This window comes from Balaenoptera ricei, chromosome 16 (genome assembly GCF_028023285.1).
Source record: "Balaenoptera ricei isolate mBalRic1 chromosome 16, mBalRic1.hap2, whole genome shotgun sequence".
Lineage (NCBI taxonomy): Eukaryota > Metazoa > Chordata > Mammalia > Artiodactyla > Balaenopteridae > Balaenoptera > Balaenoptera ricei.
Genome location: NC_082654.1, coordinates 25,166,918 through 25,236,764, shown reverse-complemented (window position 1 = coordinate 25,236,764; position 69,847 = coordinate 25,166,918). Strand labels below are relative to the sequence as shown.

The window sequence follows — 69,847 nt, the reverse complement described above, 5'->3', positions numbered from 1 at the left end:
TGAGACAATACCAAAGACCGAGCATTAAAACACAGACACCTCCACCACAAGCATGAAAGCATCTGACAGGACACCTGTCAAGTCTTCAGGTCATCAACCACTTTGAACTGTCTTCTCATGCCCTCCCCAAGACAGAAATCAGAAAAATCCCCTTCCCAGCTCCCTTTGCAGCTGGGGCCAAGGCCTGGACCTAGGCTCTTCCTCTCAGACACACACATGGTAGAGTTCAATTCAGAAATGAGACATGTGGGGAAACGGGCTTGGTGTGGGGTGCTGGTTCTACTGGGGAGGGTGGCTGGTGGCAGAGCTCCTGGCTTTCAGGAGCTGGGGTGGTTGCCAGGTTGAATTCCAGAGTGGCATTGGTTACCTCAGAGTCCAACTTCTGGCAGCAGCACAGACTGTAGCATCTAGTGCTCGGTTCACTGGTGGCAGTGGGTGCTTCCCATCAGGTCAGTTCTCAGCATGATTTTGAAATGTTCCAGACCTGTTTGTTCAGCCTCTCAACAATTCTATGAGCCACTCAGTGTCCTTTTAGGACATTTTTGACCCAAGCTCACCAATCGGCTTCTCTTATTTGCAGCTTATAAAATCCTGACCAGTACAGCATCTAAGCCACAAAACTGTTTTTAAGATCAGTACCCGACCTCTGTGAGCAAAGGAATTGGTGTACTTTTGAAGTTTCTAGAACATCCTGACACTGGGACTATGAGGGTTCTATGGTGCTTTTATATGAGGGGGCTGGTATAGTTAGCCTCACACTGATAAACTAAGAAATTACTCTCTGTCTAGGTACCACCTTTGTTATTAAGCTTTCTTAGAAGGCAAAATAAGGAAGACTGCTCTGGCGTGAAAGAAGAATTGCATAAAGAATTCAGCAAGCTAGAGGAGGTAATTAATCCCTTCTCCTTGATTTTTATTGAAGTGATACATTGTATCTGCTCTCACCTTCTACTCTTTTCTTCATACTCCCATTTCCAAAATCACTTTAATTAGCAATAATACCAAATAGGAAATTTTAGTTTACAACAGATAGCAGCTGTAAGCTGTTGTGTTTAAGATACAAACCAAAACACCTAAAAATGGTTTGTCATGGGCTTGCTTTTAAAACATTTTATCGCACTGACATGAAAATATCATGGAAAAATTTCACCCACATTTCCAGTTTTTCACCTGTTGTCATTTTTCCATGCTTGTTTTCAGTCCTTGAACATATATATTTGTTTATATATATAAATTTATTTATTTATTTATTTTTGGCTGAGTTGGGTCTTTGCTGCTGTGCGCGGGCTTTCTCTAGTTGCGGCGAGCGGTGGCTACTCTTCATTGCGGTGTGCGGGCTTCTCATTGCGGTGGTTTCTCTTGTTGCGGAGCACGGGCTTTAGGCAAGCGGGCTCAGTAGTTGTGGCTCGCAGGCTCTAGAGCGCAGGCTCAGTAGTTGTGGTGCACAGACTTAGTTGCTCCGCGGCATGTGGGATCTTCCCGGACCAGGGCTTGAACCCATGTCCCCTGCATTGGCAGGCGGATTCTTAACCACTGCACCACCAGGGAAGCCCAGTCCTTGAACATATATTAAAAAGTTAACATAACTATAATCAGAGTATAAGTCATTGTGTTCTTTTTCCCACTTAGTATTATATAATAAACTTATAGAAACTTATATAAAAAGAAATAAAATTATTTGTATAAAAACTTGAATAAAATTATATAAAAATGTTTATTATATAATAAACATTTCCCACAAGAGTTTGCCATTAGTCAGACAGACGTTTGGGGAAGCCCAGATGTGTTTTTACCTGCTTTGCGGGAGAGCTGCCATTTGGACCTGTATATGGAATCATCATCCTCCATTCACACTCAACCTTAGGTTTTTACTGAGAGAAGATACAGTCCTGTCTCGTATGGGAATGCATCCTAACCTTTTATCATTAAGTATGAACTTTGCTGGAGATATTTTCAGAAACCTTTTTTTTTTTCATTAAGAAAGTTCTATTACTAGTTTTCTAATTTAAAAAAAAGTCATGAATGAGTGTTGGATTTTTAGTGTTTTGTTTGCATCTATTACATCTACTGAAATGTTCATTGAACTTTTTCCCTTTAATCTGGTGAATATATATGGTGGCACTGACAGATTTTTCTGGTGTTGAACCATGCCAGTATTACTGTGTAAAACCTACTTGTTTTCAGTGGATTTTCATATATACTTTAGAATTAGTTGATATTTAAATGATTTTTGCATATTTGTTCGTAAAGGAGATTATTTTGTTCTTATCATATCTTTATTTGGTTTTTATATCAAGGCTACTGTAACCTCATAAAATGCGTTGGCTTACTTTCTCTGGATTTCTAAGGTCTGAAACCATTTGATAGGGTTTGGCTATTTCTTTAAAACATTTGAGTCCGGTGTCTTTTATGGGGGTGGAGTTTAATAGTATAGTTCAGTTTCCTTAATGTTAATTGATTTTCAGGATTTTTATATTCTTTCTTGAATCAGGTTTTTTTTGTTTGTTTTTTATTTTTGGCCACACCACATGCCATGGGGGATCTTAAGTTCCCTGAGCAGGGATCGAACCCATGCCTCCTGCACTGGAAGGCAGAGTCTTAACCACTGGACCGCCAGGGAATCAGTTTTCACATATAGGGACATGAAGATAATCATGTTTCCTGATTTCAAATAATCTCTATGTACAACTACAGTTGACTCTTGAACAAGGTGGAGGTTGAAGGTATCAGACCCTGGAGCAGTATAACATCCACATACTACCTGCTAAATTTGGGGTTAGTTGGGGGACATATAATTTTCTTCCCATCTGAGTTCACAGAACTCCAGGTTAAGGACTCACACTTTACAGTGAGTGGTACCATTTCCATGTTTCAGGCTGCTGAGAGGGCATTTCCTTCTGAGTGAAACTATCATGCTTATTTTATTTATGCATAATATTACCAGGCACTACAGTTTAAGGACAGCCCCAAACAATAGTGATTCATTGTACAATTCTGAGTGCCTAATAATTGCAAGGCACTCTGCTGGACAGCATGGGAGGTAGAAGGTGAGATGCGGCCCATACTGCTCAGATGATTAGTTTGGTGGTAGACCAAAGGCAAATACTCAGGTAGATATAAATGATCTATCTTCAATGCAGAATGTTGTAAGGGCCCTGAGAAAAACTATGGATGTTTTATAAAATGGTTTGGTGTTGATTAGCCAGATGATAGTCTCAGTTCTTCTGTTTGCAAAACCATAATACCAATTCACCTTCTTAAATTTCAGAATCATAGTATTTGTGTTTGGTTTTCAAAGAATTTTATTTGGCATCTGTTTAACAGTTAATCTAGTTATTTCCAATATATTTTAAGTAAATTTTTTTTAAATTAATTAATTTATTTTTGGCTGTGTTGGGTCTTCGTTTCTGTGTGAGGGCTTTCTCCAGTTGCGGAGAGCGGGGGCCACTCTTCATCGCGGTGCGCGGGCCTCTCACTATCGCGGCCTCTCTTGTGGCTGAGCACAGGCTCCAGACGCGCAGGCTCAGTAGTTGTGGCTCACAGGCCTAGTTGCTCCGCGGCATGTGGGATCTTCCCAGACCAGGGCTCGAACCCGTGTCCCCTGCATTGGCAGGCAGACTCTCAACCACTGCGCCACCAGGGAAGCCCAAGTAAATTTTTTATTGAAGTATTATAAGCAGAGATTTATCCAAAGCATAAGAGTACAGCTTGCTGAATTTTTACAAAGTGAACACAGCCATGATACTAGCATCCATATCTAGAAACAGAATATTAGTTTTGGATGGTTTTTGTACTTTATACAAATGGAATCATATAATATGCACTCTTTGGGGTCAGGCTTCTTTCATACAATATTAAGTTTCTGAGGTTCATCTATATTGTGTGTAGTTCATTCCTATTCTTTGTATAGTGTTCCAATGTATGACTACTGTACAATTTATCCATTTTAGTCCTGACAGACAGTAAACATTTCCACTTTGGAGATGTAACAAATAGTGCTGCAGTGAACATTCTTATACCTATATTTTGGTGAACATATGTTCACATTTCCAAGGAATATAATTACTGGGTTATACCGTATGCATGAACTCATGCATGAAGCTTCAGTAGATACTGTTAAAACATGGTTGTACCAAATTATTGATACATTCCTATCAGCAGTAGATCCACACCCTTACTAAGTTTGTCTTGTTCATTTTAGCCATTCTGATGGATGGGAAGTGGTATGACATTTTGGTTCTAATTTGCATTTCCCTGATGACTAATGTAGTTGAGCACCTTTTCAAATGGTTATTGGCCATTTAGACCTCCTCTTTTGTGAAGTCCAAGTCTTGCCCAGTTTTATGATGGGTTTCCTGTTTTTTTTCTTTTTGATTCCCAGGAGTTCTTTCTATATTCTGAATACCAGTCCTTTGTTGGATATATCTATTACAAAGATCATGTACTCTGTAGCTTGTTTTATTTTTCTCCATTTTCCAGTTTATTTTATTGACCGTTTTGCTTCATCCCAAACCAAGAGATTCTAAAGCTTAAACTAATCAGACAAAAAGCCAACTTGAATATGTCAGGGTAAAACCTGCTGCTCTCACTTGCTTAACTTAACTCTTGCCTTCATCATTTCTTTTGATGAATCTTACCAGATGCACAAATAAGAAGTAATCTTATGCTGTTTAATGTTCAGGTTCTGACTAATAAGAAGACAACCTTCTTTGGTGGCAGCTCTCTTTCTATGATTGATTACCTCATCTGGCCCTGGTTTGAATGGCTGATAGCCCTGGAGTTAAATGAGTAAGATATTTGAATATTTTGTATTTAATTTAGGATAATGATAACTGAAATAGTATATACTAACCTTTTTTTATGAACAAAAATTAACATATCTCATTCAACTGGCATGAATGGGAGCAAGCAGACAGGAGGAGACTGGGACTTTCCAGGGCATGTCCTATACCTACACTCACCATTTTTCATCCTTGGGGCCGGTAGGGGTGGGGAGTTCTGTGACATGTAGTAAAATGTTTTCAAAATAATTTACTCCTTCCCTCCTGGTTAAAAATCCATAAGGATTTGCATTTTCATAAGGATTTCAGGAAGGATTGTATGACCAATGCTACCTCCCATTTACCATCAAGAGTCCCACACTATTTTCCAAACTCTGTGTTTCGAAGTTTGGCAGCGACCTTGGCTTACTGCCACTTCTTAGAGCTTAGAGCTATTCAGGGTTACTTTTAGTCACAATCTGACCATAGAATAACAAACATATAATATTCTTGGTTGTCTTTCATGTTCTCATTTTAAAAAACTATCAGCCTCCGTTTGGACAAGTTCTCATGCTAACTGAGCAAGTCACTTCACTCTAGTCTTAGATTCCTCTTCACAAAACAAGGACCTCTACAATATCTTCCAAATCTCATATTCAATGATTACATGCATCTTAAATAAGTATTTTTAAAGAACTATTTTAAAAAGTTAGAGGAAAACAATATGAAACTGCAGAGTGGTAATAATGATATATAGGAGAATTTGCAATACCTTCGTACTTAGCCTTCCTCACACCTTCATTCTTTCCATCTCCCACAGATGTGTAGACCACACTCCAAATCTTAAGCTCTGGATGGAAGCCATGATGAAAGATCCTGCAGTATCATCCCTCTTCATTGATCCAAAGGCCTTTCGAGGTTTCTTAGATCTCTACTTGCAGAACAACCTCGAGGCCTGTGACTATGGGCTCTGAAGGGGACAGGAGTCAACAATGAAAATATATCTGATATTTTCCTTCACTAATATGAATAATAACATGCTTTTATTTTACCAAGTGCTCTCATGTCTCACTGGATCACCTTCTCTGATTTGACACTATGGCCTTACTGTGGGCTTTCCTCAAGTCCCTCCTGCAGAAACGTAAACACATTTCCTGTCTCAGGATGCTCAAAGGATGCTAAGGGTTCTATCACAGTCCATGCTGAAAACCTCTAAATCATCTCTAGTGAGAGCTGAACTTCAATCTGGGTTTCTAACTGCCCATAGGACATTTCCACTTGGATACTGTGTTGTCATTTCAAGAGATGCCCTTTCAAGTTTGTCTTCTGGGTTCTGAGTTAAGAACCTTTCAATTCCTCATTCTTTCCTTTCCATCACTGACTCAGTTTTACACCTTTCTTCTTACTGTTGTTGCCACTTAAGTCCAGACCCACGTCACATCAAAGCCAGGTGACTAGGTGGTCTCCTATTTGTTCTCCCAGTCTCCAGTCACTAACTCCTTCAAATCCTTCCTACCAAATCTTATGCTGGGCACACAGAAGGTGTCCCATATATGTAACTGAATACTGTGAAGACCACCTCCATCAATTCAGTATATAAGGCTGGATTTCATTCTACAGATGATTCAACTAAGGTCCTGAGGTTAAGTGAGGCCTTAAGACGCTGGCAGAAAGTTCTGGGGAAACACACCCAGCACAGGGCTCTTATATCAGAACTAGGGGGCGGGCTGTCGACCTGCCCCAGTACAGTCTAGTTTCCTGTACTTATTCTTAAACGTAAGAGCGCGTTAACAGTCACCTAAGGCTCACCCCTGGATTTCCGATTCGGTAGGGTGGGCCGGGGAGTTCACATCTGAAATGAGTCCTCCGCCCCATGGTGACGCAGGTGACCTGGGGGCCGCACCCTGAGAAGCAGCTGAGAATTGGCTGACTTCACAAAAGGCCTCCAGCCACCCACCTCGGCCGCCACCAACGCCCAGGCTCCGGGCGGACCCATCTCTGCCGCCGTCCGCCTGCCCCACCCGGGGCAGGCTGCGGGCGGACTTCGGTCTGATGTAGACCAGGGGACTGAGGTGCCATGACCAGCCACTACCTGCCTTCCACTTTGGCCAGCCACAGACACCCGCGGGGACCCAAGACTCCGGGACCCAGGAGCCTGTAACGCGGCCGCCCATTGGCTCAGCTTGGCACTGCTAGTCCGGGGCACTTCCAAAGGCTTGGAAGATTGGCTGAAGCTCCGGGCGCCGCGGCCAATTGGCGGATAGGATCGCGTTCTAGGGGGCGGGTTCCGCCTGGGCCCCGCCTCTTTCTGCGGCCCTCTTCGCTCCACATCCGGTTTCGTCCGCCGTGCGCCTGGAGCTGCTTCGGACTCCTCTTTCTTTTCTGCTGCGCCGGGTGGGTTGATGCTGCCTGCGTAGCATTTGAAGGGGCGAGGGGTTAGAGGTCAATTTTGAATTTTGAGATTTTTCACGAATTTGGGGACCCAGAATAGGATTGCCAACTTTTAATTTTGCGTAACCGTTTTAAAAGAAAGCTCAACTACTTACCTTCACCAAAGCTTCATCAGAGATTTTACCATCAAAAAACAAAAGAAAGAAAAAAAAAGCGCAAGGGCTATAATCTGAGAGTAAGGAACAGGTCTTTAAAGCGAATACCTTTAACTTAAAGGGGGGGAAAAAAAGTCATTAAATTGTTCTCGTTTTCTGATTTGACTGGAGACAAGTAAAGACGACCCCATATCACTAATTGTCAGCCCTGCATTGGGCACCACTAATTTAGCTACATTATAGGGCACTGGCAGACGGGCATTTGGTCCCCAGGAATGTTCTGTCGTGTCAGAACTATGGGTCTTCCCTGCAACATTCAAATAATAAAAATAATAGCTAACGGTTGCTACGTATTAAATGCTTCTCATCTATAGTCTGAATTACTTCAACCCAGACCATACAATGTGTTGGTACCATTAGCTCTGAATTACAGATGAGAACATCAGGGCATAGAAATTTGCTGTGATTTGTCCAGGGTCGACCAGTAAATGCTGAAGAGGTGATTCAAACCCAGCCTGAACTCTTACAGTCATTCAGACCATTCTTAAAATAAGCGTGTAAATATGCCTCTGCCTCAGACTCTTTTTTCATCAGTTTTTAAGTTTTAGAGATTGAGCTGAGAGAGGACTGTAGCCACCCTTTTGACACACCACTGTTGTTCCTGGGATAGGACAGGAAGTGTTGATGTTCCTTTTTGAAACCCAAACATATCGAAATTTGTTTGATTTTACAAATGTTTAATTTTGGCTTATTTTAGGATCTTGAAAATGTGCCTTTGCTTATTCAAGCATTATTATGTAAAGTTGTTAATTTTTTTTTCTTTGATCCCTTAAGCTGTAAAATAGGGACAGGAAAGCAGAATCAGGTACTTAAAAAGAAAGTCTCCTTTGACCCTGCTTTCCCCAGTGGGAAGATGAAGTTCCCCCACTGACAACTTTAGTAATCTTATTTAATGTCCCAAAGACATTAGAACATAGGAGTCTCTCTGATCTTAACTTCTTTGAAACAAGTCCTAAATCTAGGCCCATTTGAAAAAGAGCCTTTTTCCTCACTTGCCTAACTCTTTGAACTTGCTGAATAATAGTGGGACTCCCAGTAACACAATCTGTCATGTAAATTAGGCTTCTGAAATATTAAGAGGAATGTCCTCCAGGTTCTGCCACTATCAGAGATTGGTATGACAAAAAAAATTTTTTTTTAATTGCAAAATGCAAACCCCACTTCCTCTCCTCAAAACAGAGACTCATGTAAATAGAGTGAAGAGATTATTATTAATGTGGTGGCACTGTTTTCCTAGAAGGCTTAAGTCATCATCACCCAGGACTGAAGATCTCCCCATTTTCAAAACAGATGCGATCATATTTCAGGTAGCTGGAAACCAATTTGGAGTAGGTTTAATATAGCCTTATTACCATTTATTTCTTGCTTGAGTGACTCAGTATAATAGAGGTGTAAACATGATATAACATACAAGGAACATTTGCAAAGAGGATTTCAAAGAGGTACTTACTGAGTTTTAAAGAGGAAATAGGCTTAAGCTTAAAGGTCATAATTAAAATCTTTCCAGGGAAACCATAGTGTTCAGTGGTAAGATTAAAAACCACATTACTGAAAGGTAGCCTGCAGCATTCAACCCATTCAATTGGTATTAAACTGGTAATTGATGAAATAGGCATTCTGAGTTGAATTTTAATTCTAATGTGCTTGGCAAAGCCGAATTGCAGTGCACTTTATCTTTTTGGATATAAAATCAGAATGCACTATGCTATTAAAAATGTGTCCTTATTCACTTGTATTAATCATTAATTTTGAAGTACACTAAACTCTTACTATACTGAGGACGGCCACCTGAACAATTTCATTCGCTACATCAAAACCCTTCAAGTAGGTACTTAGTGTTCTTATTTTACAGGTGAGGAAGTTGAAGGTCAAAGAGGTTAGATAGCTTGCCTAAGTGCCAAAACCAGGGTTTGAATATAGTGCCCAGTGAGAACTTTGACATAATATTGCTTCCATTCAGAGGAAGAACTTTCCATCCCTTTGTCCATTCTCCCCTGACTACATCAAATAGACTTGCATCTCGGAATGTGACTTCCCATATACAGGTATACAGTTGACCCTTGAAGAACATGGGTTTGAACTGCAAGGGTCCACTTATACATGAATTTTTTTCACTAAATATGTACCGCAGTACTATATGATCCGCAGTTGGTTGAATCTGCAGGTACATAACCACGGACGCAGAGGGCTGACTGTAAGATTATACTTGGATTTTCTTCTGTGTGGCGGACCAGCACCCTGAAACCCTTAGTTGTTAAGGGTCAGCCATACTTTTAATAAACAATATTTTCCAACTCTCGGAGTTGCTTTTCTTGAAAAGGTGGGAATGAGGAGACACAACATGAAAATACATTCTCCTCTGGCATGGTAGAAAGGTGGATCCAGGAACCTTTTACTTTACAAATGGAATCCTTAGCTTGGCTATTGCTAATCCAGTCATTGTCAGTGTATACCAGGGATGGGCAAACTAAAGCCAGTGGGCCAAGTCCAGCCCCCTGCTCATTTTTGCACAGTTCAAGAACTAGGAATGGTTGGAAAAAACATCAAGTGAAGAATTATGATTTGTGACATGTGAAAATTACGTGGAACTCCTCAATGGTAAGAAATACCCCTCCCACCCTGATGCAGGGTGCTCATAGTCGGGGAGGCTGTGCACGTGTGGGGGTCGGAGGTTAGTGGGAAACCTCTATATATTCGGCTAAATTTTGCTGTGAACCTAAAACGTCTCTAAAAAACAAAGCCTATTAAAATATATATGAAGTTCAAATTCAGCGTTCATAAGTAATGTTTTATTGGAACACAGCCACACCCATTTATTTATATCTTATCTACGGCTGTTTTCACCCTACAAGGATAGAGTTGAGTAGTTGAGACAAGATGGCTTGAGAAGCCTAAAATATTTACCGTCTTGACCTTTACAGAAAAAGTTTTCCCATCTCTCGTATAGATTAAGATCCTGGTTGGAGTGATGCCCCTGGAGTCAAACTTCCAGGCTTCATAGTACCCTTTGCACCTCTTACTAGATGTGAGGCTTTTGACAAGTGACCTAACCTTGCTAACCTCAGTTTACTGAGGCAAGAATACAACCCTTATAGGACTATTTTAAAGATTAAATGAGTTAATACACGTAAAGCACCAAATCCATGTTAGTATAATTTATTTTGATTTTTGAGAATTTCACATTCCTCATACGGCCTTTCCTTTTAGAATCTGTTTATATTTTCTCTCAACTATTTGAAGTATACTTTCTCTACGTGAGTGTTATATTTGTCTGATCAGGAGTCAGCTCCTTGTCTACCAGAAGCTCTCACATGACATGGTTATGTTGATTCTTCCTATTTTACCCTCCAGTTTGTACTTTTTGATCAAAATTAGCTCCAGAAGAGTAATTATCTTATTACTTCCTCTGTCTTCCAGATGCAAAACTGCCAGCATGGCAAGTCAAGAACCAATTTGTCTTTTCCAATGCCAGGTTTCTTGGTGGCATATATGCATTTTCTTTCCAGAGGACATTGATTCAAACATTTTGCCATTCCCCAGTTCTTAGAAAGCGACAACTTACCATATCTTACATAAAATCACTCTGAGTAACTTAACCAAGGATGTAGTTGAGTGACTATTCTGAAGATTTTCAAAGATTCTTATTCAGCAGAAAAAAATGTAAACACTGTTAGCCAAGAATTTCTGGATAGGTTGGAATTCCAGAGACCAAAAATGTGCCCGTTCATAAGCTACATAATTAGGTTCTGTTATTTTAGTAAAAGATATTTAGATTCAGCTAACATTTGTTGAGCAGCTATGATGCACTATATCTTTTTTGGGATTGATGTCCTTTCCTCTACACACTGTTGCCAGCTTTAGAGACCAAGTCAATGAGCCAGACTTCGGACTTTTAAAGTTCTTCAACCCTACTAACTGGTCACTTTGGGCAAATAATTTTCTTTTTGGCCACGCTGCACAGCTTGTGGGATCCTAGTTCCCTGACCAGGGTTAGAACCCAGGCCCTTCGCAGTGGAAGCACCGAGTCCTAACCAATGGACCACCAGGGCATTTCATATTTTTCTGAGATTATTTTCTAACTTGTAAAATAGGAATAATAATAATAGCTGACTGAGTAGTTGTGGGAATCAAATAAGGTAACCCATGGAAATCATTTAGTCACTGTGAGTGAAACGTGATACTTTTCTTTCCTTCTTTACCTGTCAACCCCATAAAATGCATTTACAAGCAATTCCCATTTCAGCTCTATCCTGTAAAAATTAAAAGAATTATCTTGGGCTTCCCTGGTGGCGCAGTGGTTGAGAATCTGCCTGCCAATGCAGGGGACACGGGTTCGAGCCCTGGTCTGGGAAGATCCCACATGCCGCGTAGCAACTGGGCCCGTGAGCCACAACTACTGAGCCTGCGCGTCTGGAGCCTGTGCTCCGCAACAAGAGAGGCCGCGATAGTGAGAGGCCCGCGCGCCGCGATGAAGAGTGGCCCCCACTTGCCGCAACTAGAGAAAGTCCTCGCACATAAACGAAGACCCAACACAGCCATAAATAAATAAATAAATAAATTTAAAAAAAAAAAAAAAAAAAAAAAAGAATTATCTTTCCACGTGCTAAATTTTAGGATCTCAGCTTCTTAAGGTCAGAGCAAAAGCTAGCTACCTCCTTTATCTCATGTAGATGGGTGTGCTATCGAAGTGGCCCCTGTATTTGCTGGCTGTTCGCAATGTGTCCTTGGTAATTAAAAAGGGTCTTCTCTGAAATTTATAATGGGAGTTGGAAAGAGCTCACAAATTTGTCTTTGCCTCTAGGTATCTTGTTTCTGTTCATCACCAGTTTTTCATAGTTTGGGTAAAATCTCATAAATATGGCCAGAACTAGGGTGAGGCAATGAGGACACAAAATTTAAGGAGACACTTTTAGGGTCGTGCAAGATCTTAACACTAATACGTTTTTCTTCTTATCTGCTAGATCATGAAAAAGTTTGACCTTATTTTAAAATAAAGTACTCATTATACACAGGGTATGGCCAATTGTCTTAGGTACGCAAGAGGGAGGGTTTAGAATGGGAAAGAAAACGTTAGCGTTACCCTGGTCAATTTTTATTAAACTCCTTTGAAATAAGTGGAGTTTAAATGCCCATTCTTCACGGATTCTTGATGCAGAGAAGAGACTGCACAAGATGTTATGAGTTCAAAGCAAGGGGTACTTTTCAGGTGTTTTTTGTTTGTTTTTTGTTGTTTTGTTTTTTGTTGTTTTGTTTTTTGCTTTTTGTTCTTTCCCGACTCCTGCTACGGCTTCTGAATCTGGGGCTATGTCTCTGCAGGTTGAATTATCCTAGCTGCCGTCCTGGATCACTCCCCCTCTACCTCACCACTGCCCTGTTGCTCCAAAGATGAATTTAGGGCAAGAGGGGAGAGCCGGAGCGCCGCTGTCCTTGGAGTCTGCAGCGGCGGCAGCAAGCCACACGGCCGCGACTGTGAGCGTTGGTCGCTGTGCAGACGCCAGGAGAGCATGACTGATGATGTGACCAGGACCTTGGGGAAAGGTGAGTCCTCTTGACAGCTGTCCGCAGGCTGGGGGCGCCCCGTGGCTGGATGTTGGCTCTGGTGAGGTGGCTGCCGGCCTTGGCCTCCAGACCAGCGTGGCGAGGAGGGACAGGGTTCCTCCGCACAAAAGCCACGTGCAAAAGAAAGGTGTCTTCTCTGGGACACAGGAGGCCTGCGGCCCTCTTGGGGTCCTGGGGAGGCGAGTGAGCCCCTCTCCCCTCTGGGCTAATCCGCCTCCCTGTATCCCCCTCCGCCCGCAGGGAGCGCCCCCCCAGGGCCTGTCCCAGAGGGCCTGATCCGCCTCTACAGCATGAGGTTCTGCCCCTACGCGCACAGGACGCGCCTGGTCCTCCGGGCCAAAGGCATCAGGTGAGAAGCGGGGTGGGGGGGCCCATAGGCGTGTGGGAACATCTAATATCTGGGGAGCCCTGTTCAAATTTCAGAGGCTCTCTGTGCCTTTCTTCTGAGGCAAAGTCAATAAACGGTTAGCAAAGGACAGGTTCTTGACAGTGCCGTCCTGAAATGCAGAGACAGGCCTGTGCAGGAAACTTTTAGGACAACTCAGAGTAAACTGAATGATGGCTCTGGTGAGCTGCTTCCTCCCCTAAAGCTTGTGAAGAAAGGCACCACGGAGGCTACCGAGGCCTTCCCTGACTGCTGTATCCAGTGTAAACCCCACCCCAGGCATCTTCAGGTCAATTCTGTTCTCTTCATTGCGCTTGCAATGTTTTCTTATTTGTTTATCCGTCTCTCCTTTACATCCCCCAGCCCCACTTCCACTGCCTCTCCCCCTCCCCCAACACACATAGAAACACACACTCACACACACACAAATGTAAGTTCTTGAAGGTACGGACTTGTCTCTCTTATTCGTGGGCCAGAAGAGAGCCTGGCACGTAGTAGGTGCTTAAAACTATTCTTTGAATGAATGAACAAATAGTTCCAAACAGTGAAATAGAAGGAACTGCTATCAAAGAGGTATCCTGAAGGTACCCACACACCTGATAAATAGGTACACCCCCGTCCAGAAGGAATTTTGCAAGACGAGCTCCTGCAAAGGACATCTGGATTTGGAAGGCAGAGCAACTTTGCTGGAATGTGGATGGCTGGATGGAGCCAGCTCAAAGCCAAGGTGTTGAGAAGTATTACTCCAGCCTCTTGACTCTGGCCTTGGAGAATCGGTAGTTCGGGAGTTTAGGATTCATGTTAAAGAGATGCAGAGACTAATACAGAGATGTTTTAAAGAAAATTATGTAATTCTGCTCTGTGGAGTTTCTATGGCTTATATTTCCAGGTTCTTCCCTCTTGCTCAATTCTACTTGGCCTTAAGGTTACTTTTTTTTTTTTTTAAGAAAAATAACAATTGATGTTTTACCCCCAGTGATGAAGTGGCAGCTTAGGAACTGATGTAAATACTTCTTTGGGGCAGGGTTTCTCACCCTTGGCACTGTTGACGTTTGGAGCTGGATAGTTCTTTGCTCTGTGTGTTTGGTGAGGGCAGGAGCTATCCTGTGCACTGCTGGATGTCTAACGGCGTCCCTGGCCTCTACCCGTTAGATGGCAGTAGAATCCCCCTCCCTCCAGTTGTGGCAAACGAAAAATGTCTCCAGATATCAGATTTGTACTTTCAAACTTTAAAATGTACTGAAATCTGTGGTGCCATGGTTAAGCTTGTGAGCTCTGAGTCAGACTGCCTGGCCTCCCATCTCGGCTCTGCTACTTCTTAGTGGGTGATATTGGGCAGGAGATTGAACCACAAGGAGGCTTATTTCTTATAGGGGCTGTGTTAAATGTTTTCTTTGCCTCCCCTCCGTTGCTCCTCATCATGATTCCCCGATTCACTGGGGAATCATGAGGAGCTAATGGGATAAGGCATCGAAAACATCTAACACATCTTACTGCAGGAATGAAGACAGTGATGTTGTTATGTATTTTTCTTCGTACAAACCTAAATTAAAAAAAAAACTTACTGCAAATTTTAATTTTATAGGTTGATTGCTTCTGTTTTCAAGATGAGTGTCTGCCTGCCTAAGCCTTTCATTTTTGTTCTGTCCTGTTTTCCCTTTGCTTTGTAAGACATGAAGTTATCAACATTAACCTGAGAAACAAGCCTGAGTGGTACTTTACAAAGCACCCTTTTGGCCAAATTCCTGTCCTGGAGAACAGCAAAGGTCAACTGATCTATGAATCTGTCATTGCTTGTGAGTACCTGGACGACACTTATCCTGGAAGGAAGCTGTATCCATATGACTCTTACGAGCGAGCTCGCCAAAAGATGTTATTGGAGCTATTCTATAAGGTATATCCAATTTTTGTTTAAAGCCACTTACACTCTGTTTTACTTTGTATGTCTTTCCCAAACTCCAATCCATTTTAAAAGTCAAATCGTTGGTGAAATCGATATGTTTTAATACATATGTGTGCCTTAGGAGGATAACTGGTGTGGAATTATAGTAAAGCTGTGACCTCTGATATTAAAGGTTAAAGGCTTAGCCGATAGGTACTTTTCCATTTGAACTAGCAGTCTCAAGAGTTACGGTTATGGTATAGTTATGACTGTGTAACTTGAGACAGGAATATTGAAAGAATTGAAAACTGGTGATACTTTAAAGGAACCATTTCCAAGATCCCAGGTTAAAAAAAAAAAAAATAGGGGTGTGAAAAAGGTAATGCACAGAAGGAGATTGTCCTTTATGGGGAACAAGAGTGCCAAGCATCCAGGAAATGTGTAGAAGAGAGAAAAGGGGGCACCTGTTGATAGTGGGAGAGAATATGGTGGAGAAATTTTAAGACAGTTCTCTTTGAAAAGAAACAAAAATAACTCAATGATATTACTAGCTGATGTCTGTTGAGCACTCGTGACGTGCCAAGCACTGTTCTAACTACCTTATAAAGGTTAACTCGTTTAATCCTCACCACTGCCCTTTAAAGTGGGTACTATTATTGCTCCATTCCTCAGATGAGAACACTGAGGCTTAGAGAGGGTAAGTGCCCTACCCAAGATTGTACAGCATGGAAATAGCTGACCAAGTAAGGAGCACCGGAGAGCCCCCTCTAAAGCACCTTGTTTACCAGGGTGCTGTGACAAGTGGATTCCTGAAACCACAGAGGTGGCCCTCATAGGGAGCTGGGGAGCCTGGATGTGGGTGTTGGCCTGTTCAGCTGGAGTGACAAAGCTCTGGCTGCATTTTTAGGCGGAGCAGGAGCCCTCAGACTTCTCCACTAAGAACCTGTGTCCTCTGATCAGGTCCCACATTTGACCAAGGAGTGTCTGGTAACATTGAGATGTGGGAGAGGATGCGCTGATCTGAAGCTAGCCCTGCGTCAGGAGTTCTGCAACCTGGAAGAGGTACAAAACGGGCCCCCCTCCTGGCCAGATGCAGTGGAAGAAGTGATGCAGGTCCCCAGCCTGGTCACCCTGGCACCCTCCACTTTCACAGACTTATTCTTTTCCTGCCAGACTTTGATAAGTTCAGTTACTACTAGGCATCTGATTTTAACTTGTGGGTACTTGCCCTCTGCTAACGTGCTCTGGAACTTTTCTTGGAAATCTGGCAAGGAGTGAGGGAGGGCATGTGATGAATTTCATCCTTTCCCAGAATCACCACATTCCTTAAGTATCTCTGCACGGATCCTCTAGCTTCTGCCACTGAGTCCAAGGTCTATGTTGCTTAGAGATTGTGTTCGGCTGCTAGTAAAAGGGACCTAACCACTGTAAATTTGTCCTATAAGGATTTATTCTTTCACACACATACACACACACGCACACACACAGAGGTAAGGTAGTACAGGGCTGTTTTGATGCCTTCTTCATGAAGTTACCAGCGACTGAGGCTTTTTCTCTCTTCCTGTTTGTTATTTTTGGTGCAAGGCTTATATCCTCAAAATAACAAGATAGCTACTAGAACTGCAGCCATCACATCCAAGTCCAGGTCACAGAAAGGACAACAGAAAGGAAAAAATGGCAAAAGGCCATACTACTTTAAAGGCTTTTCTAAAAGTCCTACCCCATGACTACTTAAATCTCATTGGCCAGAACTTAGTTGTAGAGTCATAAGTATCTGCAGGGGAGCCTGGGAAATTTAGTCTTTTAGCTGGGAACACCCTGCATAAAATCAGAGTTCTGTAATCAAGAAAGAAGGGGAGGGGCTTCCCTGGTGGCGCAGTGGTTGAGAATCTGCCTGCCAATGCAGGGGACACGGGTTCGCGCCCTGGTCTGGGAAGATCCCACATGCCGCGGAGCAACTGGGCCCGTGAGCCACAACTACTGAGCCTGCGCGTCTGGAGCCTGTGCTCCGCAACAAGAGAGGCCACGATAGTGAGAGGCCCGCGCATCGCGATGAAGAGTGGCCCCCGCTTGCCACAACTAGAGAAAGCCCTTGCACAGAAACGAAGACCCAACACAGCCAAAAATAAATAAATTAATTAATTAATTAAAAAAAAAAAAAAAAAAAGAAAGAAGGGGAAAGTGTCTATGGGTAAGCAAGGAGCAATGACTGTTACCAGATTCTCCATTAATCTGGCAGTAATGGGGAATTCTCTGGTGGTCCAGTGGTTAGGACTCTGCACTCTCACTGCTGAGGGCCTGGGTTCAATCCCTGGTTGGGGAACTAAGATCCCACCAGCCCTGTGGCGAGGCCAAAAAAAAAAATCCAGCAGTAATAGGGCTACTTACCCTGTACATCTAGAATAACCTGGAAGGCGGTTCTTTGACTTCCTTAATCTTTGTTCCAGAAACTGATAAATTCCCCCTATGAGTGGGTTGTAATTCTTTTGGCAGCCAGAGAATGCTATTTTTATCCCCTTAAGGGAAGGCTGATTACTAACATGCTTCCATTTGACCTTTGTTAAGTGGAAGCAGTTCAATTTATTTACAATTCCAGCTGCCTATCTTAGATTTATACAGTTGCAGTATTTCTGGATGATGAATAGTCACGTGTAAGAAATGTCAGCCTTTGGTCCTGAGAACACAGACTGTGGTCTTGACTCCAAGGAGGCAACTAACTAGGATGAGGTAGACTCTTGGATCCTAGACTTGGCTTTACTAGATTACAGAACCTTTGGCAAGGTTCTGGTCCTCTCTGTGCCTTGGTTTCCACATTTATAGAATGAGGGAGTGTTTTAAAACAGAGAGTTACTGGGTTCTACAGAGGGACCACTGAGTAGGGGAGGTCTGGTGAGTGGTTCCAGATCCTGCTTCAGCCAGACCAGCCCTGCTCTTATCACTGAATTTAACAAGACATCCAATAAGGTCGAATTTGGAGAGGGAGGGGGACCTCTGCTTTCAAAAAGAAGTTTGAAAGCTCTTGCCCATAGAGAATGTTTAAGGTCTTTATTTCAAAGATTAGCTGAACTGATTTTATAATGTCTGGTTACCTTTTTACAGTTCATTGCTGGGCCAGGGAAAGGAGCTGGGAAACAAAACCCTTTAAATTCAGAGATAATTAAAAACACTTTTTGAACTGTGTTCCTCCTACTCTGTGTTTGGATGATGGATGAACTTTGAAAATTACAGATTGCTAAAGAAGCGTATAATATTACGACGGAGGCACAGTTCTTTAGTTGGGTTCTTCCAGGGGAAGTGAACCTGCATTTTTATGCCAGGCATGATGCTACAGGTGCTTTGCATAATCCTCTCATTTAATCTTGCCAACAACCCTGTCAGATCTAATAAATAGCATCAGTGAAAGCTACCTAAACCAGGGCTAGTTTAAGGACCACTCAGTATTCAGCATTGTTCTACCAGATTTGAATGTAGCTTTTGTCCCCTAACATGTTAGCAGGAGTTATAACTACATCAAAGGCAATTATCAGAATCTGAAACATGCCCACTGAGCTTGAATTATTTGATTCATTCCTCTCAATACCAGTATATTGACTCTAGGAGATTCTAGTGAAATTGAAACTTGTCAGAATAACTCTAATAGAGATGGTCCCTCTATATTAATAGAGATGACGTGTACAATTTTTTCCCGTGGTTTTGTACAATCAGGATTTTCTGTGAGTTGAAAATATCTTAAATATCCTTGGGCTTTCTGAGTGATAAACAACTCGAGACCAATGTATAATTTTCTGCCACATTATCCTCAAGCGAACGGCTCAGTTTAACTTTTGCAGCCTTACACTCTGACATTTTCTTCTTTTGAAATAGATGCCCTGTTTGACTTTTAAATTTTTCTTTAAAAAAAGTTTCATCGAAATTAAAGGCTTATTGTGCTTGTTATATAACCATATTTTTCTATGTTATTTTTACAATTCTTTGAGATACATTACTGCTGTTTTTCTTTCTAACCAGCAGGCTCCCCACTTGCTTTCCTGTTCTGAATATTTTCCTGAGTTTTGAAAACTGCCGAGCTGCCCTTCTCTAACCACACGTTCTGTCTTCAAACCAATTTGCTAGTCTTTACTGAATCATTAATCTCAGCAGCATAACTTTTTTAAGCTTTAGTTTTTTAATCTTTATTGCTGACTTTCATTTCAAAATAGCACCTGATCCCACCTTTCTTTTATCTTTGTGGATTGGAATGTTGGCAGAACCTTTCAGCTGTTCTTTTTTCGGGTGGCAGTGCCTTCATTCTAAATATTTTCATTATGGAAGTAGTCCAATCAAGTCCAAGTGCAGTGAAGGACAGGATTCAGCCAGATTACAGTCACTCCCCATCTCTTCCCAACCCTCCCAGTTATAGGCAACTACTAATTTACTTTCTTTCTCTATGGATTTACCTGTTTTGGACATTTCATATACATGGAATCATTTAACGTTAGCCTTCCATGTGCTTCTTTTACTTAGTGTAATGTTTTCAAGTTTCATCCTTTATTCCTTTTTATGGCTTAGTAGTATTTCATTGTACGGATACACCAATCTTGTTTATCCACGCATCAGTTGATGGATACTTGGGTTGTTTCCACTTCTTGGCTCTTACGAATTGTGTTGCTGTGAACATTCATGTATGAGATTTTGGCTCGGACATATGTTGTCAGTTCTCTTGGATTTGTTAGCTAATTTAGCGTGTCCACCTACGTGCCATTTTTTGGTTGTAATCACCATTCCTCCACACTAGGGAACTGGTTATCTTCTAGTCACCGTGGCTACTTGAGCAGTTTTAGTGCTGCTAGTTTGGTAACTTAATTCATTGTCCAATTCTGACAGCTGCTTTCTAGGTAAACTAATATTTGCTGTATTTCTTTTTTTTTTTTTTTTTTTTTTGATTTTTAGAAATTTCATGTAATGTCTGAAACATTTATATTAACATATTTCCATACATATTTCCATACATGCTGTATTTCTTTTAATAAACTTCCTCTATACCTTCTCCCACCATGTAAACAATAGAATAATAGTTCTTCTTGTTATTTAAAAATTAATTTTACTCATCTTTGATTATAAAGTAATACTGGTTCATTACAGAAAGTTTGGAAAATACAGAAAAATATAGAAACTAAGAAAAGAAATTCATAATCCCACTACCCAGAAACAACCACTATTATTATTTTTTTCTCTCCTTTTCTTATGTATATTATTATGTAGTTGAAATTGTACTGTATATAGAACTTGGTTACCATTATGACATAAGGATTTTTCCCACATTTTAATAAACTCTATAAATGCTTATTTATGGGTATAAGGGTGTTTATTAGAGCAGCCTTATTTGTTATGGTGAAAAATTATAAACCTTAATGTACATTAGATAGGGAATGGTTAAATGAAGGCTTCCCTGGTGGCACAGTGGTTAAGAATCCGCCTGCCAATGCAGGGGCCACGGGTTCGAGCCCTGGTCCAAGAAGATCCCACATGCCACGGAGCAACTAAAGCCATGCGCCACAACTACTGAGCCTGCGCTCTAGAGCCCGTGAGCCACAACTACTGAAGCCCGCGCACCTAGAGCCTGTGCTCTGCAACAAGAGAAGCCACCGCAATGAGAAGCCTGCGCTCGCTGCAACTAAAGAAAAGCCCGTGCACAGCAACAAAGACCTAACGCAGCCAAAAATAAAATAAATAGAATTTTAAAAATTTATAAAAAAAAAAAGAATGAGGTAGATCCATGTGTACTGAGATGAAAAGATTGCCTAGAAATATTAAATGAATTACACAGTAATACAAGTGATATGATCCAATTTTGTAGAAGAAAACAAAACTTAACTATATACGCATATATATATATATACACACACATGTAAATAAACGCCTGGAAAAATATCTGGACATTTTTCAGACACACATCAGACTCCTACTGGTGACTACTACTGGGAAGGGGGATTAGCACTGGGGTGGGAAAGAAAAGTGGTTAAAAGCAGGGATAGGAAGGGAGAGTCTTTACCTTTTATACTGCTTTCTGTGTTTGAATTTTTTTTAAATAATGAGAATGTATTTCTCTATTAGATGTGTAATTATTAAAGATGGAAAAATATCACTTTTCATTCTGCTTAATTTGCCATATGTATAAGCCATAGTTATTTATCCAGCAACACTCAGAGTTATTTAGTTTGTTTCAGTTGCTTACCTTTGTGAATGATGCTGCCAGGAACAGCAGCTTCTTTGAATAAAAATCCTTTTCTCTATTTTAAAATATGTCCTTAGGCCGTACTTCCAGGAATGGAGTTACCAGATCAAAGGGTATGACCACTTTAGAGGCTGGAGCTGGATGTTGCTAAATTGCTTCCTCCAAGACATGTGCTGTATACCCCCCACCCTCAGTGTATGGAAAATGCCCTTTGTATCGTCCCCTTTTCACTATTGGGAGATTTCATTTAAAAAGATATTTGCCTGTTTTGAGAAACAGTAGTTTCTCATTGTTGATTTAATGTATATTTCTTTGATTGCTAGTGAGGTGGTAGATTTTCCCCCAAAGTATTCCATCTCTTCGTGTTTTATTTATGAAAATGGTCTACTACCCATCTGTTTGTCAAGGTCGTACTGATTTTCCTTGTTGATTTGTTTTTTTAGAGTTCCTTATATATAAAGGATATTGGCTTGTTTTGAAGGCACATTTTTTGGTTTTGTTTTAACTTTTTGTCTTTGTTTTGTACATATATAAGTATAACATTATTGTTCTATAAGTCTTTCCTGTTGTGATTTCTTCTGATACTTTTATACATAGGAAATCCTCTCCTGCTTCAGAGATTTGATATTCATTTATATTTTCATCCACCACCCATCACTTTAAAGATATTTGACTTGTCAAGACTTACCCGACTAGCTTTTCCCCCCTACTATCTTACAAATATATTTTGACAAAAGAATTAAGCCCATGAAAAGGATTCCAGGATAGAATTTTCAGGGTGGTCCTTTGATCCCCCCAAATGTTGACAGGTTGCATTCCGAATCTTCACAGGGAGCTCCAGGTTGTAAGTGGTGATCAGCAGGAGGGGCGTGTTCTGCACAGACCCTACTTCTCAGGCTTCTTTCTAGAGAAGTGGTTTTATCTATAGTCTACGTTTGTTCTATACCCTTGGTTTGTTTTAAAGGGAACCAGTTCATCTTCGTTAGCTCAGCCTCAGCTATAGTATGTCAGTGTAGCAGGGACCTGAAATTTGAAATCTTGAGAATCTCCCCCTTATCTTATATGAACTTAAAAGATTTCTGCCCTGTAGTTGAGTACTTTGCTTCTGCTTCTGGTTAAGGGCCTGCATTGCTGATGTACCGGCAGGTGGCTTTGTGTATTTTATTGGGGGAGGGGGGTCTGCTTCATTTTTTTTAAAAATAAATTGCTATTTCATTTTTTTAATTTATTATTTATTTACTTACTTATTTATGGCTGCACTGGGTCTTCGTTGCTGCATGGGGGCTTTCTCTAGTTGTGGCGAGTGGGGGCTACTCTTCATTGCGTTGCGCGGGCTTCTCACTGCGGTGGCTTCTCTTGTTGCGGAGCATGGGCTCTAGGCACGCGGGCTTCAGTAGTTGTGGCACGCGGGCTCAGTAGTTATGGTGCATGGGCTCAGTTGCTCCGCGGCATGTGGGATCTTCCCAGACCAGGGCTCGGACCTGTGTCCCCTGCGTTGGCAGGCAGATTCTTAACCACTGTGCCACCAGGGAAGTCCCGGGTCTGCTTCTTAAGAACTATTTCCATCAAGAAAAACCTCTTTCTTCCTCCTCCAGCCAGGACAGCAGCACCCACTGAGAGCCACCAGGCTGTCCTGGTTAGAGGTCCGGGATTTGTCGGCTGTGGTGTAAATGACCACGTGCAGGGCAGGTGGCCAAGTCAAGGTCTAAAGTGCAGTTATTGAAGCTGCACTTGAGAGTCCAAGATTGTAGACTGAAGCTTTTTAGAATGCCTGGTTTGAGGAAGTCTGGGCTTCGCTTCTCTTTACAATCTTGCTCCTTAAAAAATTTTTGCAGATTTCCTTTTCCTCCTTGTTGAACCTCCTGGCGGGGAAGCCCCGGCCAGTGAGCCTCACCACGATGGCCACGAGGGAGAGCCCCGCGCGCTTCTTCCTCCTATGTGCGCTCTAGCGCGAACCTCCTTTCGTCCGCCTGGGGGAGCCCAAGAGGCCTTCGCAGTAGATGAGTGACCCTTCCAGGCTTTTCAAGTTCGGGGTGGAAGTATCGATACTCACGTCTCACCAAGCAGTCCCTCCCTCTTGATTTGCATGCTCACTCCTAATCCCTTGTCACATCTAAAAGCAAGAAAAGGATCTGTAGTCATTTTTCAGTGAACTGGAGAACAGAAAAGTTTTAAAAATAGAGTTTTCTACTATTCCAGAACATCAAATGGCTTTCCCTAAAATATCTCAATTCTTAATCTGAATTGAAGATGTGTTAACACTTTAAGGAAACCTGAGGGCTTGAAGCTAGAGGCTCAGTTTCCTCCCCAGGCCATGCATGGCCTTGTGGGGATGTCTAGGGCCTTGGTGGAAAAGTGTCTTCTCTAAGCAGGCCATCTTGCCTTGCTTGATGATACCAAGGACAATAGTTCTGAGAGTGAGGGAGTCCATCATGAGAAAAGCTATTCAACATTAAGAATGGCCAATATCATTATATGTGGCAGGTGGGTGACAGGAATAACTCAAAACAGAGTTTTCTAAAATGACATTGGATATTAACATAAGCACCGCTAAGTGGGTCGAGGTATAGCCACAGCTTCCTGTTCTGTTTCTGATGACAGAACACTTAGGAACGATAAGACATTGGACATTGAGACTGTCGGTTTATTTTACTTCTGAGTATCTGAAAAATTGTCAGAGCAGCTAATTGGCTGTAAGCAAGGGACTTAGTTTAAACTGAGAACACAGAAGAACTATTTTAAGTCAAGTTGCCTGAAGACCTTCTTATCCATGGAATGAAACAAGAAGGAGAGAATTTTGAAAAGCTCTTTTGCCATGATTGTGTCACACCTCTTGGTTAGTTAGGTGCTCTGGCAGAGCCCCTGACAGAGAGACTGAGAAAGAGGAAAATTGAGCGGGAAGTTCTCACAGGGACGCTCAGAGCTGGGCCAGTCCTTGGATGTAGAGGAAAAGAGGCTTTCAGAGTTTGCTGATTTTAAGCTTTTTGCTGCTACTTAAATTTTAAGAACAGGCAAAGAATTCACAAGAGACTTGGGGAAGCCTCTGTGATTAGAGTCATCATACATACATATTTGAAGTTGAATGACACAGGGTTGACACTAGTCTGGGACTTAGGAGAATGGTGTTTTTGTCCCAGCTCTGGCACTAACCAGAGAGCCCTCTTACTTCCCTGGGATGGAGTTTCCTCCTCTGTAAGCGAGAGTCTCTTGTGCTTCCACGCAGGAGACAAGAATCAGCTCACCAGCATGTTTTCCTCTCCACTTGAACTGCCAGGAAACTCAAGTCAAATCCAAAGGTTTATTTATTAAAGAACTCTGCAGGAGCCTTGGCTTGATATCTTGAGACCATTTTCCTTCCTTATTTTGACCTTCTGTTCTAACTTTTATTTTCCCTGATCTTAGCAGTTATTATTTTTCATATTTAGTATTTTAGTGTACACGTTTTTGTACACTGCAGCTCTAATCCTTTGTGTAATGAGCATGGTATAAATAAATGGAAAAATGGAAGGGGAGTCACACTAGATGAATCCCAGTAACCCTTCCAGTACTGAAGTTCTGTGATTCTAAGGGGACAAGTCATTTCACATGTCCGGAAAGTCTCAGGTTTGCAGAGGAGGGAGCTCTCCTATTGAAGATCCTAAAGATGGTAATAAACCTGCAGGGAGGCCTGGCCGGGTTGTGCTCCTGGGTCACTGCAATGTGTCTGTAGGGGAGCCAGCACTCTGTGCTGGTTTATAGGAAGACTGCTTTTCTATTGGGATTTTTAGACTTGCTCTATATGAAATCTGGTGGAGAAATGCCTGTTTGAGGCAGGGCTCAAGAATCTACAGCTGTATCAAGAACTCCAAGGAATTTTGATGTCACACTTGGATTAAAGAAAGTCTGAGGGAATGTGTAAATGTATTTCAGGGGCGAGGGAGAGGCTGGCAGAGGATAATTGATGCCTCATTCATTTCATCCATATACTTATCTTGACTTTTTATTGTACCAAGCACCTTGATAAGGCTTAAATTGCTTTATGAGTGTTTATATAAAAATTGATTGTATCTATAAGATCGTATATATTCAAAGGCATACTCCTACTCTGAGTAAATGAAAAGCTTGAAAAAATATACTAAATAAATATCAATTACTAAGCAGTTATTCATTTTCAAAATATCTCATCACTTTACCAAAGGACTCATCATGGGTTCTAGTAAATGTCCATATGTGGTCTGTTTTGACAAGGACTTTCTCAAGAGTACCTCTGCTCTGTAAAGCAGAAGAGTTATATAGAAGTTGCAGAGTCGATCAGTTTAGATTCAGTTCTCATTTGTGCCATGAAAGGCCAGTAAGAAGCTGGAGGTATACGTTTCAGAGCCAGTGATAAAAGTTTGGGTGATTACTATCTGTTCCTGAACATAAAGAAGGTTTGGGGCTTTCTGGAATCCATAAAAACTGAACAATTTGTTCCTTTCCCCTGTAAATCAGGACTTATTTACACATGGCTGAAAATAGCCTCTGTTTTGAGTTTTCATTGGCCAGATTCTTCCACTTTAGTACCATCCTGTGAGTTTCTTCGAACAAAGTGATGCCACCTAACATTTTTTCAGACTTTCAGGACACTAGTCTGGGTGGTCTCCTCTATGCCATACTGGGAGGTAATGAAAACATAGACTTTAGGGCACCAAGATTTGCTTTCTCCTCTGAGAAGCATGGCAGGTGGAGGATCCCATTGATCTTTTCTATTGGGGAAGGATTTGCTTTCTGTAGATATAACCTCTGGGGGGGGGGGTCTCTGTGCTTTCTTATCACGAGAGCTCACGTTTATTCATGCATGATTCCGTCACTCCTCACCATAACCTCTGAGGAGGGCACTAACATTACCACCATTATACAGATGAGAAAAATGAGGCTTGGAGGAGGAGGTGGGTAAGTTGCCCTGGGTTCCATGTTGAATGAGAGGTAGAGCCCAAGGTAGGACCAGGTCTGCTGGTACCAGAGCTCATTCTTTCTTTTTTTTTTTTTGTAAATTTATTTATTTATTTATTTTTGGCTGCATTGGGTCTTCGTTGCTGTGCATGGGCTTTCTCTAGTTGCAGCAAGCCGGGGCTACTCTTCGTGTGGTGCGCGGGCTTCTCATTGCGTTGGCTTCTCTTGTTGCAGAGCACGGCTCTAGGCACGTGGGCTTCAGTAGTTGTGGCATGTGGGCTCAATAGTTGTGGCGCGCGGGCTCTAGAGCACAGGCTCAGTAGTTGTAGAGCACGGGCTTAGTTGCTCCGTGGCATGTGGGATCTTCCTGGACCAGGGCTTGAACCCGTGTCCCCTGCATTAGCAGGCAGATTCTTAACCACTGCACTACCAGGGAAGTCCCCAGAACTCATTCTTAACTTCAGCCCTAGACTACATCATAGAGGCAACAAGCTGTCCTGGAGTACGAAGAATCAAGCCTGAGAGATAGAGATAGAAAGTTTGAAATCTAAATAAAGGACACAGGAATCTAGATCTATACCTACGGGGAAGTATTTAGTTCATTATGCTTTTTGTGGGTCAAAGAGAGCCTTTTGCTTGATTTAACTAGGTAACTGGTGTCATACTTTTCTCTATGGGAAGACCTGGCCCAGCAAAAACCTCTGCTAAGCACTGTTGCTTTTTAAATTCTCAAGTACCTTTTCCCCGCCACTGTCTTTGGCTATCTCTCTGTCAAGAGTTTATCTGTTTTCTTGATGATTCATCTATCCAAGTTGATTTGTCCCATTTGGGAATGCGAAATTTTATTTTAATGTAAAAAGTTGATAGTGTTGAGTGGCCAATACGTGTGAAGTTCAAAGAGCTCAAATAAGCAAAGAAAATATGATAGAAAGACAGTGTTGGGATTTGAGCGAGCCCATTAGATAGCCCTGCTCTTCCCCGCCTTAGTTTTGAATTGATTGAGAAACAAGGCAAAAGAGGAAGATGTGTGGAGACTGTGGTATCCCCTTTTTTACAGATAAAGTGGACCCTGGAGAATGGGAGTCACAACTGCAACAAGTGGGGTTCCTAATGTGTCCCCTCCCTCCCAGTAACGGGCAGTGATGGTCAGGGGCAGGGCCCCCTCTCCAGGGGCTGAGCTCATCCCTGGAAAGCTTAGCACAGGGAAGAACCTGTTCTAGGCTGAGAAGGAGTGGCTGGGCTGGGCTGTCCTTCGAAATCCTCCAGTCAGATGAGCTGCACGAATGCCCCAGGGTTGAAAGGAGGGCAGGACTGAGCATGGCCAGGAGTCCGACCCTAAAGGAGGTGGGAGAAACCTCAGGAAAAGGGAAGACGCATTCACCTAACAAAATGGAAGGAGAATCAAAGTCTTGGTTCTCCTTCTTTGGGAATTAATTTGATATTTGTACTTAGTGTCTATAAATACGTTAGCATATAGGTAAATTAACTTGCTTTTGCTCTGTTTAAACTTTCAGATTCTTGGCTATCAGAACACCATCTTCTTCGGTGGAGACTGTATATCCATGATTGATTACCTCTTTTGGCCCTGGTTTGAGCGGCTGGATGTATATGGAATAGCTGAGTAAGACATTTAACTGTGTGGTTGTGGATTCCTAGGGTCACCCTAGTGCTTGAAATGGTCTGTGTGCCATTTGTCCTTCTCTGGACATGTGACACATGTGAATGTGAAACACAGTCGGGTTTTAAACTATGTGTTTCCTTGTTCAAAATGCATCTGTGCTCTTATGCCACTAACTGTGGACCCAAACTTTACCCATATTTCTGCTGATGAGACCGTGTCCGAAAGCCTCGTGCCATGCTACAGAGCCCGCTGTCCTCAACACCCACCCAGCACAGGCCGGTGGTGAACGCAGAAGCAAGGGAAGGTTCTCAGTCACAGGGTTTTGGCGCCTTGTCTGCAGCTCCCTTGGTGGCCCTCCACCTGGTCCTGCTGCGTCACCCAGTGGACCCCACACACCTTACTCACACCTTAGTTCCCCAAGGAACCTTTCCCCAGATAGGCATACCCTTCAAAAAATAAATGATTTTTAAAGTAATATATGCTTGATGGTATACAAACAAACAAAATGGCCAGCCATACGCCATGGGAGTGTAGGGATGTTTAGAGTAGAAGAAATTGCCTGGTAGACTCAGGGAGGCTGCATAGGAGCCCTGGGCAGAGCATGTGCTTTGTTCCCACGATGCTCACAGGAGAGGTTGAACTTGTGCTGGCTCTGCTCTCATGCCAGCCGGTTGCATGGTGGGTGCCGGCCACTCTGGTGTTTGGGAATCCAGTCCTGCCGAGGTAGAACTGCGTCTCCTTCATAATGCACACACTTGAGTCTACCCAGGAGGCATCTCCTGTGCGTCCCACTTAGGGAAGTTAAGATATAACAAACTTGGATATTTTAAACCATGTCGCACCATAAACTTTACAAAAACCTGTCTCTTCTGGGAACAGAGTGTTGAACCACAGATTAGGAACCCTCACGTCTTCTCCTGGATTTTACACTAACAGGTTTATTGCCTGGGCAAGTCACTTTACAGATCCTAGACCTAAACATCCCGATCGGTCTTTGAAAGGACCCAGTCAGCTCCATTATTTCCAGGTTTAATGATTGTTTTACTCATTGCTTTCCAAAAAAAGTGTTTTTGGAAACTACTTGTCTTTATTTTTTTCCAACCTCCTAAAGTAAAATCTGAGAACGACAGAAGGATGTGTCTTTCAGTGGGTTGTCTTTTTGTTGGCAAACAGTGAAGCACAGATACCTTATTTCCCCAGAGCACTCAGTCCACAAGCATTTTAACTGCAGGGTTAAAAGCAACAACTTTTGCAATTCTAAAGCACACACAGCCATTCCAAGACTTAGATTTTCCTTCAGTAAGTGATTGTGCTCAGTTGATAGTAAGGGAACTGAGATACCTTTATTGCCCCAGTAAATCCATTTCTTGTAGCTTGTAAGTCTAAAAAGTGATCCGTGTCCCCTTTGCCCTTTAGCTGTGCTAACGATTCTCTCCTGTTCTGCAGCTGTGTGAACCACACCCCCGCACTCCGGCTCTGGATCGCAGCCATGAAGCAGGACCCCACAGTATGTGCTCTGCTCATAGATAAGAACATCTTCCTCGGCTTCTTGAATCTCTATTTTCAGAACAACCCCGATGCCTTTGACTATGGCCTAAGTTGCTGAGCCTTGCAGTCTACACATTCACCACCCAGAATTCCCAAGCATGTCGTGATTCTGCATCAGCACTTGTTTTGGTGGGGCAGTCAATCTCTGTTCATTTTCTTTGAGGTTCCCAATAAACATGGAGACAGAATCATTTCTGATAATCATTTGTATGGCTCCTCTAGCCCACAGCGTCCAGTGATTCTCTAGAAATCTCAGTGCTAATGTCCAGGGACATTTTGAGAGCCTGTGTGCCTCCCAGTTCCATGGTTATCAACCCAGTTTGACCTCCAGGTTGTTGGTGCTGATGTTGAGGTTCAAGGCCGCCCCATCACTGATGCTTGTCACTACAGATGGGACCCTCCACAACTTCCTGGTGAGAGAGATGAGAGGGAAGAAAATGCTTCAGGTCCAAATACTCTCCATTTGGCAAATGAAAGCTGCAGTCCCTGTGGGTGTGCATGAGTTTCATTCTCCCTCAAACTTTGGCCGTGGGCCCGGGAGACACCAAGGGTCCTGTGACTGAAAGAATTCCAAAGCAGGAAATGAAACACCCATTATCACCCTGGACTACCGACGTCAGAATATCACCGGTGCTGTCAGGGCTCAGGATGGCTCACAAAATGTTCTATAGCCAACATCCTGCCTTAAAAAAGTACACACATCCCAAACCCAGTCAGAGGTAAAGGTTATTCTGTTGGATTTGCGTCACAGACGCTTTCAATTCATCCCAACACATGCCTCTGGTTGCCTGTTGTGTACCAAGCCTGGGCTGTGTGGGTGATAAAGATGACAAAGATGACAAAGACACAGGAGCCCCTGATCTCTCCACTCATCTTGGTTGAGATTTTAAACCTAGAGCTTTCGGAGCTGCTTGTCTTGCAGTGGGAATGCTTCTCTTTTTAAAAAAATTATTTTTAATTGAAGTATAGTTGGTTTACAGTGTTGTGTTCATTTCAGGTGTACAGCAAAGTGATTCAGTTCTACATGTATATATTCTTTTTCAGATTCTTTTCCATTATAGTTTATTATAAGATATTAAATATACTTCTCTGTTCTATACAGTAGCTTCTTGTTGTTTATCGATTTTATATAGAGTAGTGTGTATCTGTTCATCCCAAACTCCTCCTTTCCCCTTTGGTAACCATAAGTTTGTTTTCTACGTCTGTGAGTCTGTTTGTGTTTTTTGTTTTTTTGTTTTTTTTCAATTTTCCACGCCCCCTGCCTTGATTTGTGCCAAAATAAATGATGTTTCGCTTTTAAGATCAAAATCCAATTATTCCTTGATAATATGTAGGAAAACAATTGGCTTTGTACATTAACCTTGTATCCTGCAACCTTGCTATAGTTGTTTATTAGTTTCAGGAGGTTTTTTTTTTTCTTGAAGTATAGTTGATGTACAGTATTGTGTTAGTTTCAAGTGGAGAGCAAAGTGATTCTGTTTTATAAATATACGTATATATTCTTTTTCAGATTCTTTTCCTTTATAGGTTATTATAAGATATTGAATACAGTTCCCTGGGCTGTATGGTAGGTCCTTGTTGTTTATCTCTTTTATATAGAGTAGTGTGTCTGTTAATCACAAACTCCTAATTTATCCCTCCCCCTCCCTTTCCCCTTTGGTAACCATAAGTTTGTTTTCTATGTCTGTGATTCTGTTTCTGTTTTGTAATTAAGTTCATTTGTATCATATTTTTAGATTCTACATATAAGTGATATCATATGATATTTATCTTTGTCTGACTTCACTTAGAATGATAATCTGTAGGTCCATCCATGTTGCTGCAAATGGTAATATTTCATTCTTTTTTATGGCTAATATTCCTGTGTGTGTGTGTGTGTGTGTGTCTGTGTGTGTGTATGGATATATATCTTCTTTATCCATTCCTCTGTTGATGGACACTTAGGTTACTTCCGTGTCTTGGCTATTATAAATAGTGCTGCTCTGAACATTGGGGTGCATGTATCTTTTCAAATTAGAGTTTTTGTTTTTCCAAGATAAATGCTCAGGAGTGGGATTGCTGGATCATATGGTGACTCTATTTTTTTTTTTTTAATTTATTTAATTTATTTATTTTTGGCTGTGTTGGGTCTTCATTGCTGTGTGCGGGCTTTCTCTAGTTGCGGCGAGCGGGGGCTACTCTTCGTTGCAGTGCGCGGGCTTCTCATTGCGGTGGCTTCTCTCGTTGTGGAGCATGGGCTCTAGGCGCGCAGGCTTCAGTAGTTGTGGCTCACGGGCTCTAGAGCACAGATGCAGTAGTTGTGGCTCATGGGCTTAGTTGCTCCGTGGCATGTGGAATCTTCCCGGACCAGGGATTGAGCCCGTGTCCCCTGCATTGGCAGGCGGATTCTCAACCACTGCGCCACCAGGGAAGCCCCTATTTTTAGTTTTTTAAGGAACCTCCACTTGTTCTCCACAGTGGCTGCACCAGTTTACGGGAATGCTTCTCTTGGCTGGATATGGCACCTCGGCTGGCTCCGTCCAACAACGCCCACCACTGAAGACGATAAGGAGCCCCAAAGGATGGCCAGGTGTGCCAGCAGGTGCCTTAGGAGTGGGACAGTTCTGTACAATGCCATTTTATCTCAGGGTCTCAGGATCAGCCTGTGATCATTTGCTTTGTTCACGCGGGATCTTTTCCCAGCCTCCAGCCATGCTGAGACCAGGCAGCAGCAGGAGTGACGTTTGGACTTGTCAGTGCCCGTGGAAGAGCTATCTGCTGCTCCTGCCTCTGACTCAGCCCAAACCAGCCCCTCTCTCCTCATGTCTCAGCCTGGCCTAGCCTGGCCATCTGCTGCCTCTGGGTGGATTTTGACTCATGTAAATACTTACCAGTGTGACTCCGTGCCAGTTGGACAGAGCAAGCCTGCTTGGGGAAGTAGAGGGTCTGCCAGAACAGGCGCCACTTGATGGGGCAGTCTCTGTACCATCTACTCAGGATGGGGCGCTCTGTTGCCATGGCACCCGAGCCAACACAGAGTGAGGTCTGTGAGTCACATTTCCCTGGCATCCTTGCTTGGCTTCTGTGGCCTCTCCTGGGACTCAGGGATTGATCATCTTTGCAGGTGTAAATCCTGTGTGCTGGCCAGTGTTTGGCATGGGACTGAGACTGCTGTTGACTCAACAAAGGCTTGTTTCTGGGTGGCCAGAACCAAAGATGTTCTCTTCTGGGGTTCCACATGCTAATTCAGAAAGCTTGGAGAACCAGGAAAGAAAGGATGGAGAAGAGTGTTCATGGAAAGTTTGCAGGCTGGTGGCCCACAGCCCAATTTGGGATTTGAAAGCCCTTCAGCCAGGCGTGCTCTGTGCAGTTGGCAAGGGTCACTTGCACTGCCTTACTTACTTCCTTATCTTTCCTTTATGTCACCCGTCAGCCACAGATGAATTTGAATTGTCAACCTCTGGATGAAACTAGAAGCATTTAGCCTGGAGAAAAGAGGCAATTAAATAAGGCTCCATGAGGAGCTTGCAAAACAAACACTTCTTTTATGGGTGGGGGTTTAAAAATATTACATCAGGGTTAAAAAAAAATCAGTGAAAGAGAAACAGGAGGTCTTCCATCATCCCATATCTCGGAGATAACCACTTTCAACAATTGAAGAATATCTTTTTTTTTTTTTAAAAGGTCCTGATGGCCAAGTCCTTTTTTTTTTTTAAATTAATTAATTAATTTATTTATTTTTGGCTGAGTTAGGTCTTCGTTGCTGCGCGCGGGCTTTCTCTAGTTGCGGCGAGCAGGGGCTACTCTTCGTTGCGGTGCACGGGCTTCTCATTGCGGTGGCTTCTCCTGTTGCAGAGCACGGGCTCTAGGGCACACTTCAGTAGTTGCGGCACATGGGCTCAGTAGTTGTGGTGCACGGGCTTAGTTGCTCCGCGGCACGTGGGATCTTCCCGGACCAGGGCTCGAACCCGTGTCCCCTGCATTGGCAGGCGGATTCTCAACCACTGCGCCACCAGGGAAGCCCCTGGAGAATATCTTATAAAAGCATGTTCAACTATGGATTTAAGGTGAAATGTGTCCTCTATTAGAAAAAGAGAAAGACAGTTTAAACCACAGCATTGAAAGAGCCTCCTCGTCATAGATGATGATAACATCAGAACTGATGACTAGAGGCGGTCGTGTGGACTCCTTTCCTTGGTGGTTCTGGACTGGAGCGCATCTGGGCTGAGTCCAGTTACATCCTGGCACAGTGGGGGTGGGTTGGGGTGGCCAGGACAGCTGGCAGTGGTTGTGCTGGGTGGTGGGGATGGTGAGTAAATGGTACTTGAGATTCCTTCTAGCTCTAAACTTCTCTGATCTCAGACAGCAGAGTGGCTGTGTTAGAGTGGATTAAACCTATCAGCAAATGGTCAAGTCCAAGGTGGAGCATCTTCATTGCTGCAGGAACTGCCCTTGGGGACCTCCACATTGATCCTCGGAGCTTTGGTGGTGAGGGCTGTGGTTGGGGTGTCTCTCCCGTAACTTCTTACCTCACATCCCACCTGGTCCACATTTCCTTTGTCAAAGTCAATGATCATCTTGATGGAGGGGAAACATCGCTGCTCTGCCTTAGGCTCCCTTGTGGTTTATGTCAGCCTGGTTCCATTTATTATCAAAAGTCTACACAAACAATCAGATATCCAGCCCGAGGGGCTTCTCACTGATTAGCCTCCAGCCCCTTCCCCGCCTTACACACACACTGAACACTGGGTCCACCCAGGAGCCCCATTTCCCATTAATCCACCCCTATGAGTCCCTGGAAGGCTGGGCATTTGGTCTTTGCAAACATTTTGCTCACATATGGCTTGTGCCAGAGCTCTTGAGCCTTTGCAAATGCTGTTTCCTCCACTCTCTAATCTTCCCCAGAACAGGCTCCTGGTGTTTTTCTTCAACCAGCTTTTTCTCTTGCAAAGTTCAGATAAGAATTTTTCTTTGGGCAAAAAGGTGGTGTACCATAGAGGATAAGAAGAGGGCTGTGTGGTCAGGTGTACCAGGTTCAGATTCTAGCTTTGCCACTCATTAAATTCCATGGGCAAGATGCTTAATCACTCTGAGCCTTAGTTTTTTATCTGTAACACGGAACGACTAAGGACCTGTTTCATAGGGTCATTGAAAAGTAATGGGGTCATCCATATAAGGACTTAGCACCCTCCAGGGAAATGCTCAGTGAATGGCCAACAACCCTATAATCATGGCAAGCCTTCTGAGGATGATTAGACATGAACTCTGCATTCATTCTCCCAGCACTTTGTGGAACAAGGTGTCCTACGTTGCACACAGCTTGATGCATGGTTTGGAGTTGTTTTCTGGTTGCTTCATGTGTGCAGGTTTAGACCCAAATGACCTGTGAACCCTTTGAAGCTGGGACTATTATTCCTTCCCCCACCCCCATTCCGTGCATCCCAAGCCTAGTTTAATATTGTGAATCTTGGAATCTTGCCATGTTGCTGATGATGGTAAAATAAATACCCTCTCCTGTGTTATGGAGGAGTACTCAGAATCCAGCTTGTCTGCCCTCTCAGAGGATGTTATCATCTTACGAGGGTTAAAGTGTTAGGGATTTGAAATGCCCGCAGGCCTGCCCAGATACCGGGCAGCTTGGATGCTGCATGGAGCACAAAAGCACCCGGAACCGTGCTGCTCATGGAGAGGATGATTACACACATGCTCCCGACAAGAACTGTAGGATACGCTGCCCTGTCATTTCCTCCCAAAGATCCACCACAACCAAGAATCCCCTCGCAGGCAGCAAGAGTCCCCAGCCCACTTAGTAGCAGACAGCCTTCCTCAGAGGGTGTGGTTGAACAGCAGCAGTCAGCTCCCTGGCGGAGAGCAAGCAGGGGAGAGCCATTCACAGGCCCGTCAGCCAAGGAGGAAAAAGCAACTGAGGCAGGCTCTGTGCTGCCCACGCAGGGGAGTCTGAGCGTGGCACCCCTCTCCCGGCAGCACAAGACTGGGGGCCTGGGAAGCAGGGATGTCTGTTAGCAGGGGTGGCCTTTGCTAAATCTGGGTTTATACTTCCAAAGCTGTGGAATATTTGGATTATACTCAGAGGTTTGGAAAATCTCTCAAAGGTGTGTATGTTTGTGTGTGTGTGTGTGTGTATGTGTGTGTGTGTGTGTGTGTGTGTGTGTGTGTGTCTGGGCATTTCTGCCAAAGGAGGAAAGTATCAGGATGAATACTGAGGAACCCTATAAATGATCAGAGCAGGAGGTATTTTAAAAATTCCATCCTGAAATAAGTGGTACTTGGCCATTCATATGCTAAACAGAAAGACTCCCTTTAGGGACTTTATCTGGGACACTGTTCTGATAATCTGCTGGCAGCAGGGGGTGGGGTACACACAGACTTCCCAGGTGCAGGGGCAGTGGGGGCTGCTAAGCCTGGAAGCTGGGGTAAGAGTTAGCTGGGGTTCTGCTAAGGAAGCACTGGAGGAAGCTCTAATCTAAAACTGGCTTTGGATGTGTGGAGGAGGGAACCCAGGGTAGAGTCAGAACAATAGAAAGCCTTCTGTTTACTGAGTGCTTGCCATATGTCAGGCAACAGTTTACATATACTAGTGATACCTCACAGCCTTTGAGGTAAGTGCTAATTACCCTCATTTTACAGATGGGTAAACTAAGGCTTAGAGATGAAGTAAAGTGCCCAGATGTCACATGGCGAGTAACAGGCAGAGCCGGGCTTTGAATGCAAGCAGTCGACTCCAGAGGCCCTGCTCTTAACCTCTGCACTCCTCTGCTCCCCCCTCACCCATACCCCCTTGCCTCCTGCCCTCCCCGGCCTTCCCCTTCTGCTTCCCTCTCTAGACTGGGAGCTCTCTCAAGGCAGGAATAGTGTCTCACTTGAACTTTTTTTCCTAGCAGCTGGCACAGTGCCTGTCATATAGCAGTGACAGCCACTCAATGTTTTGTGAAGGGGCAAAAACGTGATTGGATGAAATAAGGGGTATATGGATGACATAGAAACCTGGACCCCTTCCAGGGAGCTCATTATGAGGCAGCCATCACAGCGGTTTCCCCTATTTGCTGTCCAGAAGAGGTACCTGGTCTCCCGAGAAGCAGGGATGCCCTGCCTGGTACCCTCTCTCTAGCTCTGTTGTTGCTATGGTAACTGCTGATCTAAGCACTAGCTGTTCTGCAAAGGGACCAGGAAAGCAGAGGGGGCAGAGGGGCCAAGATACCCCTTTCTATTCCCTCAAACTGGGGCCAGGGCTGCAGACCCCCTTTGGTTAGGTGCACACATATTTCCTGAGCATGTGCCTGGCCCTAAGGTAGGTGTGGAGGTCCTGCAGGTCCCACACTGTGTGCTGAAGGAGCCCCCAGGGAAGACAGACTAATGTGTGATTGAGTGTGGCAGAGGAGGTACTAGAGGGAGAGCCTCACTATCAGTGGGAGAACCACGAAGTAGGACTTTGGCTGTAAGGAGCCCTCCTAAGAGCAAGGGTAGAGACCTCCCTGGTGGTCCAGTGGGTAAGACTCCACACTCCCAATGCAGGGGGCCTGGGTTCGATCCCTGATTGGGGAACTAGGTCCCACGTGCCACAACTAAGAAGTCCGCATGCCACAACAAAGATCCGGCGCAGCCAAAATAAAATAAATAAAAATAATAAATAAATAAATATTAAAACATGGGAGAAAATTTTTTTAAAAAGATCAAGGGTAATAACCACTACCTTTTTAAAAAAATTAATTAATTTATTTATTTTTGGCTGTGTTGGGTCTTCATTGCTGCGCGCAGGCCTTCTCTAGTTGAGGTGAGCGGGGGCTACTCTTCCTTGTGGTGCGCAGGCTTCTCATTGTGGTGGCTTCTCTTGTTGCAGAGCACAGGCTTCTAGGCACGCGGGCTTCAGTAGTTGTGGCACGCAGACTCAGTAGTTGTGGCTCGCGGGCTCTAGGACGCAGGCTCAGTAGTTGTGGTGCACGGGCTTAGTTGCTCCACGGCATGTGGGATCTTCCCCGACCAGGGCTCGAACCCGTGTCCCCTGCATGGGCAGGCGGATTCGTAACCACTGCGCCACCAAGGAAGTTCCAACAGCTGCTGTTTTTGTTTATTATTCATCAAGCCCTAAGCTAAGTGCTTCACAGGTGCCCTTTACACTCAATCTTCTCAATGGCTCTATGAGGTGGGCAGCATTATACCCATTTTACAGGAGAAGAAACGAGGCAAAGCCATGACTCACAGAGATTATGTGACTTGCTAAGCAGGACGTGGCACAGCTGGGATTTGAACACAGAGTCCAGGTTCTTAGCCCCTGTGCCATCTGCACTGTCTGGAATCTCAGTCTCATTGGTCTTTGCACGGTTTTGTCACGGGAGAAGTCTGGGTCCCTCATGGGCAGAATTTCACACTGGGCTTCCAGTTTGAGTGGGCACATGGAGATGGGGCAGGGGGACCTCCCTTCCTTGTCTCTCTCTGGGTCATTGGACACTCAGGCTGAGCAATCTTGCTGCTTGAGGTCTTGTCTTGTCCTGGATAGGTGGGGCTTCAGTAGCTTCTATGCCTCGCTGATTACAAAATGCTGCAAGGAGGAAACAGATGTGTGGTGGGAGCTTCTTAGGAATCGTTCTGATGGAAGCTGTGGCTATCAAGAGGGCCGAACGCCACCAACCTCCCTGGCCCTGAATCTGGCTCCACTTAAGGTTTCTGCTGCTGCATCCGTTGGCCCTGATTCCTGGGGTATCAGCAGTCGGGAAGTATGTATGGGCTGACTCCTCATCTCTGGCTGGGAGATCTCAGGGCTGACCTGAAGTCCCACTTCTGGGGGGCTGACTCAGCACTAGCCATGTCTTTTGGGAGAGACCCAAGAGCAATATCCGCCTTTGGAGGCCCAACCACTGTCCCAAGAGACTTTGGTCTAACACAGCTCAGTTCTCGGCAGGAATAGGTGAGCAATGAGGCCGGGGGTGGCTGTGTGAGTCATCTCTGGCCAGTTGGGAAGACAGGCCCAAGGGTGCCTTGCGAGAAGTGGCAGGGAAGTGGGTCTTTGCTTTCTATTTCTATTTTAAACAAAGTTCCCCTAAGAGAAACCTTACTGGTCGGTGGGTTTTAAAGAAATAGATAGGACTGAATTTTTCCCAACTCCCTACCCCACCCCTGTCCTGAAAATCTCATCTCACACTTTTTTTTTTTTAGGTTTTAACATATGTTTATTACATTGAAGACTTCAGGATCCCTAGGAGATCCTAGGATCCGGGGATGACACAGGTCAATGGATGTGAGGATGCTGAGAACTCAGATGTAAGTCTCAAGCCACCTGTCTCTTTAAAACATCCTCGGCTCTCTTAGGAGGAAAGAAGGAGGGGCAGCGTCCACCTGCCTAGCTCTCAGCACTTCTGAGCAGAAACCTCAAGTGTTCACAGCAGCCGCGGCTCCAAAGCAGCTGTGTTGGTGCTGAGCTGAAGGGGTGGGTGGAAGACAGACGCGGAAGTGCAGCTCAGCAGAGTTCTCGCCTTCTAAGTAGAGGGGCGCCAGGAGGTGCCTCCCAGCCCAAATGAGAGGGAGGGGCCTGAGCTTCCCGGGGAATGGGTGCAGGAGACCGGGCTGGGGCAAGAGCAGCTGTCCTCGTGCCCCCTCCTCTGGGCCGGTCACCTTAACACTCCTCCTCTTTGATGTGGGAGGTTGTGCCACCCCTGAGGCAGTGGGGCTTCCGGGGGGCATCTGAGAGCACTTGGAGTCTCCTGAGATTGCTGCTTCTGCTGTGACATCGCCTGGCTAGCCTGTGGAAGCCTAGAGGAAGACGTGTGGACCACTTATCCCGGAGGAGTCTGGAGGCCTCTCCTCTTGCACTTTTTAAGACCTAACCTTTTCCCCTCGAAAAAAGAAGTAATATCTTTGAACACCTCTGAGGTTTATGTGGTTCCCTTTTGCTGGGAGAGAGTTTGTTGTTGAAAGTTTTATTTTCTGTTTTCTTTTTGGGGCTGTAGAGGAAAACCAAAGGGATAGAAAATGCCACTCTGGGCTCAGATGAATATAACACAGGCATTTGGTGACAGAACGACAATCGTGTTGATTTGATTTTCTTTGGGGAGGCTCTTCACATTTACCTGTGTATAAGGACAAAGTGTCTCACTTGAACTTTGTTTTCCTAGGAGCTGGCACAGTTCCTGGCATATAGAAAGTGATAGCCACTCACCAAGTATTTTGTGAAGGGGCAAATACACGAATATATGATTGGATGAATGACGGTATGAAGGGGTGTATGCATGACGCAGAAACTTACAGCTCAAACCCAAAGCTGATCCGGCAGCTCACACACCCCTCTCGCCACGCAGGCCTCAGAGCCACTCGTTTCCCTTTCAATTACTTACCAGTCTTCATTGTTTTCTGGCTTATTTTGTGGCCATTGGTCTTGTCTTCCTAATAGATCCAGTTCAGTGGGGACAGAGCCCTTCCCTTGTCTTATATCTCTGTTCCCCACATAGCATCTGACCCAGGGTGGAACACAAGCTGTGTTGTTCAGTACTTGGTTAAAAATGGCTTTTCCTCACTCCAGAGTCATGATGATTGAATGAATCCCAGAATAAAGGGATTCTTCTTATTTTTATGTTAAGATGCTTGGTGGTGAATCCATATACAGCAAGTTGGTGAGTACAGAATATAGCAATTACCAGGAGAGGATCACTTCAAATCAGGTTTTACACACAGAGATGTTCACTGCAGTGTTGTTTAAACAGCAAAAAAAGTGGAGACACCTTAAGTGTTCCTCAGGGGAGGGTGGGTAAATTAAGGTACATCTCTCACACAGGGAGATAGCAAGCAGCTATTTTAAACAATAAGGTAGAGCCAAATGTTCCAAAAAGATGTCCAAGAAAAGTTAGATGGTATGGTGCAATTTATGTAAAAAAGAACTAAAGGGATGCATCCACACACGTGATACGTACATACACAGAAAAATTTTGGAAGGATAAACAAGATACTTCCTACTGATTAACGCTGGGGAATGGGCTGAGAAGTCAGGCGTGGGAGCTTTTATCTGTTACTTAATTTTTCTGTGGTTGAATTTTTTTATCATGACTGTATTGGTTTTGTTTTTAAAAAGAACAGACACACAAGTTAGAAAAACAAGCTATCTTTGGATGGCAAGGAGAAATGTTAACTTCGAAAGATGTCCCTCCAGGGTAGAGGGAGGGGGCACGTCCGGGGAGGGCAAAGTGGGGGGACGTGGTGAGGTGAGCCGAAGGCCCACACTTCCATTACTGCATGGCTCTTGGCTCTCTCTGCTTGTGGTCTGCTGGCCACACCAAACAACGTTCCCGCTCTATCCCGTGAGGCGGAGACCAGATGGGGCATGAGAATGTTCTGAATCCCAGTCTGCTGAGTGACTTAAGTTAGAACTTCTGGGACATTCACTCCCTGCTGCCACAGCTGCCACCAACCCCGCTCTGGAAGGGTGCTTGGCACACAGTACGTGCTACTTAAATATTGCCTACGTCTGTGGTGCTTTCCTGCCCTCGCTCCATGGTTCTGGCTGAAATGCTTTTCCTGGTCAGTCCTGCCCATCTTTTAGAAACAGTATCTGGCAGCACTCTACCATGAGGCCTTCCCTAATCCTCCAGTATCAGGGGTTCTTGGACTTCCAGCATCACCTGGGAAACTCGGCAGAAAGCAGATTCCTGTGCCCGACTCCTAGAGATTCCACTGAAGTCTGCAGTGTGGCCCAGGAACCCGTGCCCCGGTGATACCCATGCGTGACCTGCTAGAAAGGAGCGCTCACCAGCTTTGCCTCCCCCATCCCCTCTCTGCTTCTCATACCACTAGTGTAAGCGTGGGTGTACTCACGGATGTCTGTGGTGTGGCAGATGCTGCCTGGACCATAGATCCCAAGCAGGCTCATTGGCTTCTACCAGGCCTTTCTCCCAACAGTTTTGTAGGGAAAGCAGTCCACTTGGGTTTTCTTTCACTTTCCATTTGGAAAGGAAGTGAAGAGCCATCCTCAGCTAGGGGTGTCATCAGTCACTTGAGGGCGCTTTAGAAATAGAGCCTTACCTGGTTGCCGTGTAGGTTCAAGGTGGGGTCTGGGCATCTGAACTAGCTCTCCATGGGATTCTGATGAGACCTGTGATTACAAACAAACCAGTGCTGGCTGGTTTGATTACAAACCAGATTCTCAACCCAGGCTGTGCTTTTTTTTTTTTTTTTTTGGCCATGCATCATGGCCTGCAGGATCTTAGTTCCTGGATGAGGGATTGAACCCGTGCCCCCTGCAGTGGAAGTGCAGAGTCCTAACCACTGGACTGCCAGGCTGTGCTTTGACAAGGCAGAGAGAGGGGCTGGGGCTTTTGAGGAGGAGGGGCCCTCGTTCAACCTAACCGACCTTGTGGCTTCAGGCCAGCCCTGCTCACTTCACTTGTCAAGAGGTGCAGCAAAAGTCCTGGGGCATTTGGTACAGCAAGTAAGCAGATGCTGGGTAAAGTCAAGCATCCTCGGGAAGGAAAGAGATCCCTCGGAGAAAGTTGTCCTTAGTGGAAAGGCCTAAGTGCCCTAAAGGTCTAGAACTCTTCTGTTTAAAAGACAGTCTCTTTCCTTCAAGCCAAAAGCTTCACATTACTCCCAGGGCCCACATTCTTTGCACACATCAGCTCTGTGAAGTAAGGTTTTGTGTTGGAATCCACCCTATAGCCTGCTTTCAAAGGCCCTTTCTGGAACTCTGCAGGCTGCCTCAAAGATGGGCCAGAAATATTCTGTTTTGCTATTTTTTAAATTTCCTGAAAGCATAAGAATAAAAAGGGAGTGAAAGCTTCCGCGTGTCAGTAGGAAATCCACCCCCTCCTCAGCTCTGCCCTGGGAAGCTCACAGATTTCCTGAAGTTAAAAACAAACACTGTGACCAGTTTCTACTCCTTGCAAGAATTTAATTCTTCCTTTAACATAAATAAGGCAGCATGAAACACCAAGAGTCCCGCCGCCCTCTGCTTCAGAAGCAGCTTTGGTGCATAAAAGATCCCCATTTCCCCGCTGAGTTGTTGTCTCTGTATAAACAAGAGGCCAGAAGGGAATTTTTCAGTGAATTTTCTCCTGGAAGCAAAGGGGAAGCTGAGGGAGATTCAGGCTTGGTCTTGGCTTCTGGAGGCTGGTTCTTGGTTGCTGGGGTCTCCTCAAAGCACATCAGATGAGGATGAGGATGGGAAAGGAAAGGCATGGGTGACAATAAATAAGGAAATTCCCCCAAACTGGAAATGGGGCTTTGGGGTTACTGTTGGAGACCATGTGGGCCTGGGGAGGGGCAGACCCAGGTGCTGCTCAGTCTAACCCCAGCTCACATGGAAGGAAGCTTCCTACAGTTTCCTATGGGCTTCGATGCCCCATAACAGCTGAGCCTCCTACTGTGAATTAACCCTGTCAGGCAAACTGTCCATCTCCTAGAACACTCCGAGGCCAGGTGAGAGCACTCCTGGGGTAGAGACAGGATCCTTTCTTCAGTTCATGCTGAGCCCGACACCCCTGAGGAATTGGGTACGTGTCTGGGAGGCACGGCCAGCTTCAACCATGGAAGGAGAGTGCTGGGGAAGGAGCACTCATTCCTGCTTCCCCTCGGCCCTCTGCAAAGGTTACCGAGGCAATGCCAAGAGAGGAGCCCCCAAAGGGCAAGTGAAGCCATAATTGGAGGAGGGAGTGGCTTCCCAGCCCCTCTGAACCAGGCCTGGAGACCGAGGCCAGCTCTGACCTCAGGCTCTGGTGCCTGCCCAGGGACCACAGCCCAGCAGTGCCAAGGTGGCCTCTCTGAGGTCTGAGGGCTGTGCTTGTAGTCTGTCCTTACGTGTCCCAGTCAGCCAAGCCTCTGTCAGGCTCTTAGGGTGTTGGTCATCTGTGTGGCCAGGAAGGCCCATCCAGAAGGGAGGGTTCTGTGCAGTGAGGGAGCCCCGCTGGAATGAACAGCCAAGGGGATTTTGGGGCCTGCATGTGGAGCTGGGTTTCCACAGCAGTCTTGTTTCCAGGCACGCCCTGCTCTAGGATTGGAACCCTGAGGAAAACTCAGGGCTACAGCATCCCTCACCTCTCAGGTCTACGACCTTCTCTGAACTAGGCATCAGAGGCCACACTGCAAACCAGACCCCAGCACCCCAGGTACCAGGCTCTGCCCTTTGCCCCCGTGACCCTGTGCTCCTCTTTCTCTCTCATCGTCTATCTTCAGTGTCCCCCACCTCCCAACATACTGGTGGCCAGAGAGACCAGCTGTGGAGAGAATAACGAGGGTGAGGGGCCCACATACCATGCTTGTACCCAGCATGGTATGTGGCACCCACAGGGTTCAGGACATAGCATCCTGGGAGAAGGGGCAGAGAAAAGGGGGTGCACCCTGAGTGAGATGTGTAGCTGAAACAACAGTCAGCTTAAACTTCTGTCTGCCACCAAGTACCCACTTCTGTGTAACAGAGACATTAGCCACCTGGGGCCTTGAATCTCTCTAGGTCTTTTCTCCAAATAGTATAAAAATGGCAGCCACAGTGGGGACCCCTACTGTGCAGGCTGTGGATGAAACACTGCAAATTCCCACACTGGTGCCCACTGCTTGGTTGCAGATGCCTGGGGTCAAGGGTTACTGGAGTGCAAGGGTGCAAGGTCTTAACACGGGTCCCTGTTAGCATTCCTGTAGATCTTTTGTTGATATTCAAGTAAAGACTGGACCTGGGATGTAAAAAGAATCACACCCAAATCGATGTTTGCATTGTCTGTAACTCAGCGTCCATAGAGTTCTGTCATCATCTTGGCCATTGGTGGTGATCCAAAAGTAAGCTGCAAAGGATCAGTCCCCAAACCCAGACAACAGCTTCACCAGCAAGTCCCAATGGCATGAAAGCAAACCAGCTTTGGCTTGGAATTCTGTTTCCTCTGTGCTATAGGGTCTAGCTCCCCCGCAGGCTGAGCCACGGCGCCCTATAAAGCCTGTCATTTTCCCAGGACAGGGCCTGCACGTGCCCCCAGGTGTGTGGACATGTAGGATGCCTTGTGTCCTGGCCCTCTGGGTCGTGGATGCTCTACAAGATGACAGATTTTGAGGGCAGGCTGCCATGGTCTGAGGGAATATGGAGGGAGTACTCGCTAATGAGCGCCGGGGCATTCTTGAGCATCTCATAGAAGGAGTCCACTGTCTTCCGGTAGACACTTCGTTGCAGGACGAAGGGCCGGAAGAGGTTGAGAGGCTCAGCCCTGCGTACGGCCTCAGGGAGCCCCATGGCCTCGGGCACCTTGCAATTGCCGATGAAAAAGTGATGGAGCTTCTTCTCCAGCAGGCTCTTCTCCAGGAAGCAGAGCAGCTCGTGCAGACGAGCATCGAGCTGCTCAGCCTTCCAGGCGGCTGGCCGCTGGGCGAGCAGGAGGTGCAGCAGGGCGGTCTTCAGGTGGTAGTTGCTGAGCCGGCTGGGGCCCGTCAGGCGGCTCTGTTTGGAGAGCAGGAAGGAGGCAATCTGCAAGCAGCTGAGGTGGCAGGCGCCCTCGGGCAGCGCCTTCGAGGTCATCCTAAGGAAGTGGCGCTCATAGACAGCGAAGGACAGGAGCCAATCTGTGCTGGATGGCGGGGTCCCCCCACAGGGCTCCCTGGTAAGATGGGAGACCAAGTACAGGTCGGAGTCATCATACTGGATCACAGGAATCAGGTTGAAGGGCATGAACTTCCCCGAGCGGAACCTGATCTTGAGGGACCCCGGGGTGTCCAGCTGGCCAAAGGCCAGGTCGAACTCGTACTTGTGGTTGATGCGGTGCCAGGCTCTGGTGAGGGCCGTCTGGAACCACTTCAGGACCCGCATCGTGTCCAGGTATGGGGAGTCTCCGACGCACAGCGGGTCTTCCGCCTCACTGCCTGGCCGCACCAAGTTGTTCTTGCCGTGGAGGAGACACAGCATGTCTTCCCCGAGTTTGGTCTTGCCGCAGATACAGCCCAGCGTGTCCTCGTCAGCCCGGACCACCTTGATCTGGCCGTAGCCCTGGCGATCCAAGGGCACCGAGCGGCTGGAGCACCAGAGCTCTGGGTGGAAGCGGTAGGGCTCGGGGGGCATGAAGGGCACAAAGAGGTCGCACAGCAGCGGCTTGTTCACCTGCCAGTTCTCGTACATGCTGTCCACGCCGATGAAGTCCTCCACCTCCATGTCCGTGTCCCGGCTGCACAGGCTCCTCAGGGCTTCCAGCAAATCATCCACGAAGCCTTCCACAAACTCCCGGGTGCGGGAGGCGTCGGCCGGGGCCCCCCGGATGCAGCGTTCGTAAAAGTGGTCGAGCGTGGCCTTGTTGGGCAGGGTGAGACCCCGGAGGGGGGCGCCCTCCAGGCCGGGCAGCTCGTCCTCGTCGGCGCCCAGGCACTCGGGCGAGGGCGCGTCCTGGTGGTCCTGCCGCCACACCTCGATCACCAGGAAGAGGATCATGCAGAGGGTGCTCCACAGGTCCCAGGCGGCGCGGCTCTCGTTCTGCTGCTGGCCCTCCTCCGCCACGCGCTCCAGCGCCTCCTTCTCGGCCTCCTTCTCGGCCGCCAGCCGCGCCACCTCCTCCTCCAGGCGCAGCTGCTCCAGCTGCAGCTTCTCCTGGTGCGCCTGCATCTGGCGGATGATCTCCTCCTCGTTCTCGGGGACCGTGGCGTTCTCTCGCGGGAACAGCAGCGGGTGATTGATGATGGCCGTCACCACCACCAGGCACACCCGGAAGAGCCCCAGCGCCATGGCTGCAGCTTTCCTGGGAACAGGGAGAGAGAAGCCAACGGTCACACCGGGCTTCCCTCGGTGCCGCTTCTTCCCTCGTGGTTCCCTCCCACCGACCTCCGCCCCGCCGAGCTGGTGGACGCCTTACGGCTCTTCCCCATCCCCACGCCCAGCCTAGCCTCGGGAACAAGAACCCCGAAGTCCCTCAGCAGCGATCCTGGCAACACAACCACAGCGGTGGACCTGTTTCGGTCTGCCCAGACAGCGCTCTTTCTGGTAGCAGCACCCCACTTTCCCTGGGAACCAAACCTTTTCTACTCCCAGTCCTTATGGTCTGGGTGGGGATGAACCCACCCCCTGCTTAAGGGGTGAGCATGTAACCCAGGCCCAAGGCTATTTCATGCTCCTCCTCACCAGCCACAGGGGTTGTTTCAGGGTGAGCTTATGACCCTATGCTGGCCACTGGGAGATAAGAGGTAGGATTTGTTGGGACCAGTGGGGAGAAAGACTCACCCTGTTGCCTAGGGTTGCCGAGGGAACAGGAGTACACCTGCTGGTGGCTCTCTGGCTGCCTCAAAGAGGGGATGAGAAAGATGCCAACATGGAGGAAAGCATATGCCCTGGACCCAGCTGTGCCTGAAGCCATCACCTCTGGACTTTGTAGTCATATAAATCAATACATTCTCTCTTTTTTTTTTTTTTTTTTTTTGGTGGCACCACGTGGCTTGTGGGATCTCAGTTCCCCGACCAGGGATTGAAACTGAGCGGTGGCAGTGAAATCCCACCAGGCCACCAGAGAACTCCCAATACATTCCCTTTTTATTTAAGTCAGTTTGAGTTGTTTTCCAGCACTTGAAACCAAAATAGTCCTGTATAAGACATCCCCTCCTCCCCTACCAGTGAATGCCTTCTAGTGAATGCTTGTTTCCTCAGTACAGTATAGCCTAGTGGTTAAGAACAGGAGGGTTGGGTTCCAAAGCCAGCCCTGTCACTCAGTGGGTAGCTGTGTGACCTTGGGCATGTTAACTCACCCCTCTGAGCCCCAGTTTCCTTAGTGTACAAAAGGAAAGCCAGAGCACCCAGAGGGTCATTGTGTTGATGGATGTGTTGGTCCATGCAAACTGCCTACACAGCACAGTGAATGGTGCACAGCATACGTTCATTGAACAGTAACTGAAGCAGTCTTGAGCCCTTATCTTTCCCCACTGTAAACCTCTCCTTCCGAGCTGGAAGGCTCCACCCCAAATTCAGACACTGATCTCCTGGCTACTCCTGGGTCTTTCCCCAGAACAGTCTAGGAGACAACCAGAGTGACTGAATCATTGGCTTTCCTCTCACGAGTCATCTGAACTTTAAATCTGACTTAATTGTGAAAGGAGACACACCATTCCTCCAGGATAAATGGATTTTTAGCTTTCAGGTGACTTTTGGGGAAGGACTAACCTCTTACAACACAGTACTTGCTATGCAGACTGCAGCTGCAGCATCTTCTGGGAGTTGGTTAGAAGTGCAGAATCTCGGGACTTCCCTGGTGGCGCAGTGGTTAAGACTCCGCCTGCCAGTGCAGCGGGACACAGGTTCGAGCCCTGGTCCGGGAAGATCCCACATGCCGTGGAGCAACGAAGCCCGTGCACCACAACTATTGAGCCTGCGCTCTAGGGTCTGTGTGCCAAAACTACTGAGCCCACGTGCCACAACTACTGAAGCCCGTGTGCCTAGAGCCCATGTTCCACAACAAGAGAAGCCACCGCAATGAGAAGCCCGCTCACTGCAACAAAGAGTAGCCCCTGCTCGCCACAACTAGAGAAAGCCAGTGCGCAGCAACAAAGGCCCAACGCAGCCAAAATAGATAGATAAATAAATAAAATAAATTTATTTAAAAAAAAAAGTGCAGAATCTGTGCCCCACCCCAGACCTATTGAACCAGAATCTGCATTTTAATACCATCCACATTAAAGTCTGAGAAGCAGACTCATATGGTAAGTCTTATATTATACCCTCTTCTCCCTGGCTGGAATCTTGGGAAGTAACAATTGGCCTTTTCCACATTTGCCCCACTTGCTTCCTGCCGGGGACCTCAGCTAGGAGAGCAGATGGCCAAAGGAGGTCATTGTTGGAGAACCAAGAGCCGCCCCTCACGCCTCCCCAATACATGCCAATACACCCCATTCCCTGACCTTGAATTCGCACCCTGAAAGCCACCTATTCTGGTTCTTACCCTAATGGTGCCAAGAGGCAGGTATCTGTCATTAGGTAAGAGCACCTCTGCAGGTTCTACTCAGCAGTGCCAGGATGTATTGGTTTGGCCAGAAAGTTTGTTCAAGTTTTTCCAATGTTACGGAAAAACCCGAACGAACTCTCTGGCCAACCCAATAGACGGCCTGAGTTGCCACACTTGGGCAAAGCCTGCTGCTCAGATGTGATTCCACCCTGTCAGTAGGAACCAAAAGGCTTGGCAGGGAGGAGGGAGGTCCAGCAGCAGCAGAGTTCAGTGTGCAGACACATTCAGGCCTCAGAGGTGAACTCTGAAGCACTTAGGTATTTCTACTTGAGGAGGAAATGGAGGACAGGAGAAAGTGGAGGAAGTCTCAGAGTGGAAGGGAGGTGGGGTAAGGAAAAAGAACGGGGGCAGCCAGCCAGCTTCTCTTCCCCAAGACAAGAAGCAGCTTGCTGGGTAATTGCAGAAACAGGTCAGCCCCGGATTATACGTTAGAGAAACTTCAGTGGAAAGTTTGGCCAGGGTGGTCCAAGATAAAACTGTAAGGCCGGCTGATAAACGGGGATCAGAGTTTTAGGATAAAGGTGTGGAGTACTAATAGTAGAATACTAGGCAGCAGCCAGTTAGGAGATAATTTGGGGGTTTTGAGGCCCTTCCGGGCCTCTACTGTAGGCAGCCACATTTGGGCACAGCGGGCCCTGACAAGTCACAGCAAAAGTCTTTGGCAGCACCTGATTCCAGAGGTCAGTTTCCACGCCAACTCAGGGTAGGATGCTACCAGCTGGGGAGGGGTGCCATCACCAAGTCCTGTGACTGGGAAGTCCTCCTCCTCTCCAACAGCTTCCACAGGGCTACCTGTATATGTCCTCATGCCTGCTGGAAGATGATGGGCTGTACTGGGGCAGGCAAGTTTCAAAACTCCTAACCAACTGGAGCAATTGACACAGTGCATGAGGGGCTAAGAGGATGGACTCTGGAGGAGACGGACCGACTTAGCACCCAGCATGTGTACCTACTGGATATGTGACCTTGGACAAATCATTCAACTTCTCAGAACCTCAGTCTCGTCATCTGTAAAATGGGAATAATTATACCTGCTGTTGTAAAGGCGATAATGCATAGAAAGCACTCAGCAAAATGCTTGCCCCTGAGCAAGTTTTCTTATAAAAGGGTAGCTGTGATGGGATGGGAATAGCAGATGAACTTGCCTGCAGGGGTTTGCGATGCAGTGGGCCACACAGATGCCCCTATAAGGGACTCGGGCAGGAAGCAGGCAGCCACAGGAACACTGGCAACAGCAAGGTTACAATCAAGACTCAACAGGAGCACAAGGGAAACAGGAAGGAGCCCAGGCTGTAGAAGCAGACAGGCCCAGGTTTGAACCGTGACTGCTCCTTGCTGAGGGGTCTTGGGTGAGTCACTTGGGTTCCCTGGGGCTCCACTGCTGTACCTGTGAGATGGCGCTCACAGCAGGCCCTCCTTCATAGGAAGGGGAGGTTAAGCGAGACCATCCACCTCAGGTGCTAAGCACAGTGCCCGGCATAGGGTCAGCACCTTACAATACCAGCTCCTTCCCCCTTGGCCTCCATGGGCCTATTTTCTCACCTGTCAAGCACACCAGCCCTGCCCAACTCCCATGGGCATGGAGGAACACATGCTCAAAAGTGCTCTGAAAGCACAAAATATTCCCCTGGGATTGCTGTTCCTTGGCACACCACTCCTTCCACCCTGCCCCCAAGCAAATGGGGAGAGCCTTGGATCCTCCTGGAGGTGGAGTTCTCTCTGACTCACTCCCAGCTTAAACCACCTCCACCCTCCCATGGATGGGATGGGATCCCAGCTGTCATTTTGCTCCTGGTACCCTCCGTGCAGCCTGGCTCTGCCTGCGGCACCGAAGTGATGGTGAACAGGGCGGTGGCTGCTCAGTGCCCACGAGGTGGGGCTGGGTTAGAAGCCTCCACTACTTCCCCTCCCCAAACCGAGTCACGAGAACACTGCCCTAGGGGCTGCGGGGGTCAGAAGAATGAGGGGGGAGAATCTGGATGTTTGGACTTTTGGAGACCACAGGGACAGAACAGTAGCTGAGAGCCTCTCATAAAACCGTGGATACATGCATGCACGCATACACACACACACACACGCACACACACTACTCACCACTCGCCAAAGGGCCCCTTTCCCCCAATTTCAAGTACGTCCACCTCTGCCTTGGCCCAAAGCTCTCACCTCTACAAGGCTGCCCCATACATGTAGTCTGAGACATCCAGTTGGGTTTGGCTTTGAAAATAAACCTGGGCCACTTGGAGGGCTTTTGTTGGTCTGCTTGCCCGGAAGCAGGCAGGAAACCTGCTGAGTTCCTCTCCACCCCTGCCCCGGCCCACAGAGTGTAGTGGCCCATGCAAGTCACGGCTAAACTTAGCCTGGCAAAGGGCCAGGGTCACGGGGGCAGCAGGGGCTGGGGCAAAGGGCTGCAGGTGGTGGGCCCAGACCAGTGGGTTACTCAGGCCCTTACTCTGAGTTTGGCCGGAAGCCCCAGACCCTGGGGGAGAAATCCAAGATGGCCCCTCCCTTCCGTGGGTCCCTCATTCCCACGGCCCGCAGACCCCTATAGCACACCCACCACAGCTTAATCCAATAAATGCCACTGAGAGCTGGCTAACAGTGGGACTTCTCTGGCGGTCCAGTGGTTAAGACCCTGTGCTCTCAATGCAGAGGGCACAGGTTCCATCCCTGGTCAGGGAACTAAAATCCCACATGCCACACAGCGTGGCTGGAAAAAAAAAAAAAAGAGTTGGCTAATAGTGATACACTAACATTTATCAAGCCCTCACTAGAATGTGCTGGGCATTGCACACAGCGAGCCCTGTAACCGTCTAGGTGGTGGGTGTCACTCCTGTTTCACAGGTGGGTTAACCATAGCCCAGGAGAAGTAATTTTCTAGCCCCACAACTAGAAAAGGCAAAGCTGGGCTGAGAAAGCCTGCTCTGACTGCCTCCACCAAAGCCCAAGTTCTTTCCACTGTGTTATATTTACAGAGCACCTACAGTGTGCAAGGAACATGCTGGGTGCTACAGGGCCCACAAAGATGAGTGTGCCATGATCCTCAGTAGTAGAAACGCCACAATCCATTTGGGAGGCAGACGGCCACCAAGTGCCCTCACAGGACAGAATGAGCAATAGGTTATAACATCGCAGAGAGGGGGCCCCTCCTTGTCTGTAGACCTTCCCTGTGCCCATCTGCTTGGCTCCACGTCCACCATGCCCCTTCCTTCCAGACAATTCTTACAACAAACTGAGAATAGCAAGAGCCTGTGTCCAGCCCCACAACATGTTCATCAACACCCCTCTGCCCTGTCACCCACCAGCCCCCTCCCAGGGCTGGCTGACCATGGCCTCAGCAGCGGGGGCACCTTTCCCAGCAGCCCGGCAGCCCCCCTGGAACAGTGGTTCTCCAACTGTGGTCGTGGTTCAGCACCACCAATATCACCTGGGGACTTGTTAGACAAGCTAATTTTCAGGTGCTATCCCAGACCTGCTGATCAGAAATTCCAGGGGCGGGGCCAGCACCTCCAAGTGGTTCTAATGCCCACTCCAGCTTGCAAACCACCCCTTCCCAAACCAGGCAGGCCTCCAGGGAGGAGGAGGGTGGGGCTCCAGTGACACTGCAGCCCAGATCCTGGAGCTGGTCAAGGGTTTGCCCCACGCCCAGCCTGTCAGATGCAATTAGCTCTGCTAATTACCACAGCAAAAGTAGCTCAGGCCCTGGCGTCATCTTCAGAGCCGAAAGGAGAGCTGATGTGTCCTTACGAAATGGAATAAGGAGGTGGGCTGATGGCAGGGGAGGGCACTTGTAGCCCAGGCCCTGTTGGGTGACTTGAGTCCCTTTCCCATTGCTTAGGTTCTGGGCCTCCTGAGAAAGAAGGGGCTAAGGGAGACCCAAACCGTTGATAAGTTTGGGCTGAACCCCTCCTGTGTGCTTGGCCTTGTGCTGGAGTTTCACAGTCCTGGCTAATGACATACATGTTGTTTGGGGGAAATAAATCCACACATTTAAGAAAGTCAGAGTTTAGAGTGGTACTAATCTAGGCCCCATTCTACCGAGGCGTAACGAGGAGACACACTTGACTGAGAGATGGGTGAAGGTGGAAGTGGTCCAGGCAGGCTGGACATCACCCTGTGGACCCTCACAGACAGGAGAGGATTAGTGGAAGATGGTGATGTTTTCATAACAGCTGATAGGAAGCTAATTACTCTGCGTGTGTTTTGTCATTTGTTTTCAGAACACCAGTTAGGTAGTTGCAACACCCCTACCTTGTGAAGAGACTGATGGTCAGGGAGGTTCACTGGGTGGGCTCTGAGATTCCCTGGACCGCAGTATGGGACAGAGTCTGCCCCCCCTCTCTGCTCCACCTCCATCCCCCAGGGGCTGATGGGAAACTGAGTGAGCCCTGCCACCTCCCTGGCATCACTGCCAGTGGCGACCACCAAATCATCAGGTTGACTGTCCCTCAAGTTTCTCAGGCCTTGGAGAAACAGGACTGTAAGAAAAGAGAGACTGAGGGGACTTCCTGGCGGTCCAGGGGTTAAGACTCCGCGCTTCCAACGCAGGGGGCGTGGTTTCGATCCCTGGTTGGGGAACTAAGATCCCACATGCCACGCAGACAAAAAAAAAAAAGAAAGAAAAGAAAAAAGAAAAGAGAGGTTGGATGCAGAGCACAGAGTTTGACCCTGAGTGTTGGATTGGAGTGTGGGCGCCAGGAGCAGTCCGTCTGAGCCCTGTGAGGCGCTCCTCCTGTGGTCCCGCCTGTCTCATCCCCGATTGCACGCTTCTCTCCGGCAAAGCCCAGGCTGCGTGCTGGAGTCTGACCAGCTTTCCTGCTGTTCAATAGCACCCGCCGTTCAGGGCCAGCTCAGGGACCCCTCCTCCAGGGAACCTGCCCTTCTCCAAACTCCTGCGGGTCAGGCCGCCTTCCTGCGTTGGTTTACCCATGGGTCCCTGCCTTCCCACCTACGGTGCCAGCAAGGGCCCCCCTCCAGGCGCCAGGCATGAGGCTGGACACCTGCAGGCGCCCAGTGTGTCAGTGGGAGTTGGCTTATCCCATACTTGGGAGGAGATGGCCGGCTGTGCGAGTGATGGGTCTCCACACACTCCTTCCTCGTCGCCTCAGGACCCAGGGGACAGACAGACTCAGCACAGACGGTTCCAGAAGGGCAGCTCTGCAGCCACTGCCTGCCACCCTTACAGGATGGGGCTTCCCTGCTGGAGAGGAGGAAGGCCCAGCAGGGGCAAGGCCAGAGAGCCACTCTCTTCGTCTGCATCCCACACAGTGATGGGGGAGGCGGCTTAGGGGGGACGGGAGGGGGGCTGAGCACAACTGGGGGTGGGGGTGGGAGCGGGACGCTGGCAGGCCTCAGGCGTGGGCAGAGGGAGGGGCGCGCAAGGAAAGGAAATGAGGAAAGAGGAAGGAAGAGGACCAACAAAAATTAATTGAGCAAGTGGGTAGAAAGGGTGCGGTTCTGGGCCCCCAGGGCCGCCTCTTCTCAGTGTCTTTGCAGTGACCGCCTCCATCACCTTCCACCCCTCCCACTGGGCAGGACCTCTGTCTTGGCCTCCAGCCTGTGTCACCTTCCTGGGACTTGCCACCCTCAGGGCCACTGGGCCCCTTCCCTTATGTCCTTTCCCCTTCCTGGGGGCAGGAGTGGCGGTGGGAGACATGCCTGGAGTAGGGGCGTGGATAGGGGACACTCCCCCACCACAGATGAGCTTGGCTGCCGATGCCAGACCACTGGGTCGCACAGCCCTTCTCTAGGGGGAGCTACCGTACTGAGGTTCTATGCACCCAAAATGGCATAATCTTTTTTGTTTCCCCCAAGAGAAGCCAGAAATCTGGATTTTATCAAAATTCCAATTTTACAATGTCTTCTACTCTTTCAAAAATTCTTTAAAACCCATGTGAGCCAAACAAAATATGTCAGTGGGCCACCCAGAGTCTGCTGCCCCTCACACGCCTCCTCTCCCTGCCCACTGCTGCCCCCCACTCCCCACCAAGCATCCCTCAAGGCGGCCCGTGACCCCGGGGCTCTCCTCACTCTTCCCCCTCATACCACCACCTGCTAGCACCACCTCTGCATCCAGGACTCCCCAGAATACCCGCCTGGCTCAACTTTTCACCCCAAGTCCAGGGCTGACTCTATCCCAGTGTCTCCCAGTTGGCCCTAGCAGCCACCCTCAGAATAACCCTAACCAGCTTGTGCTAGGGGCTTATACGTGCCTTCCCCGCAGCCTCTCTAGGGACTAGAAGGAAAGAGAGAGACCGTGTGGCCTAATGGGTGTGCACTCAGCAGCACTCAGATTACAGACCAAGGCCTGTGGTCCCCAGGACTGAGAGCTGGACCCCCGCCAGCCCTCCCTAACCTGGGGAAACCCCAAGGGTCAAGACTGGGCCCTGATGGAGGTTGGGGAGCAGGGCAGAATGAAGGGGAGAGCAGAGACCCCGCCCCCATGCCAGAGAGGTGGACCTACTGATGGGCCCGTGGGAAAGTGCACACTGCGAGGAGAGTGGCCTTTCCACTGACGTGAGCTCTGCTGTCGCCGCACGTGGCCACACTGGCCAGACTCACAGAGGATGCCCAGTCGCACCTGCCAAAGTGTGAAGTTTCCTCGAGGCCCACTCTCGGAAGAGGGAGGCATTTCCAAAAAGTCACCAGGATGCCAAACCCATCCTCTGGACTGGGGTCATGCAGCCAGCCAGCCCAGGTGCAGGAAGGACAGTGGACTGGACTCCAGCCACGTGGGCGGGAGAGCCCACATCCTTCCTGTTTCCGCTCCTCTGTCATAGCCCATGCATGTCCCTTGGTGGGCAAGGGATGGAAAAGGCAGGGAAGCCATCAATCTCCCAGGAAGGACAGGGCATCCTTCCTCCAAGCCACGCTGCCTGACTTCCCCATAGCAGAGGTCCTGACCCACAGGGAGTCATGGAAAATCACAGCATCTTAGGACAGACAGACAGACTGTGGCCTGGGGTCTCAGAGGCTAAGGGATGACAAGGAGGCCTGCAGGTCACAGAGGTAAGGAAAGGCTCCCCTGGCAGCCCTGAGTCAGGGCCCACACCTCCCCCCTCTCATCCATATTCCCCAGGGCTCCTCCGGCAGTCACTGCAGTGGGTCGAATGGCAGCCCTCAAAAAGACAAGTCCATGTGCTAATACCTGGACCCTGTGAATGGGACTTTATTCGGAAGAAGGATCTTTACGGATGTAGTTAAATGAAGGCTCTTGAGATGAGACAGTTCTGGATTACCCTAAATTCAATGACAAGTGTCCTTATAAAGAGACAGAAAAGGAGAAAACAGACAAAGAGGAGAAGGTGATGGAAGACAGAGGCAGAGGTTGGGGTGATACTCCACAGCCCAGGAAGGTCTGGAGCCACAGGAAGCTGGGAGAGGCAAGAGAGGATTCTTCCTTAGAGCATTTGGAGGGAGTGTGGTCCTTCGAGTACCCTGATTTCAGGCTTTTGGCCTCCCGAGCTATGAGATAGTAGATTCCTGTTGTTTTAAGCACCGCGTTTGTGGTCTTTGGTTATGGCAGCCCCAGGAGGCCAATGCAGTCTCAAAGCACAATGCACCTCCCTCCCCTCCCAGTTTGGCCACTGACATTCCCATTTCTGCTGGGCACCTCCAACCTCCCCAGCTGCCGCAGCCATCGCTGTGCACCAAAGCCTGGGGCTTCCACACCAATGGGACTCTCCCTTCTGGCCCGGTGTGGTCCTTTGGAATCAGCTCCTCTAAGCTCTCCCTAATTCCCAGACACCTCAGGTAGCCCTGGCCCTGGAGGTCTCCCTGCCCCACTTCAGGGAGTTCTTGTGTCCATGAGACACAGGTCTGAGCTTTAGTTCAGTCTGATGTTCAGGGCCTGATCTCAACCAGCCTCAGGGGACCTCTCAGGTCGCTTCCCTCCTGCCCGGGCCACTTCAGATTATCTACTGTCCTCTGAACACCTCCTAGGCTTACTTTCCCACCATTCCCTGCAATGTCCATGCCTAAGCCTACCCAATGGTCCTCACGGCCAGCCCATTTCAGAAACCGCTTCCAAGATTCTTCCAGATCCCTCCCTCCCCCAACTTCTGAGACAAATCCTTCTTTCTTGAAAGGGATAGAAGAATAAGGGGAGGGAGATGGCCTATTTATTAAGCCCCTCCGAGTGCAGGCTGGTGTCTGGTGCCTTGTGTAGGTGGTGTCTCCATAGATGCGCCCCTAGCAGGGACCCAACAAACACTTGCTCCTCAAGCCTCTATTCTTAGCTCATTTCACCTGTGTAGCAGCCCCATTTCCCAGGCAGGAGCCCAAGGCGATGAGAGGTTGAGCAATTGCTCAAGGTCACACATGTAGGAAGAGAGCAGAGGAGCCAGACACCATGCCAGGCCCAAGGCTCCAGACCCTACTGTCTCCCGGTGGACCCCAGGCTACTCTTTCACAACAGCGAGCTGCTTGCCTGAGATCTGGTCTTATCCCACTGCCTTCCTTGGTTGGGCTCCTCTTGGGTCAAGGTGGGCCTGTTTGCCTTGACACTCTGCAGAGCGCCTGGCAGAGACCAAATGCAGGGCTACCTGCTTAGTGTGCTAAGGACAGGGCGGGCGACCTTGGGGGCCCAGCAGCTCACACGTTGCACATGGGAGACACCCGCTTTCTAAAGACGGCCTCTATAAACGCCTCCATTCTTAGGAAGGATGCATTTCCTACAGCAAGCGTGCACCCAAGGGCCTCCCTTGACCCCCAATTCCCTCATCAGGTTTCTAGACCTGAAATCACAGGGTGCATTTTAACAACAGGAGCTCAGGGCTAACCATTTCCCACAGCGAAGCAGCCCTCATGACTGTCAGACGCTGGCTTGGCCTGAACTAGTGCGTCTCACGAGTTCCCCTCTGCCCATGGGCCCCATCTCACTCACAAGAGCGGCTGCCCAGAGGGAACAGGAACGCCCACCTCAGGACAGCCAGGCCAGGGCTCCCAAACTTGTCCGCTGTCTCTCCCTTCACCTTGTGTTTTCTACACCCCAGGCCTCCAAGCACAGCAGCAAATACTCAGGACAAACCCCACTTTTGCCATGGGGCAGGGAGGGAAGTCTGCAGCAGGGGGCGCGGGAAGCCGGCTCTGGACGCCGCCGCAGGCAAACACACAGGCTTAGGGGAGGAGACTTGAGGGGGTGGAGCAGGAAGCAGAGAGTAAACACGAAGGACAACAAAGGGAAGACAAGGCCCTCGCTCGGCCACCCGCTCCCCTGTCTCAGACCTGGGATGGATGGGATCAAATAGCCTGTCACTGCCCAGCAGCGCCCTCCCCTGTGAGCCCTGGCCTCTCCGGCATGGGCGTGGGGGGATGGGCCCCGGTGGCTTTTCTGTGGCCACAGACAGTCAGGTCCCCCACTCCCTCCCTCCCCACCCAGCGCCTCTTACTCCTGTTACTCACGTTCTGGCTTAGAGGGATGCTGGCCCCTACACGGTGAAGTCCCAGGCCGCGTCCCCACCCTGGTCCCTGAGGCCTGGGTGTACCTGACACAATGCCTGGGCCCCAGCTGGGCTGGGAGAGGGGGAGAGAGATGGGGAGGAAGGGAAGTGCTCTGGGCCTCCTGCACACACACACACACACACACACACACACACACACACACACACGTCATGCTCTGTGACTGCAAAGATCTAAAGACGCCTTTCATCCTAATAAAGGGGAACAGCAAGAGACACAAAGGCAAGAGGGAGGCCAACACAGCTGTAAAAAACTTAAGAGTTGTGTCTGGCCTCTTGACTGTGCTCTCTGCTGCAGGGACCTGGGCTGAAAACAGAGCGGCCAGTCTGCCTGTCCTCCCTCACCAGGGCTGCATCAGTCGTCAGAGCAAACCAGTCCTCCTCCACCAGGGGAAGCTGGGGGCCTAGGCTGTGAGGCCAGGAACTGTTAGAAAAACGACCCCCAGAATCATCTATGAACACAGTCACCCTCCCTGTGAATTACACAAAACAACGACCCACAACCACATGGTTTTCCAGCCACAGGGATGGAGTGATGATGCGGTTGGGAGGATGCCCACGCTCTGTCCTGGCTTCTGCTTGAGGCTGCACACGGCACACAGTAGGTGTCCCAGAACCAACACACAGCTCAGGCTGGTGTAGGGTGCAAGCAGCCACTGACACTGCTGAGTTCACCTGGACATGTTCAACTCCCGTCCCAAGGCCGCCCAGAAAGAAATAGCTCAAAGCTCTTCAGTTCAGAAGAGCTTAACGCTTTGTAGAGGCTTAGCAGCAAAGGGGCCAAACTCTGGAATCAGAGGCCCGGCTTTGAATCCTGGTTCTCCCACTTGCTGTGACAATAGCACCTACTTCACGGCATGGCAGTCACATGGTCGTGCTCTGTAAAGGACATTGTTATTGGCAATGGTATTGGTGACAAGGCCAGGTCTCCGTTTTGATTTGTTAAATCCTGCCGGGTGCATCTTAGGGACTCCTCTGGGCAGAGAGGGGTGGCCTGTATCCCTGCAGCACCTCCAGAAGCCTGGGGACAGGGTGAAGTTGTCTCCTCTACCTCCCCGTTTTCTTCTAAAGGCCCCCAGGGGCTGCCACAGAGGGAGAGCAGGAAGTCTGGCACCTGGGAAGTTCACAGCTCCCTCCTGCCCATCTGGCAGCGACACTGAAAGCTCCTCCACTGAACCTACAAGGAGAAACGGGTGTTGGTCTCTGATGCCTGGCATTAAAGGTGCAGGCGCTCCATGGATGCTTGCTGAATGAATGAATGAATGAATGAAGTCAGGACTGGGAAAAGAACTTCACTGCCTTTACTCCCAGGAGCAGGAATTTGAGATGGGAATGGAGTAGGGCATCCTGGATGAAGTAACTTCTAAGTTTTTTTCCTGGGAGGCACCCTGCCGTTAGAAAAGCAAAGCAAAGCACTAACAGTGGTAAGCGACTCGGGAAATGTGAGCAAAAACCCAGGCACACCCCTGGAGACAGACCACAGCCACTTTAGGTCTGGAGAGCCTTCAGCTAATTGCAGGCTGACTGATTCACCACCAGCGCTGACCACAATAATGACCCAGGAATGAACTCTGACACAAGTTATCTGACCCCCAGCTGCGTCTCTCCTTGACACCCACCTCCTCGCTTGAGAGCCTTCTAGAAATGGATGATAAATGGCGGATGACAGGGTTTGATGCAAATCAGGTAAGAGAAGAAGCAGAGGAGCAACCCTCGGTAGAGTGACGAGCAACTCCCCCTTTCTGGAGAATACCAGATGAGCCGCATGGCCCTGACACCCAGGGGAGGGTTTAGTAAATAGCAACCAATGCACTACATTTATTGAGATTTAATCATTGTGCAAAATGCTTTACATTGCTATATCATCCTCACAGTAAACCTCTGAAGGAGTCACTATCCTCATAAGGAAACTGAAGCACAGAGAGGGGAGGCCATCCACTCAACATCACAGAGATAGGATTTGAACCCAGGACTGCCCAACTTTCAAGCCTCCAATCTTCCCATGACACCATGTTGCTCAGTGACCTGTGAAACATCAGTCATGCACCTGTGGGCTTTCCTTCCCTGCACTGTTTAGGGAAAAGCAGGTGACAATTTAGGTGAAATATGGGCATGAAGCAGGGAGTCAGACTTAATGAACCTATGATGTTCCTTCCACCCAGAGATTCTGGGAGCGTGGCCTGGGATATCGGAGATGGCTTTTCCTGGGGAAGCCTCCTCTGCAGTGGGTTAGGAAAAGGGAGTGAGGTCTCTTCTAACCCTGGGTGGTGGGTTTGGGGGTGAGGCATCAGGAGGAAGAGGCATGGACGCCTGGGGGCCTCCGGGGCAGCACACGGGGGTGGGGCCCAGGCATCCCCACTCTCTTCCCCTCCAGCCCAGGCATGCCTGCCTCCTCAGTGACTCTGAAACGAAGTCTCAGCAAACAAAGGACCTTTTCATAAACTCCAGGCAGGTCCCCTGACTGCTACTAAGAAGGCTATTGAAACAGGCTCCCAGGAGAACAGTTTGTTATGAGCACGTGGCTTTGCACCAACCAGCAGGGCCAAAATGATGACAACGCCCTCCCTTTGGTTTGATGCAGGTTGGTAGGAGGCTCTCCTGCATCTGCTGCAGGGAAATAACCTGGAGGGAGAAAGTCCAGGAGAGCTTCAAGCGGAGCCCCTCCTCCTGGGCAGCAGAGTGCCTCACTGTGTTATTCACCTGGAAGTGAGCCACTTAAACGTTGTGGGCTTTGAATTTTTTTCTTGGGACTTCCATCAGAGGACCTCAAAGTGCTCTGAATATGACCTGGTACTGGCCATTACTGTCCCCATTAAACAGACAGGGAAACTGAGCCCTGTCTGTCAATATCACAGAGCAGGAGGGGACCTGGGGTTGGTGGTCTGCCTGTTGTCTTCTCACCTTTGACACTCAGACTTCGTGGGATTCTGTCCTTAGGCAGGACACTGTGAACATGGCTGTCCTCTCTAACACGACTCACCAAATCTCTGGTACATCTCAAACACCCTCAAATTCTGGCATAAACTGCTGGGGGGGAAGGGATTCCACAGGTCTCATTTAGCTCACCTAGAATTCCACAGGGAATGCCAGAGCTGGGTGAGAGGGAACTCTGAGACCTTGCTTCTATTTCCAGCTGGTACCTACTCCTGGGGCAGTGGATTCCGAACATTCCTCCTCTGTGCGCATTCGCATTCGATCCGAAAGCTCTGTGAGGCCACAGGAGCCCCAGCGAGGGCCCTGGCTCATCGTAGGTGCACAATAAATACATGCTCGCTCCATCAATGAATGAAGGTTCTCTCTTAAGTCAGCCCCCACAGGAAGGACGTGGGCAGCCTTGTTTCTCACTTTCCTTTGGGGGAGGGGAGGGGTCGGTGAAGAAGGGAAAGCCACTTTTCTGATCTCCCCATCACTGCTCTGGCCTGCTCTTGCCCTACCCCCTTCATGGATTGATTCAGGCGGTAGAAGGGAGACCCAGAGCCATGGAAGCCACCAGAAGCCCCTTAGGAGTCATGCATTTTGCTCCCAGTTGCAGTTCAGAGAACTAAACAAGATAGCATGCTGACAGCTGTGCTCTGCTCCCTCGGGGCAAATCCAAGGCCCGAAGACCTTCCGCCAACTGGCTCATCGCCCAGACCTGTGGCCTGCAGCCCCGCCCTCTTCCCCTGGCCCATCCTCTAAGAAACACACCTGTGGATGTAATGCCTTCTGAGCTCCTTCCCGTCAACGTCAACGTGTCTTACAGTTGGGTGGTTCCTGTTCCCCCGGTCTGACTTAAGGTGGAGGTGTTGCCTTGGGCAACAGTGATGTCACCTGTGAGGTACTTCCATTCCGCTGATGTCATGGGGTAGGCCACATGGATGGAGGGGGATGTGCTTTCTACAGGAAAACGTCACAGGTCCCAAACTGCTCAGGAGGATCCTATACACCTCTTGGGCACAACCAAATGATCCTCTTCTTGTCCCAGAAAACGTTCTCACCCTTCTCTCCCCTCTGGATGCCTGTTTAGGCCATGCCTCAAACCTGACTTTCCCTCTCCAAGTGTCAGTCAAAAGGTTGGGTTGGGCAGCTTTATCCTCAGCTCTGAATGAACCCCACGCAAGGGCACCAATGATCTCCTTCTCACCATCTGGGATAATCTGGGTCCCTGTGGCCTTGCCCTTTGCTCAGACCTCAGAGGAGGGAGCAGTGGCACTAATGGGGGAAGTGAGGGTCCCAATCTGGCAGAGAATGCAGACCCTCCATTGACCTCTACTGTCTTTAAGAGCTCATACTAGCCAGATACTGGTCTGCACCAGGCACTGTGCTCAGTGTTTTATAAGCAGGCCCTATGAGGGGTTATCCACATTTTACCGATGACAGAGCTGAGGCTTGGAGTAGTCAACGCGCTTGCCCAACTCCTGAGAACGCCCAACTCCTGAGCAGTGGAGCCAGGACTTTCCCTACTCCAAAGCCCATGTGAGTCATACCTCCTTGGCTCTGCGGCACCTGGAGGCTGTGGCTTTCTAAAGATGAACCATGAGGTGGCCTGGACAGAGACCAAGGAGAGCCCTTTAAATCCAAAGAGGCCAGCTGGGCAGGCCAGGTGGCTAAGGCAGCCAAAGCAAGCACTTAGGACTGCTTCACCATGCCCATGCTCACGCAGGGGCTGCAGTAAGTGGCCAGTCCTGGGCCTTCCACTTCCTTGAGCATCCGTGTTGACTAGGGACCACGTTTCTTTGTTCTGCTTGACTTCTTCTTGACCCATCCAGGTCACCTGACCACCCCCTTGATTTGAGTGCAGCATTTACCCCTGTGGCCTGAACCTACAACCCTGAAATTTTATAGTAGTTATTTAACTTATGCAAATGCAACTCAATGTAGTTGGGAGCTAATGCTTAGAAAGCACTAAATGAAATAAGTAAATAAAATAAAAACTGCTAAATTATGAAAGAGGACAGGGAGAAATCCTACCGGTACACTGCCTTTGAGGGACTGGCCAAGGAGATACACACAGCATACAGGAGTACTAGTCTACCTGGCAGGTATCTCTCCACTGGTGAGGGGCCACAGAAGTGAACAGAGCCCATGCTATTGGACCATCACTCCCCCTGCCCTCTCCCTCCCCTGATCTGAATCCAGCTTTGCCAAGCAGAAGCTGCCTTCTGATCTTTGGTTTCCCATGTGCCTTGCCCAGGACGCAAGAAGCAGGTATCATTCAGGCTGCACGATAGTCACAAAGTCTCCTTGCAAGTTAATACACTAGCCATTTTATTTGTACACTCACTTCGGGGAGCTCTCTTGAGATGACTCAGTAGCCGAAGTCCAAACCGTGCTGAAAATTGTGGAGATGGGGTTTCTAGAGGGCACAGCTAAGAGCCAGATTCTGGGACAGGTGACATGATGCAGGTAAACACCACCCTTCTGGGAAATCAGCTAGGCACCAGCCGACCCTTTCCAGGAGACATCGTGACTTTCCCATTAGCTGAGAAGCCTATTTTGTTTAAAATACTGTCTACAGACAGTACGTAGTAAAACGCTCTGTTGCACCTAATTAAGTGCTGAAATGTATAGTGTGAAAAATAAATGACCATATATATGGAGCTGTGAAATGGAGTTTTGGAAAGTCTTCCTGGACGAGCTTGGGAAGGGCGTTTGCACGTGAACAGCACTGGACAGGGATGGGGCCTGTGGGGCTTAGAAGTGTCAGGACAGCGTGTTCAGATACTTCTCCCATCGTCCACTCCGGCAGGCGTTCTCTGCCTAGGTCAGGGGCCCTGCGTGGTGCCTTTCCTCTGCATCACGCCCAGGCAGCACTTAAGCATCACCCTCATGCCAGGCCCCAAACTGGATTTGCGACCTCACACTGCCTAGCGATTAAGAAGGAAAGCCATCTGAGGCTTGGGCCAGGCCACCCCATCAGCCCCCGAGGCCAGGCCTGCCTATTTCTTTCCTTTCTTTTGGCTGCCGGGTGAGTTTTACGTCTTTTTCCGTCTGAGCTGAGAGCAGGTATTACTTCCTTTGACAAAGAAAAATAGCAACCGCCCTTCTCTCTTTTTCATGAGGGCCCCCCAACCAAACTAGCTTTTGAAGCTTAACCTGCTTCTTGCTCCGTGAATGCTCAGTGACTGGAACATTCTGAATACTTTACTTCTTTGTGCCTTAGTTTCCTTGACTATAAAATGGGGATACCAATACCTATGTCACTGGGCTACTGAGAAGGTTAAATGAGTTAATACAAAGTGGTTTTGGGAAAAAAAAAAAGCCTGGCAAATGTTAAGCCCTCACTAATTGTTGGTTATCAGGGCCGCTGTGTACAGTTGTATGGGTGGTACACTGCTCAAGAACACCCGGCTGCGGGGTGGTGAGGATGAATCCAGCTCACATGCTCCTTGCCCAGCTATGTGCCTTGGCTCTGTCCACCCAGATGAGGCCCCTTTTTCTAAATGGCACCAGGGTGCCATCCTCTTGCCAAGAGGAAGCACCTTATTCTAATTCATGCAAAGGATGGAAGAGGCTTGCAGCAGCCTTGGAGGTTATTATTATCAGCTCTCGGCACTCTCATGGCTATGTCCCCCTCCGCAGCAAGACGAGATTAGCCCCAGCCCCAAGTACGGTTCTGCTCCTCAGGTGCCCAGCATACCTGGAGCACTTGCCCCTCCCTTAGGACGCCTGTGGGGTAAAGCCTTCCCCAGGATCCCCCAGGGGCTGCCCTCCTATTGAGGGGACTCTGCACTCCAAACATGGAGCCACAGTGTCTTGACTCTGAAGGGACCTTCTCCTTCGTAATTGTTGATGGGCACCTGTCTGCTGACAGTGATGGCAGCGCTTTACCTACTGAGGAGCTCTAGTTGTCGGCAAGTTCCCCCTTACTTCTAAGTAAGTAAGATCTGTCTCCTGCTTCTCCCATCCAGTGAGTCTCTGAGGCCAGAAAGAGCAAGTCTCCTCTTCTCAAGTGACAATGTTGGAGATTCTGGAAGGCCAGAGCCAAGTCCCCCTAGGCTTCTCAAACCCGGGGGAAATATTGCCAGTTCATTCCCTTCTCCCTCACAAGAAGCCCCTCCCAGACCCTCCATGGCATTCCATCCTCTCTCCTGCGGACAAGTGGGAACAGGGCTGTGCACTCCAGACCCCCTCCCAGATGTGCACCCTCTCCCTCAGACAGAATCCCCCATATTCTTTCTCTTTATTGACCCCAGGGGGTCCAAGAAGGGAAAAATACAAAACCAGGTTCCTCCCAGATGATACCTTCTCAGGTGGACAATCTTGCCAGAGGTCTCTACCAGAAGTTCCTCCCCTTTCTTGCCCTCAGATAAAAAGTTCACCCACACACCCTCGTCTTTGTTTCCCTCATGGGCGCTGCAGGAGCCAGGAGGCGGTCTTGGTAAGGTGACAACTTCTGGGCTGATGGCATGAGGATAAAAGTTTAGATCCTTGCCACCCGAAAGCTGGAGCTTGAAACTGCTGCATCTTTGAAAATTACGGAGCTAGAGGATGGCACTTGAACAAAAGCCTTCCCATTGGAGAGTCGGTCTAACCACTATATGGTTACCCACAGTGGAAACTATGAGGGCAGGATGGCCAGGAGCTGCAGCACACAGCGAATTAGCAAACAATGAAAGCCACTTAGGCACGTAGGCTGGGATGAGGATTCAGAAGCACAGCCTATTACGTTATTAATAAGAGGTGAACGGCAGCAATTCTACCTGTCTACCAGGCCATTTTCCAGGCTGACTTGGACCTGTGACTGCACCCAGCACAGATTTGCTTTACCTGGCAGCCTCTCCGGGGTAGAACTGGTTTGTAAAAGGGAAGGGCCCTGGGTCAAATCCAAAAGAGGAACAAAGGAAAAAAGAACAGGACTCTGAAACCGACTTAGATCCAAAAGGATAGGGTCCAGGATCCACCAGTGGCTGGTACTCTTCTAGTTTTTTTTTTTTTTTTGGCGGGGGGGAGGGAGGGAGGGGTGGTTCTCAAACCAGTCAGAGGAGCAAAAGGCAAAGCGTGGTCCCTGAGAGGTTCAGTAAAATATTTTCCCTTCCTGGGAGGCAGCAGTTTTGTTTTTAAAGAGAAAGAGCATTCTGAATGGGAAGAAGCCCAGCCCTGGGGCGTCTGAGTCCCTCCAACCCAGCAGCCAGGAAGTTGGAAACTCTGGGAAGGGGTCTGGGATGCTATCAGAGGTCAGGTGGCAGACTAGCTGCAGCCGCAAGAGAAAGTTCCGCACGGCGTGGGGTCTCCTCCACTAATAGGCCCGAAAGAGGAAGCGGCGGGGGCTTTAATCGGCCCCAGCAACCTCATAGCTTCACTACCTTAAACCGAGAAAAAAACAGGCTTCACACCTACTCCCTCCTTCCAGGAAGGGAAAGAAGGAGCGAAGGGAGCGAAGGAGCAGGACGACTCGACCACTCTTTCAGCTCTAGCGCTCTGCTCGCAAGGTTGAAAGTAACGGATCTTCGGGGCGGTAGAAACAGCAACTTGGTCCCGCTTCCGGCACCGCGGCTCGGTCCGCGCGGGGCAGGAGCTGCCAGCCGCGCGGGGCTGCAATGAAGCGCCCACTGGGGTCTCCGCGGCCCGGGAGAGGCTCGAGCGGAGAGGCTGGGACGCAGGACCCCGCGCGGCGCGAGGAGGGAGAGGACAGCACCCCCGCTTTTGCTCGGGCGCCGTAACCGGGTTCCCCAAATCAGCCCAGACCCGGGAGGGCCGGGCGGGCACCCCGCTCCAATCCTCCTCCATCTCCGGCGCAGCTCCGCCTTGTCCCTCTTCTTCCTTCCAGCACTCGAGATGCCCGGGGAGGACGCAGAGCCTCGCGGCCGCGGGCCCGATACTTACGTTCAGCTTTGGTCCCCGCTCCCTGGCTCCGGAGAGACCGCGCGAGCCCCGGCTGCGCTCGCGGGTCCCGGGAGCCCCGAATCCGCTGTCTGGCGGCGGCTGCGGCTGAGCGTCCGGCCCGGCAATTAGAGGGACGGGGACGGCGATACCCCGGCCGGCTCCCGCCTTCCGGCCCCCATCAACAGGCTCTAAAGGGCTTCAGACTTACTCATTTCCTGGATGTCAAAGAAACTTTTCCTCCTTATAAGAACAAAACACCCGCCTCTACTCCCGGCCGCGGAGGCTCCTTAAGGTGGACCATGAGGGGTAGGAGGGGCTGGACCCAGGGTCCGCCAGGGCGGTCTGCCCATCGACCACCCCAGAAACTCCAGAGGGGACAGCAGAACTGGAAGGTGATCGGGCGAGACGGAATCTGGCTACTGGAGTAATCTGGGGCGAATGGACAGGGAGTCAGGGGAAGACGCCCTTAAAAGTCGTTCTGGGCCGGCGGAAAGGAAGGGGTTAAGTTCCAGCACGCCTACTAGCGTTTTCCGCGGCGCGTTTTACAAGCTGTGGAATTCCAGGGGCCACCTATTTTGTCCTCTGGAGGGAAATATAAATCGAGACCCAACGCTGGCTCTTTTCTCTTTTGCCGCTTGAGTGGAGTAAAATAACTCACCAAATGCTAGGATAAATGAATGCATCGTCTTTTCCTGAGTAACCGGGCACAAAGGAGAGTCATGACTAAATGCTTTTGTCTGTAGAGGGCGCTTTACTGTCTGAAGCCTGTTTACAGTTGGGATGTTAGACCCCTATTTAAGATGCGAGGAACAGGCCAGGAGGGACAGCAGCACCCGGTCATACTTGATGGGTTATGAAATCCATAACCTATTATCTTCTCTTTGTGACCTGCCCAAATTCCACAGCCAGTAAAAGTGGCTGGGAAGGGCTTGAATAAATCCTACGTAAGTGGCTTTGCGGGAATCAAACGGCATTGAGGGTACATTGGGGGAAATTATGAGAACACACTGTACGAATGATTATCACCATTGCCACTGCTGTTTGGTTTTAGATCACCTTCTTCCTCTCCTCAGCAAGCCAGCCAAATAGCTTTAACAGTCGCCTGGAAGACATTAGGCTGAGTCTGAAAGATAAACAGGCAATGAGAACAAGTTCTAAAAATAGACCCCCTGGCCCTTGGCCCAGGTTACTCTTGTTTTCAAGTTTCTGCTGCTGCTCGCAGCTCTTTCCTTACATCAGGGACAGTTAGGGCAGAGTTTTGGGGGCTGGTGGGGAGGGGTGGGGAATAGGGTGATCTGGGCAAACATTCTTGAAAGGGCGATGTATTTCCAAAACGTCTGCTAGTTGGATAGGTGGGGTATTCACCCACCTACCCCAAAGGAGGTGGGGGAAATTCCTGGGAGGTGGGGACCCTGGACTGAGCACCACTAAGCATGCCTTGTAATCCTTGGGGTAAGAAGTCAGGGTTATGTGTGGTGGAACGCCAAGGTTCATGCTTGAATGCCCTCTGGGATTGTCCTGTGTGCAAAGTTGTTTCAGCATTTTCTATCTGGCTGTGTATGTTTGCTTATACAAGCAACATCTATTACCTTTGTTTTTCTTTCAGACCTGGTGATTTCACCCTCCGTGACCTGATGGTCAGCTTCAGCTCCACTCTGTTCTCAGCACAAGGTCCACTGTCCTAACCAGGCCCATGGCTGTTCATGAACTGGCCCCTACTTATCTCACCAAGCGCGTATCTCGTTCCATTTTCCACACCAAACTTCTTGTAGTTCTTGGAACTTGTGCTTCTCAGAATGTGATATGAGGTTTGTTTTCCCCCCTTGGATGTTCACATAGGCTCTATCTTCTGCCTGCAACCTTCACCCCACCTCTTCGTCCAACCTGTCACCCCTGATGCACACACACTTTTTCTTTGCCTGGCTAATGTGTGCTCAGTCTTAAGGTCTCCGAATAGGTGATTTCTCCCCTAGGAAGTCTTCCTTGAACCCGCATGCCTGATTTAGACACCCCCCCACCATGTAGTTTCCATAGCACCCTGTGCTTATTCTAGAAAGGGTTTTTAAAAGACAGGAAAGTACAAAGATTCAACTTCTGGGAACATGAAGGGAATTCAGGGAACCTCTGCTGAACACAGAAATGCTGAAAAAAAAAAGTCAACAATTGAAAGAAAGAAAGGGGGATAGCTAGGTGTGAGACAGGAAGAAGGAACTCAGAGGCAAATAGGGGTATTTGACATGAATATAAATACAAATGGCTGAGGACTGGGGTTGGTACCCACTCAAGCCTTGTGTTCTAGAAAAGCAGAGATCTGGACTTGAGACCCCTGCCTAAATCTGACACCCTGGGAAGGATCTTAGGAGTGCCACAGCAAGGAAGTCTGTGGTTTGTCTGTGGGGCTCTGAATGAATTAAAAAATGTGTGCTATAGAAACTGAAACCACTAGTCTGCCTCTGTCATGCTTAGGTGTGAGGTTCCAATCTATATTACACATGTGTCCAGGGAATCCTGAAGTCAAGAAAGAATATAAAAGCTGGTTCCAAAGTGATGAATCCCCTCAGTCCTGTCAGAAGCAAATGCAAAACACAGTTGTTTTTTTCTGATCTCTAACAGATAAAACAACTTCCATTGGAGATGAGTTTATAATAAGAATTATAAACCCAACTAGGAAATGAACCACATGCGGGACTGGATCAGTAATAAACAGGAGATTAGCCCCTTAAGAACTTGAGGCAGTAGAACAATTTGAAAAAGACTATAAAATAGTTACCTTCAACATAATTACAGAGACAGAATGATAGAACATAGCACTATGAAAAAATAGGCAAATTTGAAAAAGTACAAATACAATATGTAGAAATAAAAAGTTTAGTCATTTACATTTAAAAAACCCTCAATGGGTGGAATTCTTTTTTTTTCTTAAGTCAGTAGTAATATATCAGTCAAAAGTACAATAAAAATAACTCATTAAAAAGGGGAAAATAAAGAAAAGTAACACACTAATCTCATTTATGAATACTGTTTTAGAAATCCTAAATAAAATATTGACACAGAATCCCAGTAGCACATCAGAAGAATATTATATCACAAATATATCAAAAAAGAAAAATTGAAATATCATCACCATAGATCTGAAAAGCTATTAGAAAAAATTCATCATCCAAATATAGATAAACAC

At 47.9% G+C, this 69,847-nt stretch overlaps 4 protein-coding genes across 6 annotated transcripts in view; 3 read left to right on the top strand and 1 right to left on the bottom strand.

Moving 5' to 3' along the window:
- GSTO1 (glutathione S-transferase omega 1) overlaps positions 1–5,811 on the top strand; it is an 11,357-nt gene extending 5,546 nt beyond the window's left edge. The window contains exons 4-6 of the mRNA XM_059900582.1: positions 790–888; positions 4,682–4,788; positions 5,581–5,811. Coding sequence (XP_059756565.1) covers positions 790–888; positions 4,682–4,788; positions 5,581–5,734 — 360 coding nt within the window. The 3' untranslated portion in view covers positions 5,735–5,811. The remainder of the gene's footprint in view (positions 1–789; positions 889–4,681; positions 4,789–5,580) is intronic.
- Positions 5,812–6,676: 865 nt separating this feature from the next.
- On the top strand, positions 6,677–29,687 carry LOC132350949 (glutathione S-transferase omega-2-like). Of its 2 annotated transcripts, XM_059900581.1 has the most exons (8): positions 6,677–7,154; positions 9,880–9,964; positions 12,683–12,904; positions 13,166–13,274; positions 14,982–15,204; positions 16,153–16,254; positions 27,832–27,938; positions 29,385–29,687. In XM_059900581.1, the coding sequence occupies exons 3-8, from the start codon at positions 12,871–12,873 to the stop codon at positions 29,542–29,544; spliced, it is 735 nt and encodes a 244-aa protein (XP_059756564.1). In that variant the 5' UTR covers positions 6,677–7,154; positions 9,880–9,964; positions 12,683–12,870; the 3' UTR covers positions 29,545–29,687. The 2 variants fall into 2 exon arrangements, with proteins under 2 accessions (XP_059756564.1, XP_059756563.1); XM_059900580.1 differs by lacking the exon at positions 9,880–9,964.
- A 12,646-nt stretch (positions 29,688–42,333) lies between these two features.
- On the bottom strand, positions 42,334–66,895 carry ITPRIP (inositol 1,4,5-trisphosphate receptor interacting protein). 2 transcript variants are annotated; one of them, XM_059900577.1, is made up of 2 exons: positions 66,670–66,895; positions 42,334–46,162 (listed from the first exon to the last, which is right to left on the bottom strand). In XM_059900577.1, exon 2 carries the CDS (start codon positions 46,147–46,149, stop codon positions 44,479–44,481), a length of 1,671 nt encoding a protein of 556 aa, XP_059756560.1. In that variant the 5' UTR covers positions 46,150–46,162; positions 66,670–66,895; the 3' UTR covers positions 42,334–44,478. The 2 variants fall into 2 exon arrangements, with proteins under 2 accessions (XP_059756560.1, XP_059756561.1); XM_059900578.1 differs by lacking the exon at positions 66,670–66,895 and adding an exon at positions 50,504–50,575.
- LOC132350948 (uncharacterized) lies at positions 65,896–67,296 on the top strand. The gene is made up of 2 exons (XM_059900579.1): positions 65,896–66,275; positions 66,614–67,296. The coding sequence occupies exons 1-2, from the start codon at positions 65,926–65,928 to the stop codon at positions 67,095–67,097; spliced, it is 834 nt and encodes a 277-aa protein (XP_059756562.1). The 5' UTR covers positions 65,896–65,925; the 3' UTR covers positions 67,098–67,296.
- The last annotated feature ends 2,551 nt before the right edge of the window (positions 67,297–69,847 follow it).

Bases quoted from the DNA above. Each gene is read 5' to 3' on its own strand.
- LOC132350949 (XM_059900580.1), top strand. From the start codon at position 12,871: ATGACTGATGATGTGACCAGGACCTTGGGGAAAG. The intron at 13,275-14,981 runs GTGAGAAGCGGG...TTGCTTTGTAAG, and splicing joins CTCCGGGCCAAAGGCATCAG to ACATGAAGTTATCAACATTA. The intron at 15,205-16,152 runs GTATATCCAATT...TCCTCTGATCAG, and splicing joins TATTGGAGCTATTCTATAAG to GTCCCACATTTGACCAAGGA.
- LOC132350948 (XM_059900579.1), top strand. From the start codon at position 65,926: ATGGGAAGAAGCCCAGCCCTGGGGCGTCTGAGTCCCTCCAACCCAGCA. The intron at 66,276-66,613 runs GTTGAAAGTAAC...TCTTCCTTCCAG, and splicing joins TCTAGCGCTCTGCTCGCAAG to CACTCGAGATGCCCGGGGAG.
- ITPRIP (XM_059900577.1), bottom strand. From the start codon at position 46,149: ATGGCGCTGGGGCTCTTCCGGGTGTGCCTGGTGGTGGTGACGGCCATC.